Source organism: Spinacia oleracea, chromosome 6 (genome assembly GCF_020520425.1).
Source record: "Spinacia oleracea cultivar Varoflay chromosome 6, BTI_SOV_V1, whole genome shotgun sequence".
Taxonomy (NCBI): domain Eukaryota; kingdom Viridiplantae; phylum Streptophyta; class Magnoliopsida; order Caryophyllales; family Amaranthaceae; genus Spinacia; species Spinacia oleracea.
The window spans coordinates 27,029,726-27,101,155 of record NC_079492.1 but is presented as its reverse complement, the minus strand read 5'-3'; the positions used below and the strand labels follow the sequence as shown (position 1 = coordinate 27,101,155).

General features: G+C 38.8%; 4 protein-coding genes and 1 non-coding gene across 9 annotated transcripts; 2 read left to right on the top strand and 3 right to left on the bottom strand.

Annotated features, from left to right (window-relative positions):
- Positions 1-24,631: 24,631 nt before the first annotated feature.
- Positions 24,632-26,549, bottom strand: LOC130463935 (protein transport protein SEC16B homolog). Of its 3 annotated transcripts, XR_008924164.1 has the most exons (5): positions 26,246-26,549; positions 25,516-25,643; positions 25,325-25,433; positions 25,071-25,248; positions 24,632-24,906 (listed from the first exon to the last, which is right to left on the bottom strand). XR_008924164.1 is itself a non-coding variant. In XM_056833230.1 (4 exons), the coding sequence occupies exons 2-4, from the start codon at positions 25,551-25,553 to the stop codon at positions 25,153-25,155; spliced, it is 243 nt and encodes an 80-aa protein (XP_056689208.1). In that variant the 5' UTR covers positions 25,554-25,643; positions 26,246-26,547; the 3' UTR covers positions 24,632-25,152. The 3 variants fall into 3 exon arrangements, 1 of the variants encoding a protein (XP_056689208.1); XR_008924163.1 differs by lacking the exon at positions 25,071-25,248 and having other exon boundaries at positions 26,246-26,539; XM_056833230.1 differs by having other exon boundaries at positions 24,632-25,248; positions 26,246-26,547.
- Positions 26,550-31,243: 4,694 nt separating this feature from the next.
- On the top strand, positions 31,244-38,293 carry LOC110784029 (OPA3-like protein). Of its 2 annotated transcripts, none has more exons than XM_056833581.1 (4): positions 31,244-31,642; positions 32,933-33,067; positions 34,720-34,806; positions 37,640-38,293. In XM_056833581.1, exons 1-4 carry the CDS (start codon positions 31,514-31,516, stop codon positions 37,823-37,825), a joined length of 537 nt encoding a protein of 178 aa, XP_056689559.1. In that variant the 5' UTR covers positions 31,244-31,513; the 3' UTR covers positions 37,826-38,293. The 2 variants fall into 2 exon arrangements, with proteins under 2 accessions (XP_056689559.1, XP_021844125.1); XM_021988433.2 differs by having other exon boundaries at positions 31,249-31,642; positions 37,664-38,293.
- Positions 38,294-47,224: 8,931 nt separating this feature from the next.
- On the bottom strand, positions 47,225-48,278 carry LOC130463024 (uncharacterized). Its single transcript, XM_056832039.1, has 2 exons — positions 47,980-48,278; positions 47,225-47,852 (listed from the first exon to the last, which is right to left on the bottom strand). Exons 1-2 carry the CDS (start codon positions 48,276-48,278, stop codon positions 47,225-47,227), a joined length of 927 nt encoding a protein of 308 aa, XP_056688017.1.
- A 2,938-nt stretch (positions 48,279-51,216) lies between these two features.
- On the top strand, positions 51,217-57,870 carry LOC110784038 (transcription factor VOZ1). 2 transcript variants are annotated; one of them, XM_021988437.2, is made up of 5 exons: positions 51,217-51,408; positions 52,798-53,059; positions 53,167-53,322; positions 55,850-56,366; positions 56,696-57,870. In XM_021988437.2, the coding sequence occupies exons 2-5, from the start codon at positions 52,832-52,834 to the stop codon at positions 57,247-57,249; spliced, it is 1,455 nt and encodes a 484-aa protein (XP_021844129.1). In that variant the 5' UTR covers positions 51,217-51,408; positions 52,798-52,831; the 3' UTR covers positions 57,250-57,870. The 2 variants fall into 2 exon arrangements, with proteins under 2 accessions (XP_021844129.1, XP_021844130.1); XM_021988438.2 differs by lacking the exon at positions 51,217-51,408 and adding an exon at positions 51,453-51,604.
- An 11,027-nt stretch (positions 57,871-68,897) lies between these two features.
- LOC130464472 (small nucleolar RNA R71) lies at positions 68,898-69,004 on the bottom strand. Its single transcript, XR_008924882.1, has one exon. It is a non-coding gene; the product is annotated as a small nucleolar RNA R71 (small nucleolar RNA).
- Positions 69,005-71,430: the final 2,426 nt, after the last annotated feature.

Genomic DNA, 71,430 nt, shown 5'->3' with positions numbered 1-71,430 from the left:
ATACAGTTCACTTGATCTCACTGAATTATTAACTTGTATAATTAATTAATACTCAACCGCATTTATTAGACTTAGCATTGAATGCATACTTGGAACAAGGGAATTATTTCCTTCAGTCTCCCACTTGTCCTTAGGGACAAGTGTGCATTTTCTAATTCCTTTGTCGCTTGATGCTTGCTCATGAACATAAGGTAAGAGTTTTCATCCTTATTATGTCCGGAGGTGTTTCTCGGTTTCAGAGTTCAACTGATCAAATAAACAGATAATCATAGCCTATGATTCATCTGAGCACGGCCATGCATTTTACAGTTTCTAGCTCTCCGAGTGGCCTTGTACAACTTTCAGCATCTCATCCCGATTTATGGGAGGACAATCCCAATCTTGCGATCTTGAGATTAGACTTCGTTTGATAGGTGATTACCCGAGAGTTGCCGTTATAGCCTCCTCTTACGGTGCGACGGTTGGCAACGTCAAAGTAAGCAGTTCTCAAACAAGTAATCTCAAATCACTCAAGTATTGAGGATTAGTGTCTAATAATTTTAATGAAATTTACTTATGACATATTTTCATCTCTTACAGTAAAGTTTCATAGGTCTGTCCGCTACTAGTCTTCTATGTCCACATAGTTCAAGAAACAGAAATACTAGTCATCTTGCAATCTAGTCGTCTAGCGTTTTCTATGCGTCCATCTTTATAGAAAACTCCGACCAGGGACCATTTTCAACTTTTGACATTCAAGTTCACTTGATAGACATTTCTTAGTCACAGGACTGGTCCTGACATTCTATCTTGAATGTATCGTCAAATTGAAGGGACTCATCACTTAATAAACCACAAATTAAATGGAAAAATGAATTCTATTCATTTATATGAATGGTTAACCAATAATGTTTTACAAAGTATTAAACTCTAAAACTTTAAAACATTAAATAAGGACATCAAAGCCATTCTCCAATATGCTTGATTCCCATAGCTGCAGTGTGCGAGTTGTGCATCGCCTGCGGCAGAGGTTTAATTAATGGATCTGAGATGTTGTCGTCAGTTCCAATCTTGCTATCTCGGCTTCTTTTCTTTCAACGAACTCTCGTAGAAGGTGAAATCTACGAAGTACATGCTTGACTCTCTGGTGGTGTCTAGGCTCCTTTGCCTGTGTAATAGCTCCGTTATTATCACAATATAGAGCTATTGGTCCTTTAGTGGAGGGGACTACACCAATTTCACCTATGAACTTCCTTAGCCAAATAGCTTCCTTTGCTGCTTCATGTGCAGCAATGTACTCCGCTTCAGTTGGTGAATCCGCAATGGTGCTTTGCTTAGCACTTTTCCAGCTTACTGCACCTCCGTTGAGGCAGAAGACAAACCCAGACTGTGATCTGAAATCATCTTTTTTGGTTTGGAAACTTGCGTCTGTATAGCCTTTAACCAATAATTCATCATCTCCACCATAGACCAGGAAATCATCTTTGTGCCTTTTCAGGTACTTTAGAATATTCTTGGCAGCAGTCCAATGTGCCTCTCCTGGGTCTGACTGGTATCTGCTCGTAGCACTGAGTGCGTACGCAACATCCTGGCGTGTACATATCATAGCATACATTATTGAACCAATCAATGATGCATATGGAATCCCACTCATTCGTCTACGCTCATCTAGTGTTTTTGGGCACTGAGTCTTGCTTAGAGTCATTCCATGAGACATGGGTAGGTAGCCTCACTTTGAGTCTGCCATATTGAACCTTTCAAGCACTTTATTGATATAAGTGCTTTGACTGAGTCCAATCATCTTCTTAGGTCTATCTCTGTAAATCTTGATGCCCAATATGTATTGTGCTTCTCCTAGATCCTTCATCGAAAAATATTTCCCAAGCCAAATCTTGACAGAGTTCAACATAGGAATGTCATTTCCGATAAGTAATATGCCGTCGACATATAATACTAGAAAAGAAATTTTACTCCCACTGACCTTCCTGTATACACAAGATTCGTCTTCGTTCTTGATGAAACAAAAGTCACTGACTGCTTCATCAAAACGTATTCCAGCTCCTTGATGCTTGCTTCAATCCGTAGATTGATTTCTTAAGTTTGCATACCTTTTTAGCATTCTTTGGATCCTCAAAACCCTCAGGTTGTGTCATAAACATTGTTTCTGTTTAAACGCCGTTTAAGAAAGCGGTTTTGACATCCATCTGCCATATTTCGTGATCGTAATATGCAGCGATTGCTAACATTATCCGAATAGACTTTAGCATTGCAACTGGTGAAAAGGCAAGTCCATGGTGTGGATTACGATGGACTTGCCTGTAACCTTTTGCAACCAATCTAGCTTTGAAAACTTCTAGTTTCCCATCCTTGTCCTTTTTCAATTTGAAAACCCATTTGCTTCCTATGGCTTGGTAGCCATCTAGCAAATCGACAAAATCCCAAACTTGGTTTTCAGACATGGAGTCTAATTCAGATTGCATGGCTTCTTGCCATTGCTTGGATCTCATGCTCTTCATAACTTGTTTATAAGTCGCAGGTTCATCACTTTCAAGTAATAGAACTTCATAGCTCTCGTTAGTCAAAATACCTAAGTACCTTTTCTTAGGTGGTCCTTGATTCTCACCAGATTCTTCTAAAGATCTCTGAGTCTCAACTTGAATGTCATCTTGAGCATTCTCTAGAGTTTGTTGTTCGACTCGAATTTCTTCGAGGTCTACTTTTCTCCCACTTGTCATTTTGGAAATGTGATCTCTTTCCAAAAAGATACCATCTCGAGCAACAAACACCTTGTTCTCAGATGTATTGTAGAAGTAATACCCTTTTGTTTCCTTTGGATATCCCACAAGGATACATTTGTCAGATTTTGGTTGAAGTTTGTCTGAAATTAATCGTTTGAAGTATACTTCACAACCCCAAATCTTAATAAAAAACACATTTGGAGGCTTTCCAAACCATAACTCATATGGAGTCTTTTCAACAGCTTTAGACGGAGCTCTATTTATAGTGAGTGCAGCTGTATTTAGTGCATGTCCCCAAAATTCTATTGGAAGTTCGGACTGACCCATCATTAATCTAACCATGTCTAGCAAGGTTCTATTCCTCCGTTCTGACACACCGTTCCATTGAGGTGTTCCGGGAGGAGTCAATTCTGATAGAATTCCACATTCTTTGAGATGGTCATCAAATTAATAGCTCAGATATTCACCGCCTCTATCAGACCGCAGTGCCTTAATCTTCTTGCCTAATTGATTCTCTACTTCACTCTGGAATTCTATGAATTTGTCAAAGGATTCAGACTTATGCTTCATTACGTAGACATAACCATATCTACTGAAGTCATCAGTGAAAGTGATAAAGTAGCTGAAACCACCTCTAGCATTTGTACTCATTGGTCCACATACATCTATATGGAAACGGAAATATTGTCAGAATCGGAAATATTAACGGAATCGGAAAATAATTCCGGAAACGAAAATATTAAATATTTGTTCGAAACGGAAATTGATTCCGGAATCGGAAATATTAAATATTGTTCGTATCGGAAATGAATTCCGGAACCGGGAATTTAATCGGAAGCGTATCGTACGAATTAGCATCGGACGAGGCCTGCCGGACGAAGGCCCAGCACGAAGCCGGGCCATCGCCCAGCAAGCCAAACGCGCGCCACAAGCCCAGCCAAGGGAGCGCCCAGGCCTACCGCAAGGCAGGCCCAGCGCGCGCCAAGGCCACGGCTGCGTGGGCCTCGCTGCGTGGGCTGCTGCTCGCACGCACGCGCATGGGCGGCCCTTGTGGCTGCCGTGTGTGTGTGAGTTTGTGTTCATGCATGATTCCTAAAACTATTAGAGTTAGTATATGATTAAATTCCTATTCCTAAAAGGATAAATTAATTAATTAGAGTTCTTATAGGATTCTAAGTTTAATTAAATCGTGTCCTACTAGGATTACAATTCCCTTTCCATAACTCTATAAATACGTGCCTAGGGTCACATATTTTCAGAGATTAATTCAAGTATTCAAAGTGAGTTTTGAGAGAAAAATTCAGCCACATTCCTTGCTCAATAGTGCCGAAAATTCTAGTACCTTAAGGGCGATTCTAGTTGGTCAATCTTAAGGCAGATCCGGACGTGCTGTGGACTATCTACGGAGGGAAGACACTTGGAGTCCTAAAGACTTGTTCTTGTTCGGTTCGGGCGCAGCTAGGGAAGGCACGCAACAAAGAGTATGCATCTAAATTATGCTATATGATTATGTGTAAATAATATGTATTCCTGGCTTAATGGTTGTTTCCGCATGATTTATGAATTGTCATATGTATCATAACCTAACAATACTCATATGTGCGAGCGACCTTTTATGGTAGTGTGCTACTTTAGCGAAGTCGTGGAGTGCGACTTTAGTTTTCAGGCGACATCCGGTTTTAGCTTGGCCCGGATTAATCCTTTGACAGACAAACATTTTTCATTTGGAAAACCAACGACTTAACGATACACATTTATGGTGTTTCGAAGAATGACCATGATATTTAACTTGTTTTTTGAAAAGTGTACATAAGCATTTTCTAAGACGAGTCTAAGTTTCGACCAAGTTTTAATGTTTATTTTTTTTGCTTATTTGGGAGCTAAAGGTGCTTTGGGCTTGATCCTACTTGCAATAGGGCCTCGTGTTTAGCAACATGGTCTTAAGTCCTTTCCTGTTCCGCGTTTTGTGAAATCTAGGCCTTGGGCTTCATTTTCAGCGCCCAAGGCCAAGCGTTAAACATTTCGGCGCCCAGACGTGGGCGCTGAAAGTCTTTTCCTGGTGATATTTGACTTTCGGATTTCCTAGCACGTTTCCGAATGGGATCAGGATGTCACTGGGTGCGTTCAGCTATATATAGGGGCTAGATACGTCCCTATTTTCCACCACTCTCAATTTCTTTCTCTCTTTTTTGTTGTGTTTTAATTACTCATTGCTTTTGCCATGTCGATCCCTACTTTCTCACTCCAACGGACTGTTAGGCGTTGGCTACGGGCCCTTACTCCCACAGAAAAGGTTTTGTTAAAAGAATACCACTTAGAGGCACTTTTAGGCTTACAACAAATTAATATTGATTATAACTTTCTGCATGCTGCCCTAAGCTTTTGGGACCCCGATCATCATGTTTTTGCCTTTCGGGGCAACGAAATATGTCCTTTGCCAGATGAGTTTGCTGCGATCCTTGGTTATCCTACTAATGCTACTCCTGTTACCCCTGGCACTATTGAAGAGGGTAAAACAACCATAGGGACTTTCCTAGGACTAGATGATAACATGTTTGCTGAAATTGTTGTAGGTGACGAGGTTAACTTGGCAAAACTTGTAAAACATCACTTTAGGCCTAGTAAGAATATGACCGAACAGAAATTGAATATTTGAGCCCTTGTATTTTGCTTGTTGAATCACTATTTGCTGTCGAATAACAATGGTGAGTTCGGTGACATAAGGTAGATCCCCTTGATTAGCCAGATGGAAAGTTGCTATTCTATTATGCCGTTGGTTGTTGCCGAGACTTTGCTGAGTGCGGATGAGCTGAAGAAGGATGCCAAATCTGAACATTTTAAGGGAAGCCCCCTATTACTGCAGGTAATCGATTTTCTTCTTTGCGCACGCATACGCCCCTTTTGCATATATTTCTTTTGCCTGGGGCTGAGTTTCAGCGCCCAGGGCTGGGCGCTGGAGTTTTCGGCGCCTGGTCCTGGGCGTTTAAACTGCGCCCCAGGGACCGTTTTTTTTTTCATTCTTTTGATTCGATCGTACCCTGTTTTTGCAGATTTGGCTTGCGGAACGGCTTAGACTTTTGGAAGCTCCTGCCGATCCTAAAAATTATCGCCCTATAGCCTTGGGTAACCGAAAATACTTGCACCAAGGCCAGGACGAGGCCGAATGGACCTCCTTTTTTACTTATGGCATTTGTTCTATTAAGTGGGTGGTACCATGGTGGGATTTGACTATTATGACGGGGGGTCTGATGTATCGGTTTATGTTTCCTTGTTGGGGCTATCTCGTCCCATTTATATTTTCCCTTACCGAGTCATGCGTCAATATGGTTTAAGGCAGACTATCCCCTTTTCTGATACGGTACCACCTAAGGTAGCGGCCTTTTCACAAACACGGGTCCTAGCGTGGGCTAAGTATTATGATGGTCTCCCGCGTTGGGCCGTAGCTACAAATGGCTTTGTGGGTCTTTCTGAAAACTACAAGTTGTGGATGAGCTCCGATGATAAAGATGTGAGGGCCGAGGCTCGTAATGGGGAGTCGGCTGAGCATTTGATACCTCGTATTCGCGTTAAGTATGAGGGTCCTGATTCTACCAAACCTCGTACCTATAGTATTAAGACTGTGAAAGCTCGTCCTGATCGAAAGCGAAAGGAAGTTCCTCCCCATTCCAGTTTCAGGCCTAAAAAGATGCCTAACATGAAGGGGCCTGCTGTTGTTAAAAGAAATGCAAGCTCTCGCGGAGATCGTCGCCGGAACAATGTATGGGTTAGGAAGGCTCAGCCGCCTGTAGAGACAGTGGCTAGTCTAGTTGATGATAATAATCCTTCTCCCACCATTGTATGTGCCCTTGAGGCTGAGCGGGCTATAAGTGAGAATGTTTCTGAAGCCTTGGCATCTTTGGAAGTTAGTGTCCAGGAGCCGGTTCTTATGGAGATTGATATTGGGGCAGCGCAGAAGACTGTGGGGGTGGATCCTGCGAACATTGCCCTCTACAAGACTTTATTTGATGATCCAGAAGAGCTAGAGTAGTGTAGTTCTTGCTAGGGTATAGGTGCCCTTTATTTATTTCAGTTGTGTTTGTTTTTATTCTTAGCACTTTGTTTTCCTTCTTATTATTTTTTCAATAAAGGCGTATTTTTATTTTTCATTTTCATTCATTTTTGTTTCTCCTCTTTTTTAGGCGTTTTTTTTATATGTCTAACACTTTTTGCACAAAGAATATGTGTGTTTTTTTTTATTGGACCGAATCCTTGGTAAGGATTGCCTACGTATCTTGTCAGAATCAGGTCGCGCGTAGTTCTAGCTAGATAAGTTCTAGGATGCCAGATTTTAATAGATATGCCCTGAGGTGGTAGCATATTACTTAACCGGTTAAATGAGTGAAGTATTATCATTATTTTCGTCTGCCGTTTTTTTTGCCGTAAGTCGCGTAAAAAATGAAATTCGACTATGTTTTGTATGGCTACATTTTTGGTAAGCCTATTTGGATACGTACTGTACCCCCCAAGTGTTCGTTATTTTTCCGTTGTGTGCGGATAAAATGACGAGCACTTTTGAAAAGAAAATTTTTGGCAGGCAGAGAGTTTCAACGCCCAGGCTGGGGCGTCAGAAATATCGGCGCCCAGCCCTGGGCGCTGAAAATGACTTGGGCGGTCAATTTTGGACGCTTTGCTTCACATGTTCTTGCATTTATTTCTTTTTTTGTGCCTTGATATTTTGCTCGTATTTAAAGTCAATTTTGAGGCTATTTTGGAGGCTTTTTTGACTGTTAGCGTGAAATGCGTTTTTGTTCGGATTAATTTTTTCTACTCGTGACTCGAAACAGTTTTGAAAATGGGGTTAGGGTGCGGAAGTTATGAAGATCTTTGTGTAGGCTTTTGAGGTGGGTTGAAGTGCGTGTTGTTAGTGAAGGGTATGATGGAATTATGTTTTATGAATCTGTTTTTTGGTAACATTTGCATTGCTTTGGATTTTGATTTCCTTTGATTTTGGGTTGCATGGATTGACTCTTATGATGACACTGGTTGGCTTTTTAGGTTTTGGGGATATGAATGGGATAGTGTGGTTTATTTTGTGGGTTTCGGGAATTGGTTCCCATGGCACTATTTCAAAACCGAGTGGGCTTTGTTTGTTGGGCCTAGAGTGGGCCGCCTCTTTATTTTTGTATTTTGCAAGTACATTTGGTGTTTATTTAGTGTTAGAAAAAAAAATTAGGAGAAATATTACGCCTTTATTGATTCGGAAAGTAAGGAAAACACACTGAAATAAAACTGACCTATATTCTAAGGGGCCTTAGGACCATCTAAAGTCTCTATTATTTTTTCTATCAATCTAAAGAACTAGTAGGCGCTTTTTACTAATGGTGCTCTATGTGGCTCAAGCCTGGGGTTTAGTCTCATAAAACTTCGGTCCTTCACCGGTACTTATCTTGAATTCCATTCCTTTTGCATTGACCCACTGATATGTCTTCACCCATCCGTTCTCGACCTCTTCTAGTGTTGATGCAGGAGAGATTAACCGGGTTGGATCGAAACCTTCATCTTGTAAAGCTAGGGTAGTCATCACAGTCTCGTTCTCCATAGGCCTCGATTCGTTAAACAATGTCCATAGAGCCTGGTTGTCCAATATTTCAGCTGTTTTAGCCTTGGTGAGGTGGGGTGCCCCATCCAAGGTGTGGCAGTCATGGAAAATTTCAAATCTGGGTTTTAGCAAGCCATCCTGAACGAAGGGTTCAGGGAAATCACAGCATGGGTGTTCTTCTCCTTCCCGAACGAACATCCCGTTAAGGGTCCTTTGATACGGGGGAAGGAGGGTGGTTTGTTTGGCTTTGTTAAGGCGTAGCCTAGACAGGCGGTCAGCAATATCTTCCTCCGTTGGTTCATAGCCTAAGCCAAAGGGAGTAGATTTGTTGGGAAAAGGATGGAATGTGTATTCCTTCTTCCTTATGCCCAATGGGGTTCCTGGGAAATAACCTTGAGCTAACAGCATTCTAGGGATGACTCGGGATGCATGCGGATCTAGAAATGCTGGATCATAATCTTCGATGAACTGGATTGTTTCTTCCATTTGAAACCCGTAAAGGTCGTCTGCAGTTTCGGCCGTTCCAACCATAGTGCAACTGACATCGAGAGGAGGGGCGCGGATTTCTAGTATTACCCCGTTATGGTTAAGTTTAACCATTTGGTGCAAGGTAGAAGCCACACCTCCTAAGTCATGGAGCCAAGGTCGCCCCAAGAGGAGGTTGAAAGTGGGCTTGATGTCGATTATTTGAAACTCCGTGGTGCGTGCCACAGGCCCGGTTTGTATGGTAAGGTTGATTTTTCCCAATACAGGCCTTCGGGAGTTATCATAAGCTCGTACCCCTTGCGTGGAGGTTTGGAAGTCATCGTTTCCTAGCCCCAAGCAATGGGAGGTTCGCAATGGGCAGACATTAACCGCCGAACCATCATCTACGAGCGCTAGGGGGATGTTTTGTCCTTTGCATCCAACCACTAGGTAAAGGGCTTTATTGTGAGCACCCCCCTCTTTGGGCAAGTCTTTTTCAGTGATAACTATGGCTTTTTCTCCGGCATCTCTCGTGACATGGCTAACCAATGAGTCAGGTGTGATATCTGTAGGTACTGAGATGAGGTCGAGTGAGCGAATAAGCTTTTCGCGATGTTCCTTTGAAGTACACATGAGATCCCAGATGGTAATCTCGGCCTTGGTTCTTTTTAGTTGTTTCAGGAGAGGATTTTCAATGACTTCTGCGACGGTGGCGTGCCGTCCATTCTCAGGAGTTTGCCTAACCGGGATGTCGTCCATAGGAGGTGGGTGAATATCCGGTTGGTATATTCTTCCGGATCGGATGAGGTTGTGGACCTCGGGCTACTGAGGGGTGGTGTCAATGAGGGCATACCCGGGCCAAGTTTCGGCGAAGAGGTCCTGGCCCGATACTTGAGATAGGTAAATATCTTCAGCATCATCATTCCACACACCGCACACTTTTCTCTCGATTCGATCCATAGGGACCACAGCGAGTGGTGCACCTTGAGGCGTGATGTACACCGTGGGGTCGAAATTCTCTGGTTGGTCGAGAGAGATGTGACAAGAGCCGAGTGGGCTCTTGTTGTTGTTGGGTTTGCCAACGTTAGGGAGAGGTATCACTTCATCCTCTATCATGTCCTGGATCGTATGTTTTAGATTCCAGCAGTTTTCAGTGTCATGCCCATTTCCTTGATGGAATTTGCAGTAAGTACCTTCAACCCAATATTTGCTTTTGACAGGAGGGTCACGGGTGGGGCCTATAGGTCTCAACTTTCCTTGATTGGTTAGTCTTTCAAAGGCTTGTACCAAAGTCGACCCGAGTGGGGCAAACTTTCGGTCTCGGACCCATCTTCCAGGGCTTCTTCGGGCGGGAGTCTCTTCTACAGCATGGACTTCTTGGGCTTGGGATGTGTTACCCCGATTATAGGTGTTGTTTTTATATGTGGGTTTGCTTTGTATGGTTTTGGCGAGGTCGTCCTCGGTCTTTATTCCCACATCATAAACTCTTTTGAAAGTGTCAAGTCCCAGGTACCTAAGGTGTTGTCTGTAAGCCGGGTCCAGGTTGTCAATGAATTTTTGGACCAATTCTGTTTCTGGAGGCCTATTGATTAGTTGGGCCGCCTGGTCCCTCCATCTACCAAAGTAGGTCGTGAAACCCTCATTTTTCTTTTGGAAGAGAACTTCCAGCTCGCGCATGGTGACTTGGAAATCCATGTTCGACGAGTATTGCTTGATGAAGACATTGACAAAGTCTTCCCAAGTGGGGAAGAGCTTAGGGTCCTGGTGATAGTACCATTTGAGCGGCACAGGTTCCAAGGACAAAGGGAAGGCAGGTAAGTACATGGACTTATCCACGCCTTTCAAGTTCATGGCATTCACAAAGCTCAGTAGATGGTCACGGGGGTTGTCCGTGGCCTTGAACTTTGGTAAGTCAGATGAACTGAACTTTTCTGGTAGTTTGCCAGGAAAAGGTTCATGATCGAGGGAGAAGTATTTGCTCCCCATGGTTTGCTGTAGGACCATTTTTTCAATCCTCTTCTCGTTATCGAGGTCATTTTTGGCTTGCGCAGCCGCTAAAGCTTCATTTTCCATTTTCAATTGGCCCATAAGTTGGGTCATTTGGACCATCTGGTCTCGCAAATCTTCGATGGACATGTTTGAAGGTGCGAATCGAGGTTGGGGAAGCGGAGATCCTTGAAATGAGGGACGACGGACGGAGCTTGGAGTCACTAAACCTGATGTTGGCGGTGTATCTTCGAGACGCACTAACCGTTGATTCCCTGATCGGCACCAAGTGGCAGGACCAGTCCTAGGCATAAGATAAGCTAAAGTTTAGGTTCCCAAAGTTTCAAGCATTACTTAGTCTAGAGCTCGACTCTCTTTATTGGTTTTTCACTCTTTCTTTTGTTGGTACACTTCTTGGGTTTTTTTTTCTTTTGGTCATTCTTTGGATTTTTGAAACACTTGCCCGTGTGACGTTCATAGTTGTTAGCATGTTCGGTCTTTTAGTGCCGAGCATTGTCGTCGTAGGAGGCCTGACAACGACGCAAAGAGTTATTAATTTTTTACGAGTCGCTTTTGAAATCGAGTGCTTTTCTTACGCCCTCGTAGCAATTCTTTTTATGAACATTTTTTGCGCTACGTATTTTCCTTTCGCGCGGGCACCGACGCTGCTGCGCCTGACCAGAAGGCCAAGCAGCAACTTCAGCGCTGAGCGAGGGGCGTGAGAAATTCTGGCGCCCAGCCAGGGGCGTTGAAAATGCGTCCCTGGCTGGTTCTCGTTTTCTGTCTTCTCTTTATGCGACTTCGATTTGCGTGCTTGCCTAATAACGTCCTTTACGCGTAACAGCGTTTGTGGGATTCGTTACAGGCCATCCCGAGCGTCGCTTGTTTTTGTGGCGATCATTCGGGTTTGCGGAACACGTATTTCGGTATAACTCTTTGGCAAATTAGTCTATGAATGTTTGGGCAATTTTTAAGGTCGTTGGTTTTCTAGGATAGTTTGTCACACACAATCACATATTTCGCTACACATAACTAACATTCATCATGAGGCGATAATAACATGTCATGTAGTTTATGATAGGCTTCTATGGATAGTTATTTGCGCCTGGCTTGGTACCGCTTCTATCGTAGATCCAACACGTGCCCCGGTCGAGGTAGTGTCTTCAACAGACGAATTTCGCCCAAGAGGCCAACCCGCAAGTGCAAGCCAAGGGGGCATGCAGGCGAGAGGGACCTAATGAGCGATCGATTGGGTTCGGGATAGGTGTACTACCTGCACAAGTACCGAGTGGGCAACCTGCTCGGCGTATGCACCCCCCTATTGGCGAAAAAAGGTATCCTTAGTCCCAACTCCCGAGGGAGCCGAGATTCGTTATGCGGTTCTACCCGTTCACATTAATATGCTGATTTTCAGGTCGTCCCAACTTGATGGGGAAATAAACGCGGGGTAGGATCGTTTCACCCTTCGGCTATTTTGATTACCTACAAGCACGAGTATTTCCTTCACTGTCCCCATTGGAGTCGCCACTGTGAGGGGGTAAAAAAAGCACGAGGCTAATGCGTGACCTCGTCCCTCGTGGGTGTCACGATTCTTTTATTCAATCAAGTGTAATTGGATTCCCTGTGAGTATACACCGAATTGACTAGTAATATAAGAGTCGCCATTCAGTTTTTAACAACAAAGAGAAAAACTGACAAAACCCGGCTATCGTGACATAAAGGGAGTGCAATTATGTTTGACCATGACGGCCGTAGGTTCCCTTGTGATCCCTGGTGTGGGGATCTCTCAACATACACCCGCAAGGTAGAGATTGAGGGTACGGGGGACTGTAACTACCGAGAGGAGTACTTCGCTCGTCGATAACTCCAGAGGCAGGATATCCTTACTAGCTCAGCATAAATAATTGAAGGGACATGCGTTAACTATTAAACTAATCTGAGTTGATTTTAGCAATATGCAACATATAATACTAGATCGATCGTGATTATCTGATTTAGATTGCATTAAGGGACCTAGCATGATAATCCAATTTCCCAAAAATATTATATTTGTTAGGCATGATAGAACAATCAGATTTAGTTAGTTTAACAGTTCATAAAAAGGGCGAGGAAAGCAATTAAATCATCGAAAGGGACACATTACGACGCACCCTTGAGAGGTGCGTCACGGTTCTCAGAAAACTAACCACTTTGACTTTGCTATTTCTCCTTTTTATTTAACGAATCTCAAATTATGGGACAGGATACGTACTGTTCGATTTATGGATCGATTGCGACAGAACGCGTGAACGATTTCGCAGCGTGAGGCTTAGGCTAAGGGTTGGAGTCAATACTTAGAATATGAATTGTGTGTTCTTTTCACGTCGAATTTGGGGCTGTATTTATAGGGAAGAGTTCGTGGAAAGATAGAATTGCAGAGTTCTAATCCACAAAGAATTAGGAAAAAACACGTACCCAGGTATTTTCAGCGCCCAGGCCTGGGCGCCTAAGATTTCGGCGCCCAGAGCCAGGCGTTGAAAATAGGGTCTGGGCTGTTATCTTAGTCAGATTCGGATTCCTAAAATCCGTAGAGTTTGAGACTTAATCGAGTCTTTTAGTGCGTATCAATTTCATGACGGAATGCGTCTGGGCCCGTTACGAACTCTAGGCTCGTTAGGATTTTAATTAATACGTAACTCTTATTTCCGAATCATATTAGGAATAGGATTCTCGCAATTTTCTTTCTCATTTAGGATTTATGTTGGAGTGCAACACCTAATTCTGACAGGTTTCTATATTTTATGACTTGCCACTTTTAGAAACTACCCTTTACGGCAGTTACTATTTTTAGCAGGTTTCCATAAATAGCAGGTTTCGGGTGAAATGAAAAGGGGAATTGAGATTCGTTTATTTTATAGGAGATGCGTTGTCAAGTGGAGATTTATGTTCTCATCATCGAACCTTTTCCTTTCGGGAATGGGGACAAAAGTAGGTGTCTACACACGATAAAATGTCCGACGAAGGGGAAAGTCAGCCAGTACCTTCAACCAATAAAAGTGATCTTTTCAATCCCGCAAATGGTTAGCTTGGGAAGTACCACCCTATCGTACTTCCGTCCTTCTTTAGCCAATGCAACTCCTTAAACAAATTTAATGTTAGCGACCACTACTTGAAGGAGCATAACCAGATAAATGCAATCAGATTGCGAATCAATATCGGCGAGATCTGCGCCAGACAGACATTCCACGCCCGTAACACTCTAACAACGAAAGGGTAAAGAGGAAAACGGAGACCAAAATCCAAATGCTTCGAATAAACGGCAACACAGCCGTCAGGACAATCGCATACAGTCGCATCCTCCCCCGGCAAAATGAGGGAATATCCTAGAGGAAAATTGTAAAACGCAGAAGCGTGAGCGGCGTAGCCATACTTCAGCGCATCTTTCCGAAAAACACTAGAAATTTTTTGAGTCGAAACCTTGCAAGTCGCAGCAGGCAAGGTAACCGTATTATACTGAGCCGACTCGTCCTCATAGTCGGCCGCCAGATCGACAGCCTCCTCATCCATTACATTCTTCAGAAGCACCTCAGGCGGATCATCCTCATCAGACTTCGCAATCGGCTTCGCCTTTAAACTCGTCCCCTAGGACTGATTTTCGTCTGACTCCAATATAGAATCATCCGATGTGCTAGGATCGCTCCGACGTTCGTCAGAGCATGCATCCACAACCATGGGCTCCTTCCCAGGCCGGCGGCCACTTGTAGACGGCTCTCTAGCAGACGTCATTGATCAAGAAACAACAAAATTTCCGATGTTAGTTCCATATTCTTCAAAACTGGCACCGTTAGGATGAGAAAACTCCCGATAACTCCTAATGTGATAGCGAAAGGCTAAGGGTTCTACATCCAGCACTGGCTCCGAATCAGGAACATTGTGTGAATCAGGCCGCTATTCCCTTTCCATCTTGGCCCACAAATTGTGCAACAACTTCGACCTAAGTTCAGCAGCGGTCAGCAACGCAATCGAGGCTGAAATCTGCGCGGATTAATAAATTGGGAAAAAGGAACAGAAGGAGTCCTAGGCGATCCCCAGCCGACAGACGGCCCGCTAGGGCGACGGGGCTGGACAGGGGGCTTAGAGATCTTATCTAACCCATTACACTCCCCCTCATAAATACCACCAGAGTCGACGGGGGGAGACGACTCACCAGAAGACAGGCCACCGTCGTCGTAGCCAGCCCCACTAACTCAATTCTCACTATCGTCACTACCCGACATAAGGGAAAGCAAACAAGCAAAAGGGAAATTTTGAAAGAAAATGAAAGAATTTTTTCCTTGTGGTCACACGGAAGCGAGGCGGGAAGGATTACAGAACAGCCACCGAGAATCCGACGCCAAAACGATTGACAAACCACCCGAGCCGGCAACAGCGGCAGCAAAAGCAAGAATTTTGGCTGGCAAAAGAGAGAGAAGTAGGAGAATTTAGAGAGGAGTCTTTGAAAAAAAGTTTTGAAAACCGGCAAAAACCGTGAAGAGAGGATAATATATATAAGTCAAGGAACAGAAGTCGAAGCGACATCATTAAATGTCAGTTGAAAAGATACATGGACAAAACATGTGGACGGCCAAAACGAACCGCTCTCCCAGAGGAAGACACGTGGAAAATTCAAATGATAATTCTCCCGCCACGCGTCCAGTCGAAGATACATGCAACCACACTCAGCTCCAAGGGGGCTAGTCGTCCAAAGATATCAAGGGGGGCTAGTCGTCCAAAGAAATCAAGGGGGTTAGTCGTCCAAAGAAATCAAGGGGGCTAGTCGTCTAGAGAAAGCAAGGGGGTTAGCCATCCAAAGAAAACAAGGGGGCTAGTCGTCCGGAGAAAGCAATGGGGCTAGTCGTCCGAAGAAATCAAGGGGCTAATCGTCCAAAGAAGAGCAAAGGGGGCTAGTCGTCCACGATCCGAAGAAGCCGCAAGATGCTAGTTAGGAGACCACCCAAATTTGATGGGGGCTAGTTATGACATCAAGCTCGGCTGTCAACTCCTCAACTTACATCTATCCCAACATATCCTCATCTATTTATTTTTTCAGAGAAATTGCAGCAGTAAAACGTACTACAGTCACTCCGAGGGGGCTAGTTGTACGGTGTCATCCTCGTCCATTTTTTCAGAGCAACTACAGCAGTAAACGTACTACAATTACTCTGAGGGGGCTAGTTGTACGGGATGCCCTACCAGCATACCGACATGACACCCTTTATGTGCAGAATGGTCAAAAAGGCTAGCCAGATACATTTAGTCCCAGTCGGCAATCCTACCCAACTGGGTCCAGTCGGCCTAATTCGGAGGGCAGCACCACGTAAGCTCCAATGGGTCGCTGTCATGCGGATCTTCCGCTGGTATGTCCGTACGGGTCACCCGCCTATATATATGGATCCTCATTTATTGCCAAAGAGACGTACACTCACCAATCATTCCACATATTATTAATTACATAGCAACCTACATTACTGACTTAAACATCGGAGGGGTGATACTTAGACTACCCCCGAGGCTAGTTAACCCATTTTACTATGCAGGTCGCAGTCGGACTTTGCTTATACAATCCCAGGTCAAGTCTTCCACCCGTTCCAAGTCCACTACTGGAACAACTTGTATTTGTAATTCCTATATATTTTAACTTTCTAGAAATTGAATATTATTGTTTGGTCAAGTATAAAAAGTTAGAGTTCTCATGGGAAGTTCAAGGATTAGGTAAACAACTTTCCTCATTTTGTATGAAAGTAGAACTTCTTATGCTCATGTCAACCGAATAACCTCATTGCACTTTAATTCCTAAGAGCATGTTTATCAAATACCCAAAATTGGTGTTCAAGATAGATAATGGTATAAAAAGTTACTCTGATCCGTGTAAAATAGAGAGAGAGAGAGAGAGAGAGAGAGAGAGAGAGAGAGAGAGAGAGAGAGACTATGCAACATTTGGTGTTCATGATCACCAAATGGAAATTAAACCAATTTGGTGCAAGGAATATTTGACATGTATCAAATGGAGACTAAACAATGTTGTGTTTTTTGAGGGCGGCGTGCCCCATATCAGATATGTTTTTACAAAAACATATCACCCCACTAAAAGACAAAATAGGGATAACAAAAGCATTAAAACATGTGCCATTTTTCAAAAAATAGGTGCCATTTTTTCAAAAAATAGATGCCATTTTTAAAATACGGATGCCATTTTTCAAAAAAAAAAATGATTTTGTCCTTTAGCGTTTGTCTTTAGCCTATTTTGTCGTTTAGTGGGGTGATATGTTTTTGTAAAAACATATATGATATGGATTTATATTTCCTCGTGTTTTTTTTTAATTGCAAAAGATATGGTGGAAAAGTGATGCATATATGTAAAATTGGCAATGCTCATAAAATAATATTACAATAAAAAAATGAACAATTTTTTTTCATGTTCTATGACTCCAAAATTGACTCACTTTAGATCAAAATAAAAATAAAAATAAAAATTAATAACTACTAATACGTCACTAAATTAATTAATAACGATTAATTATGTCACTAATAATTTGATTATATAATTATTAAAAGAACAATGTCATGATATATAAATGTAGGCATGTATGGATGAAGTAGGAGAAAAATGATATTTTGGTTTTTGATAAACATGCTCAAATGTTGTTGGTGTTCGATTTGGTGTTGGGGGTAGAGAAAAAATTATTATATTTTATTAGGTTGAAGTTCAAATTTTTGGTGTTTGATAAACAAGCTCTAAGATATGATTTTCCACGAATTACAAGCTAACCAAGCAACACCTAAAACACCGTCCAACCCCAAGAACTAGTTTTTGTTTAAACTGAAGATTTATAACTATGGGAGGAACTTAGAGGGGCGAGCGGGAGCCTCGACACCCCCAAGTTTCGATTTTTTTGTTTTGAAAAAACTAGTTTAAACATATGAATATTTTCAAAAAATAGCTAAAATTTTTTACTTGTCTTGTCTCTGTAAAGATGCAAAAATAAGGTTTTTTTTTGTTTCTGTCTCTACTTCTAACTCCAAAGCACCAAACAAAAAGTTTTGTTTAGATGTAAAATAAATTTATTATATACTCCCTCCGTATTTTAAAAATAGATACACTTTGACCGACACGTAATTTAGGAGAGTGAGTTGAATTTATTAAAATAAGATGAAAGTCAGGTAGTGGGTGAGTTATTTATTAGAATAAAAAGATGATGTGAATAAGTGAGAGACCACAAGAAAAAGAGAGCTATTAATATAAGTGGAAGTAGGGACAAAGACATGTCAAAAAAGGAAAGTGTATCTTTTTTTTTCAAATACGGGCGTTTAAGGAATGTGTATCTCTTTTTAAAATACAGAAGGAGTATCGGGATAACTTTTATTCAGTTTTTGGTAACTTTAATTTTAATATGTTTTGTTTAATTTTATTTTACGGATAAACATTTTAAATGATTATATTGTTACTTTTATACTTGTAATCTTAAAGTGATAACTTTAATTACTACTCCCTCCATTCCTTTTTGTTCTTCCCATTTCCTTTTTTAGCATTTCTTTTTGTTCTTCCCCTACTGAATCTTTACTATTTTGGCCATAGTTTTTTTACCAATTTACCCTAAGGTTCCCCACTATTTACCAAAAAAACCCTAAGATTCTACCCTTTCCCACCCACCTTATTTAATTATTTAACCTAACCCCACCCCCCTCCCTTTATAACTCGTCGCTATCTCCCTTTCACTCTCTCACCTCTCATTCTGATTTCTCTCTCTCACCTCTTCGGATCTCTCTATCTCTCTTATTTCAATCTCTCTCTCTCTTAAAATCCCTCCCCTGTTCTTGAGAAAACCCTAGGTTTTCCGCCTCTATTCTGGGTTTTCCTCTCCAAATCTCTCAATTCTGAAACGTTTTCGCCTAAATACTTTCATAAAAATTACTCGGATTCATATTCCGAGCAGATCCCCTCTATTTTTGTCCCCTTTTTGGTCCCGAATCGTCGCTGATCTTTCTTTTTCTGGTACGTGATGGGTTCTTCTTTGTCTAGAACTCGAGGTGATTCTGGGGTGGGAACTTCCGGTCAAAGAATCCCCGATTCCAACTGTGATTGGGGATCCAAGTGCAACTGTCCCAATAACGAGCATTCCTACTCCGGCGAATATAAAAACAATCTATATTTGGCCCAAAAAGAAAATACGAGTACTCAAAACTATTTGAAAGAATGGTTTCGGAAGAGGGAAGTGGAGCCAGGAGAGGAGGTTGAGTCAAAATATGACGATCGGAAACCCACACCCTCAGATCTGCGTTTTTTCGGTGAAGGAGATTCCGATGAGGTATTACTTTTGATTTTTTGCGATTTATTTAGGGTTATTTATGTCGGTTTTATTAAAATGGTTTGATGATTGTTTGCATGTCTAAAAATGTGGGATTTGATAAATTTTGGATTTATTTGGAGTATTGTTCATTGAACTCGGATTATTTATTGGATAAGTTGCTCTGATTTCCCATTGCATGTGTGAAAAATGCAGATCTGATATTATTTCGAATTTGTTGGGAATTTTTTGGAGATTTGTTGGAATCAAGCGGGCTTTTTATGTTATTTTGTGTTCTGTTTTCTCATTGCATGTTATTAAAATTGAGTTATGATTTTATTTGGATATATTTGGAAATTATTTGAATTAAATCGGAATATTCATGTGTTTTGTTGATCTGTTTTCCCATTGCATGTGGTAAAAAATGGGATCTTGATGTATTTGGAAATTTATATTGAAATTTTTTGGGTAAAAATGGAATCTGGATGTATTCGGAATATTAGTTGGGTTACAATGGAATTATTTTGTGGTTTGCTCTCATTTATCTCATTGCATGTGGTCAATAATGGGATCTGGATGTATTTGGAAATTTATTTTGATTTTTACAATATTTGTTGGATTTTAATGGAATTATTGTGTGGTTTGCTCTCATTTATCTCATTGCATGTGGTAACCATGGTGATCTGAAATTATTTGGAACTTTATTTTGAGTTGTTTGATTAAATCGGATTAATTTTTTATTGATAATGGAGTGAAATATTGATCTAATTTTAATTCATGGTCCCCTGTTATTTTATGATGGCACTAATCATGTTGTTTGTCCCCTATTGATTGCAAGGAACCAAGTGGGTCTGATTCATTTGATCTGGTGTATGTTGGAGAGTGTGAAAATGAGAATGGTGATGATGTTGGGTCTCCAGGGCAACTTTCATCTGGTTATCCCTCCTCAAAGAAAGTTGAAAAGGGAAAAAACTCGGCTTCAACATCTGATGATGCTTAGATAAGTCTGTCTCCTTTCTCCCTTTTAAATTTTATTGAATGCTGGCTAGCTGTGGAGTCATAAGGTGGATGCCAACAACTGTGATCTGTTGTTGGCCAGGGGTGTTGTTGTTTGGATGATGATGTTGTGATTAGTTGTATGGATGTTGATGTTAGATAATGATGTTGGTATAATGATATTGATAATGATGATTGGATGATGGTGTTGCCATATGGTTTTAATAATGCTGTGGAATGTTGTCTGTGTGATGAACATGATTTGATGGCTTAATGTCCCCTGTTTTATGGTATGTTTTGTGTATGATAAATATGATGCTTTGGTGAGTATGAGATTTGATCAGTATAACCATGTTTTGGATTAGTAAAGGCATGAAATGAATATAATTTGGGGATAGGGTTTGAGTTATTTAAGTCCTCTCAATGTGGCCTTGTGTTGAATGCTTAATGTCCAAGTATGTCCCTTTAGGATAAAGTAATGTCCCTTTATTTATTGTGATCGATGATGAGTCTTTTTAATGCTGAGGAACAAGTCTTACTAACCACAAATGCTCGTGCTGCCATTAGTATCAGTAATGATATTTCTCGGGCGCTAAGTGTTTGTGGTTTGGATTTGTTTTAATGATGCTTGGGGACATTCTGAGATCAATATTAGGAGGTTTGTGATGTTCAATGATGTGATTGTTGATATTCTGAGATCTTTGTTTTAATAATTGTCCTTTAACTTCTTTTGTCCAACGGAGTGAATGTCATTTCACACAATCAAATGTGAATATCAATCATTCCATTGGGCAGAAGAACGTTAAAGATATGATAGTATTGAAACTAGTTGATCAATGATGTGTGTCAATATGTCTGAGAAATGAAACCCTACATGTTAATGATCTGTTTAATGCTTCATGTCCCATGAATCAGTGGAGGTCTTTGATGAGTCTTTCATTTGATGAGGTTCAAACCCTATGTTTTGATCAGTTCATGGTGATCTGATGCATTGTTGATTGTTATTGTTATGCTTGATCTGTGATGAGTCTTTCATTTGCTGAGACTCAAACCCAATGTTCCAATAACACTTGTGCACCATTAGCATCATTGATGCTCTTCCGGAGCTAAGTGTTAGGGGATAGGGTTTGTGTCAATGATGCTTGGGGACATTCTGAGATCTTATGTCATGTTATATATGTTGTGTTAATGATTTATTTTGGCTTTCCGGTCTTTTGCCAGTTTTAATGTGTTAGGATACAATGAAATTGAATCCTTCACATATAAACTGGCATTAGACGGGAGAGGCAATTCATGTCTTGCAAAACATGTATGATTGTGGGGTTAATGATATTCAATGATGTTAGTGTTAATATTCTGTGATGTATGTGTTGATAATCTAAGATATTTGTTTCTAAACATGTCCTTCATCACCAATTACAAAAGGGAATACAGATCATATCACATCATTGAGTGATCATGTATCCCCTTTGGTAAATTGGTGATGAGGTTGTAAATCATTTAGAAACAAATTTGTCAATGATGTAAAACAACTTAACTGAGATTCAAACCTTGTGCATTCTTGCCTTGTGCAATGTTGCCTTGTTCATTTCTTCCTTGTTTTTGCTGCTTTGTTCTTGTTTCCTTGTCCATTACATCTTTTGGCACACCGGCATCCAATTGGGAAGAATTTCCATCTGAAAATGATGGGATATGCATTCTTTCCATTTGGATGCCGATGTGTTTAGAGATGTGATGTGATAAAGTTATGTACTTATGCCTTGTGATCTGTGATGAGTCTTCATTTTATGAGTGTCAAACCCTATGTTTTTCAATCAAACTCATGCACCATTAGCATCCATGATGTTTTTCAGGAGCTAAGTTTAATTGGAAAGGGTTTGATTCAATGATTTTTGGGGACATTCTGAGATATTTATGATTCTTTGTTTATGTGAGGCATATTCCATGTGTTATCAATGATGAATTGATTGTTTTTGTCAAAATTACATCTTTCGATGCATCGGTTTTAAAGTGGGAATAATTTCCATCTGAAAATGATGTGATATTATTATTTATTTCCATTTTGAAGCCGATGTGTTTAGAGTTGCGATTTTGTATGTCCTGAGTTTTATGTCCCCTTGATCATTCATGTTGTAATTCACTACCTTGCCTCTGCTGCCTTGTTCTTGCCTTGTCTTTCATTTGTTATCAATGATGAAATGGTTGTTTGAGTCAAATTTTACTTCTTTTGACGCATCGGTTTCGGAGTGGGAAGAATTTCCATCTGAAAATGATGTGATTTTATTCTTTCTTTCCACTTCGAAGCCGATGTGTTTATAGTTGTGAATTTGTATGTCCTGAGTTTCTTAGGCCCTTAGTATCCTTTGCTTAATGGAGTCAGTTTCCTTAACCTTTTTAAATTGTGTTAGTAATTGGCTCCATTAGGCAAGAGGATATTAATGTCATAAGATTCAATGATGAAAACCAACTTGTAACTGAGAATAACAATTAGATTGAATGGTCTTTATGTTTGCAAGTCCCCTTGCCTCTGCTGCCTATTTGTTGCCTTGCCTCTGCTGCCTTGTTCATGGTTTGCCAATGCTGCCTTGTTCTTGTTTTGCCAATGTTGCCTTGTTCTTAATTACCCAATGCTGCCTTGTTCTTGTTTTGCCAATGCTGCCTTACCTCTTCTGCCTTGTTCTTTTCTGCCAATGCTGCCTTGTTCATGTTTTGCCAATGTTGCCTTGTTCTTGTTATGTACTTCTTCCTTGTTTATTGCCTTGCCTTGATTAGTCTATATTGATGTGAATAAGAATGATGAAAAAAAACTTTACTAAACTTAAACATGAGATTAATTCATTGATGCTTCCAAAAGATATGCTTACAAAATGTTTTGCCTACATGTTATGCTTGCATTTAAGCTTACAAAAGTGACACATTGGTTTTACTTGTCAATTTAAAAACATGTCCCCAAAACACAAAAACACTACTACAAAAATAAACAAAGAGACCCTTCCAAAAGGGCCTAAGAGACCCTCTAAGAGGGGGTCTCTATCTCACAGGTCTCTTTGATAAAGAGACCCCCTCATATGAGGGGGTCTCTTTGTAAAAAAAAAAAAGACCTCTTAAGTAAGAAAGAGGGTCTCTTATGTAAGGCATGGAAAAATTAATTCAGAAAGGGAAAAGATCCCATACCTAAGATATGAGGTCTCTTTGTTTGTTTCACATAGACCCACTAGGTAAGATAACAGGTCTCTTTGTTCGTTTTATGGAGACCCACTAGGTAAGATAACAGGTCTCTTTGCAATATTTTTATTTAAAAAAAAAAAAAACAATACCCTGCATCTCTGTCTGCGCACTAACCACTATTATTACGCTCCAATAATGAACTACACACAAAAATGACAAAATATTTTTATTAACAAACAATTAAATAAATAAATATTTCATCAAAATCTTCTACAACTTGTGTCACAATAAAAACCTTCTACAAAAACAAATAATTCATGACAGAACATATCTTTAGCCATTAGCCACTCTATAATGGAGAATTGAAATATGAGCACTTGGTTCAACTTTCACTACAATCAACGATTCAAGTTAGTCATCAAACTCAATTAAGGGTTCCTTGGGTACATTCAGCTTAAGTTTATGTGTGTTGGCATCCTTCCTCCTCAAGCAACTTCATATAATTGTCAAATCTGCATTCCATATTCATCAAGTTTTCCTCTAATGCTTCACAAACTTTAATGGAATCATCTCAATGTTCATATAGCCAATAAGCCTGCCACACTTTGCAAAACCGGCAAACTTGTGGCACCTACCTGTAAAATCAACCATTATAAAAATAAAATAAAAAAAACTAAGTTCAAAACTATGTTGCAAAGAATTCATAGAAATGCAAAAACCCAATTTTCACACAATCAGGAAATGTGATGACTAACAAACTAAAGCAAAAATAAATCAATATTTTGCTAAGAGATCTCATATTGATTTGTTTATTATCAACAAGGTACTAATGTTAATTAATTTGGTTAATTACAAAAATTATAGAGGATCATTTCCTGACTCAAGACATAGGAAACGTGATCTTCATGACAGTTTCAGTTCATCAAAGGTTCAAAACCCCACCATCAGCACAAAACAGGATTGCATCTAAACATACATTGAAAGAGACTAAAATCTCGAAATATTTCCTCTGCCATTGATCTACTGTAAGGGCATATTTTTCATTAGTGTAAAGTTTTAAGATCTTCTTCACCTGATTCATATCCCCATAAGTACAGATTCAGATGCTCATGTAACACCAACTAAAAGAAAGCTTTCACTCAGCTCTATAAATCAAGTATTGGAAATTTAGAGAAATCCTGAAAGTATAGAATAGAACTATAAGCCTGTTTATAAACTTTATCTTTGAAACATAAAAAATTCGATTGAATAACGCATTTAGCCAAAGTGGAAAAGTAGCAACTTCTTTATCATACTCGTTATATACTATGTAGCAGTCAACTGTTAATCCAGATTCTAAAAAGAACATTGCAAAATGCATACATAAATACAAACAGAAAACAAAATCTTAGACTTACTGTATTTCTGTTTTTGCTTGCTTGTGTTAGCCTTTTTCTTCTTATTATTCTTCCTTTTCACCCAACATACATTCAAACAATTTTTAACCTGAAGCAACGACACAAATGCAATTGCAAGTATATGTGGTTCAGAAATAATCTGTCTCTTGTACTTGCTTACTAAATTCATGTCTGAGAAGAACATCGGATTGTACCTGGAAAACTTGCACCGCAGCGCTCCCAATACCATTACTTATTTGGTCAGCATCTTCTTTCTTTTCACTTGATTGCTCTGAGACTCATCAGCAGCCCGATCACTTGTTCATGAAACGAGGAAACACAAAATAAGACTTGGAGGAGCCAAAATAAAAACAAATGCCTATTCTGAAAGAGTTTTGGAACTAAAACACCAAAATAGAGGTCGAGATAGCTATTTAATTGAAAACTCAAACAAATCAAGAGGTAAGTAGATCAAAATCACCTACGGCAGATTATTCGTGAGTCACAACAGTCTTGGGAAACACATTTAACCAGTACTATCAACAATGCGATGAACTGTACTATCAAAAAAGTTGAGCAATGCGATGAACTGTACTATCAAAAAAGTTGAGCAATTTAACCACTATCTTTCCTGGAGCCAAGTTAGCTGCATATCCACTCTGAAAACATACAAAAATGTTTAAAAACATTATACAGCACGCTGGACTTCTTAACTAGAGAAACATGAGGGAAAACCTGTTGGTGTGTCCTAATCCTCTCTTCGAGAGATGATAATAACTGTTTCAATGTATCTTCTTCCGGTGATCGTCCAATTTTGAGAGATTTGTAAACAGCTTGACAGTATCTGAATTATGCCATCATGTTAAAGCAAAGCAAAAAGATAAAAAAAAATTCAATTAAAAAAAAAAAAAGGCTCCAGTACATACTTCAATGAATCCGAAATCCTTCCAACCTCGGCCAACATGTGCGCATATACAAGTTTGTATGACTGGAGTTGAAGCAGAGAAAACTGAGAGTTCCCAAGAAACTTTGCATATTCAAAAAGCTATGTTCTCTGCAGTAACAACCAAAACAAGACGGTATCTTATTGATCATCTCTACTACTAATTATTTTACTCCAGAGACATAGATTTACGATACAAGCATAGAATACACAACTGCCTACAATATCAACAGTAGAAGACTACTATAACCAAAATGATTCACATAAATGATTCAAGCTGGGTACAAATCCATCATTTGTAGAACCAATAGCAATACGGAATTGGTAGACTTCAAATAAAACAAAAAAACTAACAAAATTAAGCATGACTAATCACATTATAACAATAGTTCTGGCATTCACACAGTACTAATTTCGCTGAAGAAATAGACAAACTAACCTAATTCACTCGTATTCTGACTAGTTCCTCAATTACCTTTAAAAACATTTAAACCATTCTGCTAATTTCGCTCAAATCCTCTTCAAGGTCGATCCCTCAAAACCCTAATCTCACAACACATAACCGTACAATTAAAAAAAAAACCCTAAATTCCGTGAAATCCATAACAAACAAGAAAAAAACGCAACACAATTGCAGCAAAATAACCATGAAGTTCAAACAAAATCGAAAAAAAACATCAGAAAATCAGAGATTCAAGCTAAAATTTACAGACCTGTAAAATAGCTAGAGCGATGAACTCTTCGAGGTTGAAAATTAGCATATGCCATAATTTCTTCTGGTTTAGATCTGAGAATATTTTGAAGCGTTGAACCTTGGATTCTCCAACATCGCGGAGATTTTCTACACTTTGGTCTCTCAGATCGAGAGGTGTGGTATGGAGGAAGAGAGATGGAAAAGACCTTATTTATTGCCATTTAATTTGTGGGGAGATTTGAAGAAGGAAGAGCAAAAGACCCGGTAAACAAATAAGGGGTCTCTTCCTTTTCTCCTTCTTTTTAAATCCGTGGCTCCGCATGGAGAGACCCGTTGCTTTAAATAACGGGTCTTTTAGTTCTCCCTTTTTATTTTCGGTGGAGAGAATGTGGGCCCTATGGTAAATTAGAGACCCGTTAAATCAAATAACGGGTCTCTTGCTATTCTTAATTTAGTTTAGGTTGTCTTATTTCATTCATTAGAGACCCGTTATCTCAAATATTGGGTCTTTTATATTAAAGAGACCCATTATCTCAACCAATGGGTCTTTTCTTTAGGGTCTCTTTGCCCATTTTTGTAGTAGTGAAAGTTATCTAATTGTTTGCTCTTTGCTTCACTGGTTTGCTTTCCATTCATCATAGAGTTGCATGCATTCATTAACTGCCCATATAGGTGCCTTGACTTGCTCTGGCAGTCTGCCTTCATCTTCTAGAATCTTCTTCTTGTTGTGTGGAAGTTGGTAATCATTGTTGCCCTTGTGTTTAAGAATCTCATTAGAAACAAACTGTAATGTCATCCACACATTAGACAATGTCTTAGGATGCAACTCATTAAAAGAATCATACACTGCTTCACTTAAATCCTCCACAGTTTTAGGCATTTTCTTGTGCATAAGTGATTGAATGGACTTGAAAAATCCCAAGTCCAAGATATTGCAATCTGGACTGTTTGCTGGCTGTTGAGTCAACACAAAAGTGAACCCATCTTGTTTGTAGTGTAGTTGCCATTCAGGATCATCTTGCAATATATGTGCCTTTGCATTATCTTGAACAATATAGATGACCTTTTCCCCTTCATGTGGTGGCCACTTTGCCTTGATTGCTGGAATTAGCATGTTGATCATCATTGCCCTTATTTCAATTTGATTCACAGACTTCACTGGCTTTGTTTCAATGGTTCCCTTTACTCTGTTTTTTGATGTCCTCTTGGCTGCAACTACATTTGTGAATGGAAATATGCCTATTTTACCATCAAATTCACAATTCCCATTTTCACCCCACCTTGGTCTGGCTACTGCTGCCATGAACATGAATTTTGGTATCTTGGTTCTTGAACTTGTACTTCTATGTGGATAGGGTTCATTGTTTGCAAGATAAACTCTCTGGTTTTTTTGAGTCAAATAAAATCACTTCTCATCAATATGAATGAAGTCATACATGCTGTAATATGTTGGTTCTTGTGGTATAGTGTAATCCAATATTAGTCTGAGTACCCACCTCATCCTTGCCATTTTGCATGCTTCTGAAATGCCTGGATGCAAGGGACTTGAGTGTGGCTTAATAATTTTCCTCTTGATGAGCCTCCATACTGTTGTTGGTCCCAAATTGAGCATTCTTGCAAGATCTACAATGCATGTTCTGTCCCCCATGGCTATTTGTGCAATAGAGTCATATGTGACTTGAACCTTTTTCCTGCCACACTTGTGATACTTACTTTCCACCACATATGAATTCATTGCTGCCTTCTGCTTCTTTACTTTGTCCCATATTGACCCTATGGTTTTTCTGTTGTAATCAAATTCTATGGCTGCATCCCTTATTGTCCCAAATAATAGAGTTTCTGAATCTGGAATTTTTCTATTCAGCAGGTACACCAAAATTTCAAGCCTCAATTCATTATTTATTCTAGGAGTCCTAGGCTTATGATGATCTGTTCTTTGTGTTGCTGTTTGATGATGATGAGGTGATGCATTTTCTGATGGTGGTGGGAAGTTCAAATCAAAAAGAAATGTTACCTCTTGAAAGTTGGTATTTTGCTGCTGCCCTTCCCCTTCTACTTCTGGTACTTGTTGTACATATTCAGTGCTGTTTGGTACATCTTCATTAAACCCAAAGTCCCCAAAATCAGCAGCAGTATTTTCAGAAGCTTGTACCAAGTCAGCAGCATCATCACCTTCCTCCCAGTCAGAATCGGAGTTAATGTCGTCGCCTTCATCCTCAGAAAATCCGAGGAAATCGTCATCCTCTTGATCTGAAGCCATTAAGTCCCCTGTTTTTTTGCTATTTAATGCTGAATTGAGGAAGAAATTTTGGTGTTTTCCTTGTATTTATTGAACTTGGTTAGAGTCAGATTTTGGTCTTTTGTGGGGGGAAAGTGACCCTATTTATAAAGGGAATTCACTATTTCAACCCCTCAAAAATTTGGAGGGAAAATGAAAATCCCCTGTTTTTTTATTTGGGGAAAAATTTGGAGGGAAATCTGAAAATCAATTGTTTGGGCAAAATTTCCAGCCAAAAAAAAACGTGAGTCATTGTTCACTTGTTTCTGATTGGTCCATGTAACAGCAGATGGGTCCCATAGCCCATGTGACTGAAAATGTATGTTGATTTATTTCAATACTTTAATAAAATATCTACTTTTCTCCCTATTAATTTAATACTTTCTCTCTCTTTACTTTATTCAATCTCTTACACTCAATCATTATTCTTACACCCAATCATTACTCATATCCCAATACAAACCAAGATTCAGTTTTCTTAAACCACACCCAACATTCTTTAGGGGAAGAACAAAAGGGAATGGAGGGAGTACAAAGTACGAAGAGATTAGAGATACACTTTCTTTTTTGATATGTCTTGGTCCCCACTTCCAATTATATTAATATTGCTCTCTTTCTTGTGGTCCCTACACTTACTCACGTCGTTTGTTTACTATAATAAATAATTCTTTCATTACTCTACTTTCATCTTATTTTAACAAATTCAACTCACTTTCCTAAAACTAATGCCGATCAAAGTGTAACTATTTTCAAGATACAGAGTATATAACTTTTAAATTATACTCTTGGTACCTTTTACTGCAGTCAACGATATTTATTGTTTTTAAATGAGAAATTGTGAACAACCGTATTGTTTTTAAATGAGAAATTGTGAACAACCGTGGATATCAAACTTTATTAGTAAAATTTTGAGTAAATAGGTCTGGAGGTCCCTAAACTTTGCCAAAAGGAGCAGTTAGGTCCCTCAAGTTTCAAAAGGAGCATTTAGGTCCCTCAAAATGGATGGAAACCGCTGCTTTTTGACTTCTGTTACTAACGTCTGTTAAATGAATTAAAAATAAAGGCAAATTAATATAAAAGGCAGAAAAGGACAAAATAACAGTTACTTTTACATATTAATAATAATTAAATAAAGGGAAACCCTTTTAAGTTAGCTTTTTACAAAAAACTAGCAGTTCAAAGTATTTAACAAGGCCATTTGTACCAAAATTATTCAACACTTAATAAAATAAATAATAAAAAAAGGATCAAAGCTTCCTACTAATCAAATCCCCCAAATTAACACACCCAACAAGCATAGGTTAATCAACAACATTTCTTAGAGACAATTTATCAAACACCTTGTGTGCACACCCAAGTAACTTACATTTCCGGTAAAATTCATCCGAGCTCAAACCCATAAACTCCATGCATCATCATCATCATCGTCTTCAATCTCATGTTTAATCAGCAAGTCAGCAACTCATACATGAAATCTAACGAGCCTACGACTACTAGTACTCTGCTCAACCATACTCTTTCAAATATATTCTTATCAACAGCCTAGCTAGCTAACATAACCTTGTGGATCAAACAACAATGCGGGGTCTAAGTGTAAAATTCCATTGTAATCCTCATCATGATCACCATCAATCATCTATCAACTTGAGCTTGAGATCACAATAATCGTGCACCTTCAAAGATCACAATAATCATCTATCAACTTGAGCTTGAGATCCTCATCATGATCACCATCAATCATCGTTGATCCTCATCATGATCACCATCAATCATCATCGTTCTATTTTTCTTGGTAACAATCTTTTGAAATACGGAGTAATTTTTGAAATATCGAAGTAACTATTTTTCTCAGAATTATTGAATGGGATTATGAAGAAGAAAGTGGTTTCCCCAAATGAGATCGGAGATCAATTTTTTTCAGAAAGGGAGGAGAGAGAAAATGGGGGAGCAGGGGTGTGGGTCACGATGTGGTAACGAAACCCACCCAGAATTTCTTCAATTGAAACCAACCCAGAATAAATAAGAAAAAAAATCGAAACCAACCCAAAATAAATAAAAAAAACAGGGGAACAAAAAAAGGGGAAAATCAGTGAAAATGTGAAATTACAATGGAATTGTTGGAGATATCCAGGAATTAAGAAAGAAAAGCAGATTGAAGAGAATCCATAATAAAAGAGGAGAGAGAAAGAGAGAGAAAAAGGTAGAAGAAGAACTAGTGGTAGTAGCAGACATCTGGGAGAAGAGAATTTGAAACTTTAGAGTTGTGGAAGAACAACAATTAGCTGAAGTTTATGGCGATAATTGCTGAAAATTTAGAGTAAATTTGCTTGGGTTACTCACTAAATTCGATTTGATTAGGAAGAGTTGTGGAAAAACCTAGAAAAGGGGAATATAAAGGGTGAAACGTGTAAATGGAGAAAAAGTCATATGAAAAAGCTAAGTAAGTTGAAAAAGCTAAGTCATAATTAAAATCAGCTGTTTTCATTTATTTATACACGTGTAAATTAATTTTCTTTTTCTTTAAAGCGGTTTTATTATTATTTTATTGAACTTAACAGAAAATGTAACGGTGTTAACAAAAGTAGCTGTTTCCATCTATTTTGAGGGACCTAAATGCTCCTTTTAAAACTTAAGGGACCTAACTGCTCCTTTTGGCAAAGTTTAGGGACCTCCAAACCTATTTACTCAAAATAAATTTATTTTGAGGGGTGATATGAAAACCTGGGATTGTGATTTGTGAACAACAAAAAGGATAAAAACAGCGTCTTTCCTACGTCCATCTCACTAATTTGACCCAGCCCCCATTCTACAAAAGCGCGAAAATGTATCGTTACTTTTCCCCCAAGAAAACAGAGCAAATTAAAGACTCTGATTAAAAACACACAATTCTCTGCCATTTTTCCTTCACGATGTCTTCTCTCTCAAGCAAAACGTCGAACACCTGGTGAACTCAAACTTACCTTTCAGAAAAACAAAATTACCCACAAGAATTTATGTGCAAATACAGCAATGGTTCTTCCAGTAATCAAGCTTGGGACGCTCGCATTGAGAACTCTAAGTAAACCCATTGCAAGCCGTCTCAAACGACAAGCTGGTTTGCACCCTAAATTTCGTGAATTCATCGTTAGCCTTGCTCAGGTTTTTATTTTCCTTAATACTTTCAGTTTTTTCTTACTAATTTGTTTGTTTGAATTCTGGGTTTTTGTTGAATTTTGGTTTATGGCACTGATTTGTTAGTGGATAGTTTTCAATTTTGATGTTGCGCATTTCGTGATGGTTTTTTTTAGCTTAGTGTTTGATGATTATGTTAATATTTCTGTTTTTTTAGTAAAATTGATGTGATGTGATCAATGAGAATTTGGTAAAATTGTTGAAGGGAAATCATGGGTTTTATCCTTATAGTCTTGAACAGAAGAATTAGTGGGTTGTGTCATTTGATAATGCTTTTGTTTGATAATCACTTCGTTCCACTTTAATAGGCAACATTTCTATCTTGGGACTTTCTGAAACGAAACAAGGAGTAGTAAGCCACTTTTCATGATTACTTATAGGTTTTTTATGCTTGTTTATGACAATTATAAGGGTAATTGTGTTTTTTAAGACAATTTCTTTAAAATGACCTCGAACCAAGTGTGGCCTATTAAGGTGGGACAATTGGAGTAAATTTAGTGGGTTAGTGTGATTAACACAAACTTGTTAATCCATAAGAGTTCGCGTAAATCAACATTGGTCATTGGACCTGTATCACAATAGATGTTCTTTAGATAAAAGTGCGAGGAATTCCCCTTCCTAAAATGAACTAAATTGGGGAATTTGAAAGAAGTTATGACTTGAATGTACGCAATGCAGAAGGTACCTCTTTGAAAGATTTCCTTTTCCTGTATTTTGACAATGTACAACTGTTGCCTTGCAATTTTATGTTAACTTGTGTTTTGCTTGATACATCCATGATGTTCTCAACAATCTATTCCACATTTATCATCGATCACAATGCCTATCTGTAGTTTGCAAATAATTGTTTTGCTGGTAGTGGCCCATGTTTAAATGCTCAAGATTAATTTTGAGCAACCCTCACTGACCTTGATTGTTAGAATTGCTCTCCCAAGAGTATTTTAGGACATCAAGGCACTAAGAGAATATGAAGCTATGCTAGAGTGCTAGACCCTCATGAAATCCCTTAGTAACTTGTCACCCTTGTTAGTAGTTATAAACTTATATCATAACAAAACGAATCAATCGATATGAAGAAATGCAAGTATGTACTAGAAATTAATATTCTCTAGTAAACATACTCCTGCATCAATGTTCAGTGTCATATTGGAATATGTAAAACTGTAAAAGAGCAAGTAATAGCAGGTGGATGATGTTTTTGTTGACAGCATTTCCATGTAAAGCTTGTAACATTCTTGTTGTGGTTGCTGAAACTAGGTAAATCATCGGTTCACAACTACGCTGCAAAGGCGCATTTATGGCCACGCAACAGATGTTGAAATTCGCCCATTGAATGAGGAGAGTGCTGTTCAGGCCGCTTCAGATCTTCTTGGAGAAATGTTTATCTTTCTGGTGAGATTTCACTTCTGTTTCTAATGCTTTTCTATTATCTAGTTTCGTCTTAGTGAAGGAGCCATGCATCAAATTGAGGGATAAAATATGCCCACCGAAGACAAATCAAGGCAGCTGAACTTGGCTTATTTTCTATAAAAAAAATGGTAACAATTTGCTTATATTAAAGAAAATAGACAATGTAAACATCTTAAGAAAGGAAAAGTTTGACTACTGTTATCTCATTCAACTTTTTCTAAAACGAAGTACAGAGTAAAAGAATTGCAGTCCTATTGAATTATCTTCAATGACAGGAAGTTATAGTTATAGTCTAACAGAAGAACCTAGTCAATGATCTTCATCTATAAATCTCAATACATTCCCTTGTACAGCATGATACATGTGTTCACGAATTCACTTTGTAACTTCAGCCACACATAAATCCTTGGGAACACTTTTGGACATCGTGAAATGAACAGGCTAACTTAACTATCAGTGACTGTAGTTCCTGACTTCCTTTTTTATCTTTTTTGTTCGGTGAAAATGGAGAAATATATTACAACATAATAAAGAGTTAATTTATGGCGTTACGCCTATTACAATCCGTAACATGTAGGTTCAAACAATAACTAGGGGGATGGGGAAAATGCCTAATTACATTGACTTCAAAAGATTGGCTCTGTGCCTTCTTCGCTAAGCAAGTAAGCAGTCCACAAGTTGATTCCGATCTCTCTTAATGTGACAAATCTCAAGCCCTCGGAAATAATGGCGTAACTCCCTACATTGCATTAACAACTCGTAGTATATATCAATACCAAAAGTTTGCAATTTTAAGAGGTCAATAGCCTTCTGACGGTCAATGAGGATCAAGATTTTATCACATTTTTCTCGTATCGCACATTGAAGCCCATCCAAATACTGACTAGTTCCGCTTGAATTGAATTAATGGCATACATTTGCTTTTGGAATCCCATTTAAGAACGGGTCTCGAAGCTAGAAATTCCCAAGCGAGGTTGGTAGCTTTTGTGATGAGTGTAATGGGTTCCTGACTTGTATTTGGTTAAAGATCAAGTTATTTCTTTGCTTCCACAACTCAAAACACACTAAAAGAGAATAACATGTTCCACTGCATCCCTCCTCTATTCTCCTTACTATGCACATTAGTAAACACCCAGGCCTTGAAATCTCCAACTCTCAAGGACTGATCAGTTAGAATTTCATCCCACACCCCTTTGAGCTACATGACAATCCTGTAAGATATGGATAGAGTCCTCCACTTGGTGGAGATAGTTTGGACAACTCGGGTTATTGAAGTATCTTTTCAAGCATCACATGGAGTGGCTCCCTGATTCTACATTAGGATAATAGAAGAGAAGTACTTTTGTATCTGATAATTCATAATCTTTTGTTAGCTTGTACCTATATATATTGCAAGTCAGTCAAATTTTCAAATACTCTATATTCTTGAATGTGCTGTAGTCTCGATATTGCAAGTTATCACCTGTTCGTAATAAGTCTTAGAGACACCATGCAATTATAGTCCTATACTACTTTCTTTTCATAAGTCAATGCATCAGTTTAATTGGAGTGGAACAGACATGTGAAACTTGGATTATCATCAGACCTCTCGTATTCCCATAAATATTTTTATCTAACATCCTAAACTTACACAGGTCGCTGGAGCTGCTGTGATATTTGAGGTGCAAAGAAGCGCAAAATCAGAAGCAAAAAAGGAGGAGAAACGTATGAAAGAATTCGAGGTAATGTAAAGAATCACATTTTATTACTTTTTTCTTCTTGCTAGATAGATTTTTATATCCCTGTATTTTTATAATTGGCTGTGAGTGCCTCCCATGAAACATGGAATGAATTAATCGACGTTGAACAATGCTGCCGATTGCATAAATAACAAGTACAACAAATTCAGACAATAACTACTGTAAAATGTGTATGTTCTATCTTTCTCATCTCAATGAAATAAGTTATACTGGTTGATTTACTGAGGGTTTCTGTATGCATTCTGAATTCTGATGTTTGATCCACTTAATCGTTACTTCAATTATCGTGTACATGGATATATTAATACGGCTTGTGTCGGTTTTGGAGTTGGAAATTTCAAATTCATCTGTTAGATATTCTTTTTGAAGGAACAGATTTTGTTTTGTTAACCTAGAAACATATTAGTTTCTCTAACAGAGAAGTAGTGGCATTCAAAATGTAGGTTATTCTTGCTCTGTATCTGAGATGACAGTATGAACTGCATTGATTAACTGTCTGAAAAAGATCCACCCCCCCACTTCAAATAAAAAAATAATAATCATGAAGCTTAAGCCAAATGCAACAGCTGTTATTCTCATGGACAGAGTTGTTCAGCATTAGATGTAAACTTTAGGAACAGAAGGCAATTGTTTGTAACAGTAGAAATGTGCTCCGCTGAACTGGTCATGAGTGGAGAATGTAGGAATGAGGTGCTGGTCTGTGCGAAATGTGGTCCAGGCAATGCCCTACAAGGTGTGCCTTGTGCTGGGCTGTGTCGCCAGAATGTTCGTTCTGCATCATACCGGTTTTTGTGGTGCCACTACCCACTCCATGGTCTTACTATTCACCATTAGTTTTGTTTTTGTTTTTTTTGGACCTTGTAGTAGTCTTCTTGTTATCTTGTTGAAAAATACTTGCAATGGACATTATTGTGGAGTAATGTTATTGTGGAACATATACAAAAACCAGCTAGAGTTCATCTATTGAAGATCTTATGTCCTCCAAATGGTAATGGTTGTAAATTTCAATTGGGAAAATCTCACCTTTTATGTCTGTTCTGTAAGTATGGAGTCAAAGGTTCACTCCTCAGGAACAGTTGAACTTTTGGTTTATAGTAAGACTATATTAAAAATACTCATTTGATAGATTAAGGGTCTGCTGCTTTATTATAAAGCACTGTGTATCGTTGCATTTGATAGATTAAGGTCTGCTGGAAGATTTTTCTATTGTTTCTAGGCTACGGCCTACGGGTGCGTACATCTGATCCACCTATACGTCTCACAAAGAAGGAGCCATTTTAGAGGCATTGGGGTTGGTGTTGATGTACATATGATCTTGGAATTGATTTAATTCTTGGGGTGGAAAGTGTTGATATAATGGTATTATTTTGGTGCTTTTCCCTTTAGTCATTTGGTTTATTATATGAGCACCTCCACTGTGATACTTTCATATTTTGGTGAGGTTGAGAAGATGCTCTTTGACTTTCAAAAAATGACATTGTTTTTTAAACTTCAAGGTGACTATTATGACGAGATATTGTGAATGGTTGATATGTGTTTTATAATTTATCCTGGCAACAGATTCAAGTTGGGTTCAGTTAGAGTTAATTCAGTTTTAAAATATTCAGTTTGAATTAGTTTTGTTTAGTTTTGTTTGGATTACATCCGTGTCAATAATCATTTACTCCCCCGTTTCTTTTTATTCTTTATGTTGGGTATCATGCACACGAATTTAGGCATAAACAAAAAGCGCCTTGATTTCTTTATTTTTTTAATTAAATAGTATTCTGGTTTACGCTTTAAGTAACGAGGTGAGTGGAATGAAGGAATGGTCAGGTGAATTCAATGTTTGAGTATTTTATTAAATTTGGGCACAGTTTTTTGTGGAATATTAAAATGAAACATTCCGAAAGTAAAGAATAAAAGTGATCGCCAAAAACGGAATACGTAAAGAACAAAAAGGAACGGAGAGAGTACCTTATTGTGATAATATGATCAATACTAGTCCAACTCCCGGGTTAGTTTAAATTAGATCAACTTCAGTTCGTGTCAAATTCAAGTTGCTTTATTCAGGTAGAGTTTGAATCCAATTTGGATTAATAATCAGAGACTAAACAATTTTTCCATGTATTTTATTTTGGTTGTTGATGATTCTGCACCCCCCTTTTTTCATGAAATTGCCTCGTTTGGTTCTTCCTGTGAAACCTTTATTCCTTTGTGGTACCGGCTTTGAGTATGTTGTAAGACTAAATTTGTAAATTGTAATGGCAATGATGAGATTTGACAGGAATATCATATTTTTTTCAGGCCCTCAATGTCATTTTCATGATCAGTTTAGATTTTTGGATGACATGATATTGACCTTAGGATAAATGTTCTCCGTCAAAATTTGTCATTTAGCTTGCTTTCTTGAACCAGAAAGGTTGAACCTAGTGGCCTATCTTTCAAAAGCTAAATTCCCTAAATGCCTTTGAACTTTTGAAGTGCCTTTTGTTCACTTTCTGAGGCTTCAGATCGTTGATTGTGAAGATTGGTGATTGATTCTGCATTGTAAGGCCCCTTTGTTTGGTGATGAGGCAATACTTTTATGATTAGGATTAGGAGACGAGTTCAAACATTATTCTCAATCTCAAAATCTTCTACTTCTAGCTAATGATTAACTGTCAAATTATAGACCTGAAACCATCTACATTTAAGCATAAGGCCTAATTTTGTTGCCAATGAAACAAAAGAGTGGAAGTTTTAGAATATATCAGCTTAATTGACCTTCATGTCTTGTGTTCTGTCTCTTTTCTATTTTCTTCTCTTATGATGTACCCAATTTCAAGCTTGACAGGGAATTTCCTGCTTAATTATGCAGGCATTGAGAGAAAGAGACGAAGCACTGTCCAAAGAAGTTGAACAACTTAAGCGCAAAATCATGGAACTCGAGAAGCAATCAAAGCAACAAGGCCTCACTGGATTTTTCAACTTCAGATTCTTTGGTCAATCGGGAACAGAAAAGTCAGCACAAGCTGCTTGAACTGACTGATAGTTTATCTGTTGGATAAATTCTTTAACAGCCATTTGTTTCTTGATTTTTTAAACTTTTGCCATATTCTCTGTATATTATTTTAGGAGCTCATTGTTAGTGACCAGTTATTAGTTTGAGTCTTTCCAACCCTGTAAATTAGTAGCAAACTATAGTGCAATTTTACCCCCTCAGTTGTCATCTGAGCACATGTCTGTTCTCTATCTGTTACAAACCAGTTCTCTAACGTGCAGGACAGCGTCTGTGTGTGCACAAATCAGGCTACATGTGTTTAGTTACAAGAGCATATGGTGTTTTTATGCCTAAACACATGAATGAGGGGCATATAACTTTCCAATTTCAACTACGAGGCGGTGTACCGAAGAACAGTAGAGAATAAAATGGTTCTGGTTAGTGACTTAGTGGGAGGGGACTCTTTATTCCTTTCTTATACTGGTTTGCTTGGCCTTAGTTATGTGATACAGATGGATGGTTTAGGGTGTCTCTTTTTCCTTTGGTACAGTTGAATCTGCTAATTAATGACCTGTTTGATTAAACCCACTTATTATTCAATGATCATATAGGCATCATATCCTTAATTTGTTGGACCTAAAGTATGTGATAATTTAGATATTTATTGCAACTAGATGAGGCATTGATTCTCAGAGGTTAATTATTCCTTTACTTTTTAGTCAAATGTTGACGATTTGTAAATAATCTTCTTTCTTGAGGTGTAATTCTTATAAAAGACGGTCCGACGGATTCTTATTTATCAGACTAAATATTACTCTGTACGTATTAGTTAAACAAAAAACATAGAAAACTTATAGGTTTGACTCACTCTAGTATTTTTTTTTCCAGAGGATTGTTAGGGTAAGTTATTTTACATTGTTTAATCTCTATTCGATAAGGGAAATCATTAGGTCATTATCGTAAATGATTTTGTGTATGTCCTCTATAGAAAAGTCTAAAACGCTGGATCAGTCAATCAAATTTAATTACAACTTAAAAGTCAAAAATAAAAAAGGGAAAGTCACAATCAAATATTTGACCACAAGCAAATATACTCCATATTAATCACATGATTTATTTTATCCTTTTCAGTATTTTATTATATCACATTTTGACAATGTCACAAAAATAAATTATATTTTAATTATTTAAACAAAATTCAATCAAACAAACATAATAAAACTCCATTCTCCAATTATTTTGATGTCTACTTTTTTTTCGGTGAAACTTTTGCAAATAAAGTTTCTACATAAAATAATTTTGCTTTCTTCTATATCTTCGCATGCATAACGTGCATATAAGACTAGTTGCTTAAGAATGCAATTGGAATGAAGGGTGTTAATTTCCCATCAACAAATACCCAGCAAGATGTTAGAAAGTGTCATTACATACTTGCTAAAATATTTTCATTTTGTTGAAAAATAACAAGTAATTCGCAATTTTTTTTATTTTGTTGGGTCTGAATGAGCCGCAAGGAATTACAGATTACAAATGGGTAGTGGAATATTTAAACATGTGATATATCGTATATTTTTACACTCAATCTATACCACTATGCCAAAATCTAACGGCTTGTTTGGTAGTTGATAATAAACCGTGGAATGAGAATAAATCCAAGTGTTATTTGACAAGAAATTAATATCATGATGTCAATGGTAAAATTTTGTCTCAAACTTGGTAATCTTTTTTCATAAATTTGCATTCTCAACTAATACCACTCCTCGATTAAAGTCAAGTAACATCAGCATAGAAAGTCAACACTAGTATATACAAGCAACCTCTAACATGAAATTGAAAAAACTACAATAACTAAAAGTAGCACCAGCATAGAAAATCAAGTAACAATAGTCTATACCAGCAACCTCTAATATGAAATTGAATAAACTGCAATAAAACAAGAAAAGTAATAGCGAATACAATGTATAAATAACACCAGTCTATACAAGGAACCTCTAACATGGAATTGAAGAAACTGCAATCAAACAAGAAAAATAACCGCGAATACAAAGTACTACCTCCGTTTCACAATACTCTATCATTTCTTTTTTCACGTATTCCAACACGCTTCTTTGAACATTAATATCTCTAATTATGTGTAAGTAACAATTATAAAAACTGATATTTGAAATCCTCGCATTGATATGAATTTAACAAGATATCACTTGACTATGTTTATTCTTACATAATGTGAAAGAATGATTGTTAAAGTTAGTTGATGAATAATGTTCAAATGAGAAACGATGCATCTATTGCAGAACGGAGTTAGTATAAGTAACACCAGCATAGAAAGTCGATCAAGTAATACCAGTCTATGCAAGGAACCTCTAAAATGAAATTCAAGAAACTGCAGGAAAACAAGAAAATTAACAACGAATACAATGTATAAGTAACACAACATAGAAAGTAAAGTAACATCAGTTAATAAAGTTCTCCATAGTAGCTGCGCGTAAGGGAGTTGCGCGAATGCGTTACACCATCAAGTTGATGGTGTGGCTGGTCACACAAGAGACGCGCTGAAATAGTTTAACAACTTATATTGAACTTTGCTCTGTAGCTATTTTGCAAACTACTTTGTTATTTTCTTCTGTTGATGTACTTCTATTGTAAATATTTTATTTGTTGAAAATAAATCTTTTTCATAAAACAGAACATGAAGTTAATATCTTAATTATAAAGGGAAACTAGTTACAAAAAAATCTACTTGTATATGCTATTACAAAAGTGTTAATTTGCCACAAAGAAAGGAACGTCAGATAAATGCTCTAAAGATCGAATCAAACTTTTTGTAAAGAAAGAGACATAGAGAATATTCATTTCAAATAAGTAATACAATCTTACATGTTTACTCTTGTAAAAAAAAATCTTACATATTTACATCAATAGTTTATGTTACGAAACAACATTTTATTGAAAAAATATACTTGTATAAGTGGGTAACAAAAAAGAAAGATAAAACGAAGTATACGTTTGCCTTAACCATGGTTCAAAACAAGTGAACCTAAGTTCAAAACAAGTGAACTTGGAAATTTTGAATAGCTATCAACAACGGATTTAACTATACTAGGTTAGTCCCGTGCAATCGGATGAGATTTTTTTTTTTCTCTGTTCTGAATAATTTATTCAACGAAGTTTTTAATAAAATAAAATCAAATTTTATCTACGGTTGTTGGAAAAATCAGAGAAAATTATTATTTTTTGGATTGTAAAGTGATTAGTGAGATGTTAGGAGTTTAGCGTTTCGACAAAAATACTTAAGTTGGAAAAATATAAGAAATAAACTTATCAGACAATTATTAGATATAATTTTCTTTTGGAATTGAATAATATCCGTAACCGTAACCATACCCGTACCCGTACCCTCGATCTATCCAAATTTTTGGATATGGCATTGATTTGATAACCATATCAAATATAGATTGGGTAATAATATATATTCTTTTTATCCTTGTCGTAATACATGAAATCATAATTTATTATATATATATATACTTCTATTACATTAAATAGAAGGAAAGAATAAGAAAAAAAAAATCAGGAAATCAGATATTTTAAAAGATTCTTAATTTTTTTTTTTTTTAAATATACTAAAACTCACCAGAACGTGACACGTGTCATACCTGGTGTATCTTCTATTATATAGTAAAGAAGATTGCGTCGTGCCTTCACCACGCACCACTCTTTTAACCCCCTCTCATGAACTTATATTGTGCTTTTCCAATTCAAAACAATTGCACCGAGGACCTGTGTATAATAACCGATAAATATCAGATTCAAATCCCCCTGTCTTCGTTTGTTATTTATATTGCATTTGTACCTCCACTAAAATATTGAAAATAACGCAAAATAGAAGGCTAGCTTTATTCGCTAAGATAGAGTCTTACTACGATTCCAAAAAAAATGATCCAAAATGGGTTAAATCACTTTGCACATGACTTTATAATTGTTTTCCACATGTTTGTTATCCTTATTTTTCTTATCCATTCTCAAAATAATTAAATTTATCATTTATTGAAATGTTCGAAAACGACCTATCCATTTCTTCACAATTTTAGTCAATTTTTTATTTTAAAAAAATAATATTTGTATCATCTTGGTAATTTTACTAATCTATACATAGTATTAAAAAAGCGAAATTATAGTGTGTTAGATGACATCTCTCACCCCCTCTTATCATCCATCAATCTGGTTTTTCTTTCATTTTTTCATTTTATTGTTTGTCATATTTAGTCGATCAATCTGTTCCACCCCATCTTCCCCTTTTAACACTCAAAATTAATTCACCATTTAATTTATATACTCCGTATATTCTTTCGACCTTCAAATTTCACATATATTTAAATGATATATTATCACTGATATCTGAAATCATCAATGAAATTATTACTCTCTCCGTATTTATTTAAGAGATACACTTGGTCGGACACGAGTGTTGTGGGATCTTTTACGGTGATGACGTGTCACACGTTTCTCGGAAGTATCAAGTATGAGATGGCACGAACCTCTGGCAACCTGCAAAACCAGAATATTCCCGTAGGAATATTCCCTCCGATGCTTAAGTAAGTATAAGCTAGAGAGAGAAGTAATTTAGAGAGAAGGCAGAGTAAAGACAGTTTCTAGGTTGGTGGGAATGAATTGATTTCCCTTCTACCTAGGGATCTGCACTATTTATAGTGCTAGGGTTTCTTGGGAATTGGTCCCTCATAGCTGTATGATTGGATGCTTTGCAAGATCGGGACACATGTCCGCTATATTGGAGACTTGGTTTAGGCCTGGTGGGCCTCTTGAGCGTTTGGGCTTTTTAGGGTATAGCGGATCAGGATCTTCATGACCTACTGATGGATCTTGGACCTGGAGGTGTATGTGAGTTTATGAGACGATTCGTGGTGGGCCTTTGGGCCTTCTTTCTGGGATATCATAGTTCAACCAGGTGGCGCTCTCTAGGCCACATCATTTGCCCCTCAAGGAGGGTGCCCCTCGCCCACGTGGGGTAGGCTACTTGACATGGTGGAGTGCCACGTGTGGTTGTTTTTCAGAGCTTAATTTCCCCTTTAAAACCTTCGGAAATCTCTCATTTTCCTTTTGTTATTTCAAAGTGATTTTGTAGAGAGAGAAAGCGAATTCTTTGTCAAAGATTTTTTGTGCTTGCATTTGGTGTTCTTGGATTCTTCATTCAGTGTTCTTGGAGCTTGGACGATTTTGTTCAGTCTTTTTGTCAGTTTGATCACTCTTTGGTAAGCATTTTTATCGACTTCTTGTTTCTGAATGTTTATGGAATTTCCTTTTTTGATGTTTACGATTTCTTGGGGAGGTGTCCTGTTAGTTGCGACGCTCTTTTTTTTCCTTTTTGCTAAAGTCAGACGTCCTGTTCCTTATGCAGGACGGCATGGCTCGAATTAGGCAAACAACCAATGTGGGTGCATGGGCAGCGCCACGAGAGAGGGACAACAGGGTTCCTTTTTCGAGCCCGTCCCAGGGAAATAGGGGTGGAGTCAGCTCCTCCCATCATTCGGGAGACGGAGCTGTAAGGGCGGCACGTTCTTCATGGAGAAGAAAGAGCGTGGCTCGCTGTCCTCGTGTTCCTCATGAGGATTTTGAGGATGACTCCTCTAGTTCTTCTGACGAGGAGTTTGCAAAAAACCTTCCTCCTATGGTTCGGGGAAAAGAAGATGTAGATTTGCTTCCTTCTGACATCATCCCCAGCATGAAATGGCTGAGGTATCCGAGGGAGCAGGGGCGTGACTTCGAGCGCTTCTTACTCTTGCCTCGAGGGTTTAGTTTTAGATGCCCTCGTCCTCATCATTTTGTAGACCAACTTTCTCTGGGTGAGGTAGCTGTCTACACATCTGCTTTTAGATTGGGTCTTAGGTTTCCTCTGCATCCCTTTGTGATGGACGTCTTGGAGGGGTATGACATTGTTCTTGCTCAGCTGGCCCCTAACTCTGGGGCGAATATCTTTTGGTTCATTGCCAAGTGTGCATTGAGCGGCGTCACTCCTTCTTTTCCTGCTTTCATTAGGCTTGTAGATATTTCCCCCTCCTCTCTTTCTCCCCAGGGGTGGTTCACCCTATATAGCCGGCGGGGATATAAAACGGTGGTGGATAAGACCTCTAGCTGGGTTTGGTGGAGGAAGAAGTGGTCTGTTATCCGAATGGAGGAACACTCCAGCGTCTTTTCCGGTGGAATTGTTGTCCCCGTTATTTGTCTAGAGGTGACGCCTACCCTCGTCTTTTGTCAAGGGATTGGAGGCTCATAAAGCCTTTATTTCAGGCCGAAATGTATCGGCTGTCTTCGAAGAGTCACGCGTGGGTTCCCAATACTTGGCTTCCCCATGTGGGTCATTTACCAACATGGTTTTTCTCGCAGTCGTCGGTCTCTGTCCTTATTTGAGTAGAGGTAGTTTTTATAGACTTTTTACCAAATCATTGTTTTCTTTTCTTTTACTAACCTTCTTAGTTCTGTGTAGATTCCGCCATGGATCGTCTGTCCCCTGAAGACAAGGGTTTGGTGGATGTTCCTACCTGGTTTTCCCAGGTGTATACATATGATATTTTCAAGGCCGTGGAGGCTAAGAAGGACTCCTCGAAGAAGTCCGACGAGGGTACCTCTGGTGACGCTGCCAAGGTATGTTCTGTTTATTCTTTGATATACTTCTGCATTGCTCTAAGGCCTATGTTCGGTTGTTCACCTGTTGCATTTTATAGGAGCCTATGTTCGGTGGCTCCTAAGCCCAAGCACCCCTTTTTCAAGAAACTGGGCACCGCTGATGTTGCGGCGAAGCCGTCACTGGTGAAACCGTCCGCCCCATTGGCTGGGGGAGAAGGAGTCCCTCTTCCTCAGACGTCCTGCCTTCCCCCTGAACACAAAGAAGCGTCTCCCCATGTGGCCGCTGAGGAAGATTCCGCGGTCAAAGTGGCCGTGGACGAGGTGGTCGCCGACCAGGTTGCCGCTTCTGGTGCTACTACTTCGTCAAGGGAGGAAAAGGGCAAGGAAGCCGAAGGTCCTTCTGCGAGAGACGCTCCCATGCCTCCACCAGCTCTATCGAGTGGTTAGTGTTTTAGTACTTTAGGTCGTCATGAAAACTTGGTGCTTTGGCATAATTTTTGACATTTTGATATTGATTCAGTTGATATGTTCAAACGGATGCGGCGTGCTGAAGTGGCGAACATCCCCCCATCAGGCGGTTTCAGTTCAGAGGAAAAGGATAAGATCCTTTCGGACGTCTATGCTGCCATTCCTGAGGAATATGTGAGCTCGCTTCCCGGGAGTGATCTGGGGTGCTTTGGGGCTATGCAGTCCCTCGTACTTGATGTAAGATATACTTCATTTATTATTATTATTATTATTATTATTATTATTATTATATATATATATATATATATATATATATATATATATATATATATATATATATATATATATATATATATTCTTTTTTACTGAGTCTTTTTTGGTCACGGCAGCTCGTCATCCGTTGTGCCGAGGGTAGGCACTACCGCTTTGACATGCATAAAGAGATGCTAAAGCATAAAGACCAGATTGAGAATCATGTGTCGTATGCTGAGAAGAAAGCCAGGTTGATCAACGTGGATGCGGACAAGAAAATTAAGTCCGAGACAGACGCTCTGAGAAAGGCTGAGGAGGACGCCAAGAACTATGAGAAGAAGTTGCTGGACAATGAGGAGAGGCTAGCCGTGCTGAGAAAGGAGTATTCCTCGGTCTCGGAGCGAGTGACCAATTTCTCCTCCAACGTGGAAGCCTTGGAGAATAAGCTCAAGGCTACCCAGGATGAGATTGAGGCCGTGCGTGGGGAAGCAGCTAGCTCTTTCAAGCTTGGAGAAGAATCCATTCTGGAGAATGCTCGGCGGGCATGGGATCAGTCTATGGATGGGAAAGACTTCTCCTGGTTTAAGCGTCGTATCTCCTACCAGATGGCCGTCTCGGCAGCTAGACGCCTTGGCCTGGATCCCCCTGAGTTTTTTAGCGAGGGGGAAGATGAGGACGTGGAGGGGGAGGAAGTGAATTCCCCTGAAGACCAGGATGTTCAAGACGGGAGCTCCACTGCCCCTCATCCATATATGGTCTTTGTTTAATTGATTTGGATGGCGCCGTGGGCGGTTGTAATAACTTTGATGCCTCTTGGCATTTATTTATTTTGGGTTTGTTGCGCCTTGTGCGCATGTATGAATATTTTGTGCCTCCTGTGCACTTGTTTTTTTTATTCCATTTCAGTTTATTACCGATTTCTTAGGAACTCTCTTTTTGGTCCATTGGTGGACAGTTACCCCAGTGTTTTAGGTGATCAGTCTAATTTGGGGCGCTAATCTAGGCCACTTCTCAGGCCGTCAACCGATTAGTCTTTTTTGAGACGCCTTCCAAGGAGTAGGTGTCATATTGAGTTTGTGCTCTTGTTGAGTCTTACTTTTCGCTTTTTACGTCTTTGTTAGTACATGCCACTTTTCAGGCCGTCATTCATTTAGTCCCTATTGACGCCGCCGCTTAGGGCTTGTTTAATGTGGGGGTTCTTCACCCTTTAGCGTCTTGAGTGGCTTTATGTATTCATCAGATAAGGAAATGTTGTCTTTACTATTTTACTAAGTAGCAAAACTAAATTCGCCGCTTTGTAGGCAGGCATTTACAGGCCGTTTTGTGGGCTCTGGCACGATTGTTAGGCCGTTTAGTAGGCTCAAATTACATAAATTATCCTAATGACATTCTATTTTTAGCCACTTTTTTCTATCTTGACTAGTTCTTTCTTGGCTGGTTTATTCTCATTGGTGGCAGGGAGTTCTTCCTCATGCTTTCTCTTGCTTCTGGCTTCGACCAAATCTTTCTTCCATGCTGACGGGTTGAGGGTTGTGAGGTAACAGTCTCTTGCTTGTTGTTGGTCTCCATGTATAGTCCCTATCGCCCCATCATCACCTACAAACTTCAAGAGCATAAGATGGGTGACGACTACTGCTTTAATCTTGTTCAGGGTGGGTCGTCCCAAGATGACATTGTATGCTGTCAAGTCCTTGACAATTAAGAAGTTCACTTCCATCTTCCATCCATATTTTCTATCCCTAATCCGAACCGGCAAGGTGATGACGCCTACGGGGTGTATAATGCTTCCTCCAAAACCAATGATGGGATAGTGTATGCTATCTATGGTTTTGGGGTCGTGTGTTAGGCGGCTGAGGCATTCCATGCTCATTATATCAGACGAGCTCCCAGTGTCTATCAGGATGCGCTTCACCCTCATATTGGAGATTTTGAACTCGACCACAAGAGGATCATCATGCGGAGTGGCCACTCGTCCACCATCCGACTCACATATCTCGATTCGTGGGAATGGGTCCACAGGTGACTTTCCTGACAGCATTACCTGCCCTAACCGACGAGCATAGTCTTTCTGCCCCCTCATGGTGGGTCCTCCAGCAGGCGGTCCCCAGATATGACGGCTACAAATCCCCCTTCGCTGTGATTTCCCTCTGTAGGTGAGACGGGTGACTTGTTCTTTTTGCACTGGTTCTTTCCAGAGTCGTGAGCATTTCTCTGTAAGTAGTTCTTGAGGTGTCCTTTGGAGGCTAGGCCTTCTAGCGCTCTCTTCAAGCTTCTACAGTTCTTGGTATCATGCCCTATATCTTCATGGAACTGACAATATAGCTTAGGGTCTCGACTCTCAGCAGGAGACTTCATGGGAAAAGGCCGTTCAAGGTCAAATCTGGTTCCGACGTCTTTCAGTATCTTGAGGAGATCTGTGTTGTACTCGAAATATTCTCTTTCTTGTGGGAGTTCTCTCTTGTGTCCAGGAGAGTTGGTATCATGCTCTTTTAAAAGAGCCCAAGTACCATTTAATCGTGGGGTTTTTCGGTGTATTTTGTCTTTCTTCCCAGAGGAATCTGTTGCTTCTCCAGTCCTTCCATCTTTTGACGCGCTGCATATTTCTGTTGCATGGATAAATGCTTCAGCCTCGTCCAAAACTTCGGCCATAGTCCGCACACTTTTCTTGACCAGGTCAAACTTGAAGGATCCTTTCTTCAATCCCCTGATAAAATTATCGAAGGAGACGCCATCGGGTAAGTCTGGGATCTGCCCGACCTCTAGGTTGAAACGTTTCACATAGCTCCTTAGTGATTCATCTTTCCCTTGTTGAATTCGTCCCAAGTGCATACTTATTTTCCTTTCTTCCTTGTGTGCCATGAACCTGGTGGAGAACAGGGTTTGCAGCTCGTTGAAGAGGCAATTGACCCGGTGGTAGTCGCTCAAACCATTTGGACGCTACCCCTTTAAGAGTGGCAGGGAAGTAATTGCACCAAGTGGCTTCATTGGTTCCTTGAACATACATGTGGTGACGGTATGCAACTAGGTGCATATCTGGATCGGTGGTACCGTCATAGGCTTCAATGGCAGGAGTTTTTACCTTGGGCTCTTTCGGGACATTCATGATATCCTCTGAGAAAGGAGTACTCATGTGCCTTAGGGTCATATTATTAAACCCTTGTTGGATGTGGTAAGTTGGTTCACGGCGGCTGGAGAGCAGGCGGGGACGCAGGCTTACCCTGTAGGTGTCATCTGGGTCTGTCCCCGAGCAAAGGGGTTAAATGGCGGATCTTCCATTACGGGGGTGGACCCGGTGTCTGATAGTTCAGATTCAGCTTCATAGTATTCTTGACGCCTTGAGGAGGGCCGTAAGTAGAGCTGGCAATGGGTTGGGTTGGGTCGAAATCAGGTCGACCCATTTATAAACGGTTTGAGATTTTCCCAACCCAACCCGACTTGTTTAATTAAACGGGTTGAGATTTTCAACCCAACCCAACCCAACTATAAACGGGTTGACCTGAAGTTGACCCGTTTAATTTTTTTTTCCCACTTTTAATTGTAAATTGATTTGACTATAGAATTGCGAGGTGATTTTGTTATGGCATATCTCATTGCAAAAAGTAATTTTTCAATATGTATTTGACATGAATCAAAACGTCAAATAATTATTCAATGTTGAAGGGAAAATGAGAAATAAAATCTTTCAAATCACATTATACATATATATATTACATACTTGCTTGCACTTAAACGGGTTAGACGGGTTGTTTTCGGGTTGAAAATTTCAACCTGACCCAACCCATTTAATTAAACGGGTTGGGTTGGGTTGACCCATTTAATTAAACGGGTTGAAAATCTTGACCCAACCCTTTATTATTGGGTTGGGTTCGGGTTGGGTTGGTGGGTTGGGTCAATTTTTGCCAGCTCTAGCCGTAAGATGGCCGGTGGGTTTCCCCTAGAGGGTGGTCGCATGGCTTGGTCCCTTCGAGGCAGAGAAGCTTGAAGGCCGCGGTCAATCTCCGAGCGCTCAGGCACAAGGGTGATTCCACGGCTAGCCTGTGGACGGGAGCTTTCTCCGGCTCTCCATACATTGGATCTAAGTGGCACTCTGTTTATCCGATTGACGCCTAGACCGAGGGGCGTCTGTGGAGCCGTCCTTGCAGTGCTGTAGATTAGCATGTTTTTCCGAATTTCATCCTGCAATGTGGTACTCATCTGATGTCGAAAGGTTTGGTTCATTTGCTGTTGGAATCCTGCTAAGATCTCGCGCAGCGACCCCACTGAAACTGGCAAGTCCAAATTCTCATCCAGCACGACATCTCGGACGCTGGGGCTTAGATGGCCACCCGACGGAGATGCTTCCAGGATTGGTTCTTCCTCTATGACCACCTCAGCTTCCTGCACCCGACGTGGTGTGTTTCCTGCATTTGCGATTCGATTGGCTTCTTCTATATGACGCTGACTCCTTTCGCGAGGCCGTCTCTCTTCTTCCTCACCAGTATACTCTCTGTCAGAGTGCAGTTCGGCCATGATACTATACCTCCCCACAGACGGCGCCAAATGTTGTGGGATCTTTTACGGTGATGACGTGTCACACGTTCCTCGGAGGTATCAAGTATGAGCTGACACGAACCTCTGGCAACCTGCAAAACTAGAATATTCTCGTAGGAATATTCCCTCCGATGCTTAAGTAAGTATAAGCTAGAGAGAGAAGTAATTTAGAGAGAAGGCAGAGTAAAGATAGTTTCTAGGTTGGTGGGAATGAATTGATTGCCCTTCTACCTAGGGATCTGCACTATTTATAATGCTAGGGTTTCTTGGGAATTGGTCCCTCATAGCTGCATGATTGGATGCTTTGCAAGATCGGGACACGTGTCCGCTATATTGGAGACTTGGTTTAGGCCTGGTGGGCCTCTTGAGCATTTGGGCTTTTTAGGGTATAGCGGATCAGGATCTTCATGACCTACTGATGGGTCTTGGACCTGGAGGTGTATGTGAGTTTATGAGACGATTCGTGGTGGGCCTTTGGGCCTTCTTTCTGGGCTATCATAGTACAGCCAGGTGGCGCTCTCTAGGCCACATCAACGAGTATTAAGAAGAAGAATTGAATGAAATAAAATAACAAAGCAAGTAGGTTGGGTAGATATTTCAATAAGTAAACAAGTGAGGACCATGTCATTTGGGGGATTGTGGGGGTGGGGGAGGTGTGATGGTGTTTATGAAATTCTACTCTTTCCGTCACTTAATACTCGACCTGTTTTGACCGGACACGCTTGTCAATGCACAAATTTGACCACCAATTTCTTCAACTACATATTCTAAAAACTTATAAAAATATTAATATTTTGAAAATATATATTGAGATGAAGCCAACAATATATTACTCCCTCCGTTTCTTTTTGTTGTACCCGTTTCTATTTTAAGCGTTTCATATTGTTGTATCCATTTAGAATCTATTCTATTTTTGGACATACATTTTATCCTAAAATACCCTTACATTTCTATCTAATTACCAAAATACCTAAAGATTTTACCCATATTCCCACCTAATTTTCCCCACCCATAATATTTAATTCTTTTTCCTTCCCCATATACCCACTCTCTCACCTCCTTTATCACTCGTCATTATCACTCCTCTCTCTTACCTTATTTCTTTATTATTTTCTCACTCCTTTATTTATTATAATCTCTTACACCCAATCATTACACTTATATCCATACAAACCAATATTCCAATTTTCTTAAAAATCACACCAAATTCCAAATGGATACATCAAAAAGAAATGGAGGGAGTATATACTAATATTTATTTTCATATACTAGAAATAAAATAGGATTAAAGTGAATTATGTGAATAATACAAAAAGTCAAAACGAATGGAGTATAATGTGCTCTACTTTGTATGTAATATTTCTCCATGAATTGCATAATTTTTATCACGTTTATTTATGAAATTCTGCATTAGCATGACACGGGCATTACCTAGTTTCCAATAAAAGAGAAGAAGACGACATGACATTTGATTTCAAGTTTCAACCTTGAATTCACCATCATTTTACCGCGTACATACATGCCTTGGTTGGCCCCCCGCATTTATACAAAGTGCCCAAAGAATCTGTTATTGCCAAAGGAATTTCGCTTTGCAATAAGGGGTGTCCTGTTTCTCTCTACATAACCCCTTCACTATTTCTCTCTCCTCCTGTACTATACTGCACTGCCCATCTCAGTGCTCAGACTTTCTCGATTCTCATCCTTGGCGATCGACCTCTCTTTTGTTTTGGGTGAGCATCTACTTTTTATTTTTTCAAACCCATGTTTTTTTCTTCTTATTTTGAAGAATATCACTTACAATTTTTTTGTTTTTATTTTAATCTTTTTTGATCCCTTTTTCACCCTATATTTATCTTGTTTGTGTGTTGCATCCATAGTTGTTGATACCCTTTTGGTTTTTTTGAGGTTCTACATCCTGATTTTGCTGTAAGTGTTATTTTTTTTGGGTGATAATGTAATCTTAGTGGAAATGAATTTAGTTCCTGAATTATTGGAAATGGTGCTATTTGAACCCTAATTCTGTATTGGGTTTTTGTTTTTAAGATCAATTACATGATTGTTGGAAAAATTTTGGGTGTGATTGGAGCTAGAGTAGAGAAATTTTCATTTGGGTTTTTGTGTTTAAGATCATTTTTTCTGATTGCTGGGAGATATTTGGGTGTGAGTGAAGCTACAGTTTTTGAATCTCAATTGGATGCTTGTGTTTGAGATCATTTGTATGATTCTTTGGAGATAATATGGGTGTGCTTAGAGTTAAATTCTCAATTGAGGTTTGTGTTTAAGATTATCTTTTATGATTGTTGGGAGAAACTTTGGTGTGATCGGAGCTAAGTCGCTGTTTCCGAAATGAAGTAAAATCTCAATCAGGTTTTTGTTTATGATGGTTTATTTGGTTGTTTGGAGAATTTTGTGTATGGTTGGAGTGTTAATTGAAATAAAAATAATGTCGGCATGTGGCTGAAGTGCAGTCCTGTTGGTTTCCAAGGATTTTGGATAAGAAATGAATACCTGAGAGTGCAGGAAATTTTCATTTTGATGTGGCTGGACCTTGGTTCCCTAGGGAATGCTTTTTTTTCTTTCCTTTCTTTTTCTTTTTCTTTTCCCGGCAGCTATTGAATTAGTGGGTTTCCCATAATTTCTTATTGTTTATGAATTGTGATTTGATTTGTCGAAAAACCGTTCTTCTGTTGTCATGGTCGATTTGTCGGTAATTTTAATAGGCTTGTCATTCGCATTTTACTTTGATAAATGCATATGTGGTTACATGTCACTTGGATTGAGTTTTGGTACATCAACAAGACCCAGTATGGATCTTTTTTCTTCTGGTGGGATATGAGGTTGGATTTTGTTGGGTCATAAATTGAATATCATCATATGAAACATCTTTTCGCCTCTGAAATGCTGCTTTGTGCTGTCTTGAGATTGGCATCGTTACTTAGAAGTTTGGAACTGAAATCATTATTCCCATTAGACATTTACTGTTATGTTTTACTCTGAAGTCTGAACAATACATGTTATGATGAATGATTTGTAGAAGTTTCTATATTTATGCTTCTCTTATGATTCTGTTCATTAGACATGCAATAAGTTATCCTTTTTTGTTGTTGTTGTTGTTGTAGCTACATAGATTTTTCTCGAACTTTGAGATTTGCAATGAGGAAGGGTTTGAAAAGAAATGGCTGCAAGTCAGCATCACACCAGCTCTTTAAGGATAGAGCAAAGAATCGAGTCGATGATCTTCAGATGATATTTTCAGATCTGCAATCGGCAAGGAAGGACAGTCGTACAGTTGATGCTGCAGTTCTTGAAGAGCAGGTCTATCTAATGTTGCGTGAATGGAAATCCGAACTTAATGAGCCCTCCCCTGCGCCATCCGTACAAGTGAGGATTTCATATATTTGTTTCTTTACTTCTTGTTATTAGTGATGTATGTTCTATGATGAAGAAAAAGGAGTATGGAAAATTATGACTGAAATGGCTTCTTGTAGAACGATAGTCTTGGTACATTCTCTTCGGACATCTATCGGCTGTTGCATCTTTGTGATGAAGAAGATGATGCTACAAGCCCATTTGAGCTTCCTCTGCCAAAGTCTGAGCCTGACGTTCAGAAATTCCAAGCTGTAGATGCTATTGGCTTCCAAGAGGTAGATTACTTACTTCAGTTTGCATGGTTCTCAATGATTTTTGAAACTGAGGAAATTTGCATTTTTCTGCCACATTGTTATTTGGCATGCATTGGTGAGGAGCTGGGATACTGGGATACTATGGTCTGAAAGTATTTCCTGTGTTGTGTTGACATTCAATGTTCTGTACTGATACCCTAGTATTGTCACATAGAGTCAAAGATATGGCACAGTAAAAGATCCGTGTTTGAATCTTCTGGAAATGACACAAGTTGAGGAGCTGATAGCTTAAGGAAATATAGGGCATATATGGAAGCAAGATCTTGAGTAAATCGAGGCGGGATATGATTAATTGAACCGTTGAAGTGTGCCATAGCTTTTCTAAATACTAAATTATGCACCAGGTTCTCTTTATAGGAAGAAATTGATATATGCTTGTGAGAGTACTCTAGTGCAAACATTGGTTAGTTGGCTCGTGCATTCTATTAAGTTCATCAGCATGTGATGCATGGATAAAATAAGACCAAACACAGTTCCTAGTCTTTGTTTCCATCTGTTAGAGTGTGAGACCAATCTCTGACAACTGGACACTACCTAAAAAAAATAAACTTAATACTTTTCTCTCATTTCTCAAAGAGCATAATAAGATTAATAACCTAGACGACAGGCTAAAAATTAGGGTTGCCTCAGCATTAGAGATCAAATCAACAGACTCTCACCTAGATTTTGCAAATCCTTTGCATTTCTTCTATTTAAACATTGAAATATATCTGTCTTTCTTTTGCAACTTCTAAGTTGCAGCACTGGATGACGTATCATGTATTGATGTGGACGATGACACTGGTTAGTCAGAAATTTATCTCTTCATATTCAGTTGCTTATTGTCTCTGTGACTCTTGTCGTGAAGTTGGTGATCAAAGTATAAAAAGGCTCAAGACGCACCAAGGAGATAGGATTTCCCTGCACCATAGGCGTGTGTCGTTGAAGTTGCACTACATAAAGAGTACATTTTTTGCAAGAAAAAAAATTGTGCGCCTTATCAAATTTGCCTCACCTAGACCAAAAAAGGCGCATGTGAGGCGCGCCTTTATATAGGCTGCTGGTACCTTCTGTGTCGAGATTTCTGTTGTATTAGGAACATCACACTTAGGTTACTCCCCAACTCAATTGTTTGATTGCATTGGAATTTGTGGCTTCCGTTGTTCTGTCATGAGAGTTAAAGCAATAAAACAATTTTGGGTGAATAAGTAGAACATTCGACTGAGTTTCAGATTCCACATCATGGGAATTATGAGGAATATATTCTGGTGAATATTTTATTCAAGTCTTGATGGATTTTTGTAGTTACCTCCAAATTTGCATTTAGCAGAAGCTTGAAACCACTTATGCTTTGTGAATATTGATGGAATATTGAAGCATGAGAAGTTTGATCTAGGTTAAGAACCAATGCTGTAGAAATATGGTCAGATGTATTTGCTTTTATCCTCATAAAGAACAGAAAAAACTCATCCACAAATCAGTACTCTATTTTTTAGTGGGTTGGCCAGACTGACCCAAGGATCCCAGAAAAGAAATTAGATTTATTGGATGGATTCAGTTGAAGTCTAGAAGAATCCAATCAGGTGTTTATAGACTTGGTTTGTATCTACAAGTGCCGACTGTTCAACACTAGAATATTTTAGTTATGATGTGCTTTTCGTAATGATTTTTTAAAAGTCTATCAAGGTTATTTTTTCTCCCTGCCTTTGATCATCCTTTCTGTTCATTTCTGATCAGAAGTTAGAAGAATGAAACTTTATGAGCATTATTGAGTTTAATCAAGTGTTCTATAATCCTGAGAAATCCACCAAATCTAAGTTCTAACGGTTGAATGGATCTTCAAGTGTATGTGGTCTGTTAGGGCCTTTAGGGGTACATCTGATTTCTGAAAAAGAAAGAGATAAGGCCCAAATAGACCTCTTTCTCTTATGGTGTGGATCTTTCCCGTTTAACACATGCTGAATTATTATGGCGACCAGTATGTTACTCTGTTTGATTGTGCACAAGAGCTTATTGACTATGGATCACACTTTTTCTTAGATAACATAATGCATATTTTCTGGTCTGAGAATTTGTCAGTTGAGAAGGCCAAATTTATTTATCCTCTCTTAACATTGTAGATATGACACAAAATCTAAGGATCTTTGCTAGATATTAAAAAAAAGTTGACTGTTCAGCGTTCAAGATATGCTATCCTCTTTGAGTAATGAAAAAAGGTTGCAAAAAAGTATACATTATTGTTAGGAATGAAAACATGTTGCAAGAGATCAACCTCTGATATCTTATTCGAATGTGAAGGGCTATCATCCAACCTAAAATAAACCCGGAGGGCTATTATTATTACTTTTTAAGTCAGAAGCCGTGTTTTGTGATTCTATTTTTGGAACAATTACAACTTAGATTATCTGTTGTTCTTCGAGTTCATTTTCAGCTGTGAAAGTCAAACTAATGTTGCTAGAAAATTTTAGCCATCAATATGGTAGTTGACTTTGAAGTTTGCTTTTAATAGGGCCCTGAAGTGAAGCCTGGATCACAGGAGCCGAATTTCTCATCAGTTGATCAATGCAAAGGATCTCCTGGATTTCGCAGTTTGACAACAACTAATATGGAAATGGCCAACCAGCTTGATTATAATCAATTTAATCTGCATGTTGACCTTGAACATCACTATTTTGGTGGTTATAGTGGTGTTGATGTTGGTGCTCTGTACGCACACCCCATTTCAGGATTTCTGCCCAATGTATGCCCACCACCTTCGGCTTTTCTGGGACCAAAATGTGCACTCTGGGATTGTCCTAGGCCTGCTCAAGGATCAGACTGGTGGCAAGATTACTGCAGTAGTTTCCATGCTACACTTGCATTAAATGAGGGCCCACCTGGAATGACTCCGGTCCTACGTCCCGGAGGCATCGGCCTGAAGGATGGTTTGCTTTTTGCTGCTTTGAGCGCGAAGGTACAAGGAAAAGATGTTGGGATTCCAGCATGCGAGGGGGCAGCAACTGCAAAGTCCCCTTGGAATGCCCCTGGTAAGTTTTTGCTACTTACTTTTCAACTTACCCCATCCTCCTCCTATGACTGTCATAGTTTAAAAAGCCACATTGTAGGAATTGAACTCCCTAGAAAATTGAACTCCCATATTACCCTTTTAGATCACATTGTATTTACTACATTAGTGGCTGATGGCCTTTTTAAAATGCTAAGAGGTGTAATCTTCTGAATATCGACAAGCTGCATCAAAATGGCAGTCTTTGAAGAATGCAAAAGAGAGTCAATTTAGGACATATTTCTGTTTCATTTCCCCCATTTGCAGATTTGCAATGTGTTCATTTGGTTTATTTTTTCCATTCTATTGCAGAGCTTTTTGACCTCTTGGTTCTTGAGGGTGAAACTATTAGGGAGTGGCTCTTCTTTGACAAACCTCGAAGAGCATTTGAGAGTGGAAACAGAAAGCAGAGATCATTGCCAGATTACAGTGGCCGAGGGTGGCATGAGTCGAGAAAACAAGTTATGGATGAGTTCAATGGGCTGAAAAGATCTTATTATATGGATCCTCAGCCACTGAATAACTATGAATGGCATCTGTACGAGTACGAGATTAATAAGTGTGATGTGTGTGCACTGTATAGATTGGAACTCAAGCTGGTAGATCGTAAGAAAACTCCCAGAGGGAAATCAGGAAATGATTCTGTTTCTGAGCTACAGAAGCAGATGGGTAGACTTACTGCTGAGTTTCCGCTCGATAACAGACGTCCACTGAAAGGAAGGACTAAGTTCAACAGCAAAGACGGTGTTGGAAATCTCCAATCTGATCCCAATGAATTAATCAATGGAGATAAAACATTTGATCATGGGGTTGGTGCACCATATGGGTATCTTGTGGAGAATATAGGTGATTACTACCTCAAGTAGAGATATAATGGTCCAGTTGGCGGATTTTGTTCATCTACTGACAGTTCTGTTTTCAGGGTTTGATCATCTTCAATAACATAGATAAGACCCTCGTTTGTTTTTAATCCGAGGATCTTGTATATAGATTATCCTGGTTTTTATCCAAGATAATGGCTTTTGTCATTTCTGGATTATATCTGACAAATGAAGAGGGGTTAAAATTGCCAGTATTTACTTATATAGTGAAGGTCAGCAAATTTGGTAGGGGATGTACATTCTAACGCTGGTTTCTACATGGTTTGGAGACTGCAAAGTGGGATGCTTTCTTTTTCTTCTGGAAATGTCAACAAAAATTTATGTAACGGCTGCTGTTGCACTTTAGTTTCTGCTACAAGATGAGATACATGTCAACTCTCTCTGTCTCTTGTTGTCATCTTCTCCCAAAGTTACGTAAACCAATCTGTATCATGTATGACGAGAAATCTTTAACATTGTGCTGTAATGTTAGAAACTAGAAGATGCTTAGTATTACCTCTGAACGTGTTCTTCATAATATATGTCACAGTGAATTGAACATGCACGACCTTTTGTCATTATCAGTGACAGGAAATAATTAAATTCTCATTATCTGGTTACTTTTTATTTGTGGTTGTGGTGAAAATGATATTATAATCTTACAATGGATTGACTATGCGCAACTATTTGGCTCTGGCTAATGTTTTGATGTAATAGGTGATGCAGTTTGTACTTGAACAAGGTAATCAAGTTTGTCATTTGACTGTATTATTCCTAATTTACTATACACTAAACTGTATAACCACTGAGTCATCTCTATCTTCACCCCCTGGTAAAATTTTGTCAGGGACATTGAGATATTTTATCATTAACAAACACTATATATCAGGAAAGACATTTCGAACATCCTAATTAATATACGTGACTGTTAATCCTGGATAATTTCGAACATCCTAATTAATATATATGACTGTTCATCCTGAACAATTATATCTGGAGAGAGGGATGAGGGAATACTCTTTTCATTTTTTGATGTCATAATCTGCTCGACTCGCATACTGGACAGAGGGATGAGGGAATACTCTTCTCATTTTTCATTGGCTGGCTTTGTTGTATGTTTTTAGCCATGGCCCATGTAATAGTTTAGTATTCGGCTTGTTTTATTCGCTTTTCTTAGTTTCCTGATTTAGATTGTATTTGTTTTTTCGTTGAACGAACTCTTTATCAAAGCAAAAGAAAAAATTAGTTTCTCAACCTTTAGAGCATTTAAAAGTAAATTATATACTCCGTATAAAACAAGAACGCAGTTGAAATTTGAAATAAGTAGCATCATCAGAAATCAGTAGAGCTATCAAAAACTGACCCGACTCGAAAACCCGACCTGAATCGATCGAACCCGTAACCGACTATAACCCGAAATTTTGGTAAAACAGGTAACCCGAAATCCGACCTGTACCCGACTCGTAAAAACCGATAACTGGTTTTAACCCGATGTTGTATGACCCGAACCCGACACCCGACCGAAAGATAACCGATAACCGAACAAACCCGACTGTTCTGAATCCGATTCGATACCCGACAAATCGACAATGACCTTAACTCGATTTTTACCACATAACCTGTTAGTGACTCGACCTGTGCAGTAAATATTTTACGCTTGAATATTTTGAGATGACCAAATCAGTTATTCACTCAATCTGAACCCGTGTTCGAGATTGAACCCGAACTGAATTTTAACCGACCCGAAAATTTCCGATCCGAACTTGACCCCAAACCCGACTATATAAGACCCGAACCCGAAATCGATCCCGACCCGAACATGACTCGACCCGAACCCAACTTGTACCCGAAATGAGAAAAAAACCCGGCATAACCGAACAGAACCCAACCTGTACCCGAATGATAAAGTCACCCGACACGACCCGACCTGTTCATGACCCAAGACCCGAGATGACCTGACCCGAACCCGCCCCAATAACCTATTTTGACAGCTCTAAAAATCAGTAGTCATAAACAATATTTAACTAGTTACACGCTAAGCTACTGGAATTCAGTCAGTCTTATTGAACACATGCCCGGTAGAATGCATTGCATTAACCTATTACTCCCTAGCTCCATTCCTTGTAGATTGCCTCATACCCATTTTTCACTTTATTAAAGCTTGAGAAAAATGGTGTACGCGAATTGGGAAAGTTGTTCACATGAGGAGCGAGTGGGAAAACATACCGTAAAAACTAGGTATGGGGCAAACTCAAAGGGACATCGCAGAATGACATATGAGAGCAATAAAGGGTAAAATTGTTAAAAAAAAATTCCGGCGTCCTTTCTTCTTCCCATTTACTGCTATGCTCTTATTACTTCACTCAACCACCATTTTCAGTAAAAAAATAAAACCTCAACCACACCATTTATCTCTTTCATTCTGATTTGCCTTCCACAATATTCATAAACTTGTCATGATTCAACATAAGCCGATTCCAAACAGATAGGCAATCCAGATTACAAGTATAATCAGAATACATTTCCATTTGCACAATCTCCTTAACACGAACAATATATTGACCCTCCATCCGAGAAATTAGATTACCAGTAGCTCATTTGCTGAAGCTCTGAAGGAGTAGGTACTTGTCTGAATGTCTTGTTCATACGAAAATTACTACATCCTCAATGTATTCCCAGACCACAGTCACGAACTCAACCGACGTTTGTGATATTCCCTTCACTTTCTTCTGTAATGCAGCGAGAAAAGCCCAGCGGGAAAGGAAATTCGGTAACCCAATTCCTTTAGCTTCTTCAAGAACACGGATCTCTTCCATCAGGAAATTACCTGATTTTTTTAGGAAAATTTGGCAATATTAATCCAACCTTTGACTGATTTTCTTTTATTAAGCCCACCTACGACATATTTTTTAATAATCCCACCTTTACTACCCAACGACTTTTATTGTGCCCAATACGTCATAAACCTATTGTAGGCGGTAATATGTCCCTACGTGGCAGTACTTTCTCTCGATATATTCAGTCATCATCATCAATTCATCACCATCTCGATGATTTTTTCACCGATTACCGGTCACTTAAGCCTAATAAAAGTCGTTGGGTAGTAGATGTGGGATTATTAAAAAATATGTCGTAGGTGGGATTAATAAAAGAAAACCGGGCAAAGGTTGGATTAATATTACCAAATTTTCCATTTTTTTAACATAATTTTCTTTTGGTTGCATTAGCTTCAAGAACAACCTATCACCTCATTCATACGAGTTGTACAATGCATTGTCGTATCATCAGGACACTTGTCGTATTCTCTTTAGATTAAAATCTTCCTTAGGGATTTCTTTACTGAACCAACACTCTGCATGAACACTGCCATAACTTCTTCCACTAAGGACAATTTACGTGGCATGTTGTTCAATTCAGCACCATAAACATTCCACTTTTCACTGATCTTCTTGACAATGTTAGACAAAGTCTCGGAAATGATGTTAGCTTGTATATGAACCAACTTATGAGCCAACATTGGCACTCCCACGATTGCTTATCAATCCTCGACAACAAAGGGATCTTGAAACCAGATGATTTTCCATCAAAAAAACCAGTTTATTTCCCCTCCAAAAAACTTGAGTTGGATTTGAGATGTTTGGTTGGTAATGTTGTTCTTATAAGAGTTAGATAAGCGCATGATTTTTTGGTTTGTTTGTTTCACACACACAATATTTTGGAGGGAAGCATGAGTCAATGGCCGGAAAATTGACAAGTTGGCCAGGTTGTTGCTCTAAGGTGCCATTTTTAATACAACTTTTTAATTCAAGTTACTATTTGAAAAAACTGAACAAATAAGGTAGTAGTTCACAAAGTGATCGAAGCCAAAAAAAAGTACTTTTTGACAGTTTACCTAATAAAAGGCATGGGGGACTATGTTAATATGGATACACTTCTCCAACGTATGAAGTCAAACCAAGAAGAACTTTAGGTTTCTTTCTAGCAATGTGACTTAAACCACATGAGCAAAAGTCCATTTAAGATGCATTTTTTTTTTCCAATTTACATTATTTTCACTAGGGAACCACATTTTAAAGTATTTCATAAATAATCAAGTTGACCTGCTCATGGTCAAAGTATTACAAAGTCAAGGAGAGATAAAATTTCCCAGGCCAAAAGACCAAAGAAGAAAAGCACAATTATTAGGTTTCCTATTCACTACTTATCCCTTCCACTTAATTTCCTAAGAATTATACTGATCTTTGTATCATTCCTTATATTTTGAACAAAGCTCTACTTCATACTGCATCATTCGTAGCCTTCTAATTATTATATACACAAGCTCCAGGCCTTCTAGCACTATGAATCCATCACTAGTAGAAAAAAGCTCAAGTGTTGTCTTTTCCATAGGCAGCAAACGACGTAGTAGCAACACATATTTCTCAAGTGCTGCCAAAGTACAAGTGCTGCTTGTTTTGGAAAATGTGCAGCACTTGAAATAAAAACGAGCAACACTTGGTCTAGAAATGTGTTATATTATTGATTTTCTTGCTATGTTATATAATTCAACCATTCCACTAGCTAGCCTTCATATATCATTAATAAAAACAAGTAACCAATTATATAGATAATTGAATAAAATAGTACAAAAATGAATTACAAAGTCGATTATATTACAATCAATAGAAAAAAAGCATCCATTGTCAAAGATTCATTACAAGAAAAAAGTTCAACATATCAAAGGAAATCACTAGTAATGAAGTTTGCCAACTTGTCTCGAACTTCACGTATCTTTTTGATTGTGAAGGGTTGCTCCCTTGGATTATTAAATAACTTAATAAGATCGACCATCATAAAAATAAATAATACTTTAGTTATATCATAAATATTATACCGTACAATAATAAAAATAATATTTTGCTCCTAATATTTGAAATAATGAACCATAGCAATGAACTTAAAACCTATTCATGTATGATTATTCTTACTTTTATGATTTAAAGACTCAATCATACCTTCACCCAAGGTGCATCAGTCTCATACCAAGGTTCAGATCGGAACAACTAGTTGGAGCAATGCTTTCGATCAGTGAGTTCTAATCTATGTTAGGCTCACAGCTTACTCTTGACTGAACCTATAAGGTGTAATACCCCGAAATTTCAACGCTCGATTAATTAAGTTTAATTATTTTATTTGCTTAAAATTCGTTTTAAATCGTAATTTCATATTTTATTAACAAAAGTTTTATTTATAACTTTTAATATTACTTCACGATTTATTTTTCAGAATATAAAATTTAATCTCGTATTTTCGAGAATAATTACGTTTTAAATACTTCGTAACTTATAAAAGATTTTAAAATACTCCCTCCGTATTTTTTTAAGAGATACACTTGCCTTTTCCGGCCGTATTTTTTTAAGAGATACATTTGCCATTTTTGGTAACTTATCAACCCCACCACCTAATTAAATAATATATCTACTACACCTTTTGGCCCACCATCCAATTAAAAAAAATAATTTTACAACTACACTGACAGGCTAAAGTCGTATCACCTAATAAAAAATAACCTAAGTCCACTAGCTAGGTAGCAAGGGAAGCCAGGATCGAATCCACAGGGAAACAGACGTTCTTTCTACTATCAATTAATTAATCTAGACTATTGTGAACAAGAGTTGGTTGGTGATTTGTATGCTAAGACTACGAACGATAATTAAACGAGTATGAATCAATATATTAAGGAATCTAGGGCATATGTTCACCAACAAATAACAATCCAGAACAATGAACAATCACGATAATTAACAAAGTAATTAATTAGATTAGCATGCTCTCTCAAGTCGATACTAATCATAGACTTAGAATTAACGGGCTCTCGCTACGTATTAACTCTAATTCCACCTATTGACACAAGCCTAAACATCAAATTGCATCTCTCGAATCTTAATTTGATATAGCATACCTACCACAATTAAACCTGCGCAAATCTAATTGTATAGTGAAATAAACCAATCAATAGGAATCAATTGCAATGCCAACAATCATGATTATTCAATATCCCTTCATATCATTCATGGATCCCCAAACCCTAGAAATTAGACTACTCAAGCATATTAACAATAAACAAAGCAATTAGCATGATTGAAAACATAATTAAAGCTAAACAAAGAATTGAAATAAAGAACAATACCTTAATTGAAGAAAAAGAGAAATAGAAAGCTTGAATTTTTTATTGAAATTGAAAACTAAGTGTTTGCATAAATCTAGAGAGAATTTAAACTAAGTAAATAAAACTAAGGGTCTAATACTAGGAAAAAATAAGATGTTAACTAAAATAATAGGGCTTAGTATATATAGTTTGCCCAAAATAACAAAAGAAAACCGGAAAATAAAACGCGCAGAAACCCGCCCAGGTTGTCGTCGCCCGGTCGGGCGACCTTCCGCCCGACAGGCGGTCAGCTCGAAATCCGCCCGTCGGGCGCAGGTTCGCCCGCCGGGCGCAAGGAGACATTCTGAAAATCATCGGCACGCGCCTGGTCGGGCAACTCCCGCCCGTCGGGCAGACCTTCGCCCGTCGGGCAGCCATTCGCCCGCCGGGCGCGCGTACAAGCAGCACGATCCTCTATCTTTAAAACGCCATATCTCCTTCGTTATTCGTCGGAATTAGGTGAGTGACCACTCGTTGGAAAGATATTGAAGTCTAGAATCCAACCCAATTGGAATGACTTCATTTGGAGTTGTAGAAAGAAAGTTATGATCAAAAGAGTAGACGAGTGTCGGTTTTCTACTTCTTTCTCTATCCGCTTTGCTCGCAAACTCTTCCAACTCAATGTGTGTGCTCTCGAAAGTACATAATCTCTTGTATTGATTCAAATGAGTAGGAAATGCACAAAAATATGCTAATTCCTACAATGATGAGCCTGAAACTACAAACACACTACAAGGAGCACATTAGTACTAAAAATCGCTCCGAAGAGCTCATTTGAGATCAAAAAGTACTAAGGGACGGGGGTAAAAACACTATAAAATATGAAAATATCAAACTCCCCCAAGCTAGATCTTTGCTTGTCCCTAAGCAAAGAAATCATCGATGAATACATAAATCAACTTCACCCCAAACACATCTTAAAACAATGGATACGATTCAAGGTAAAATTCAACAAGCATGCATCAATGCCAACCAATCAAATCCATTCAACCACAAATCCTCCCTAACAATCGTCACGCAGAGCGAACCACAAGTGCACAATGGAATTCAAGACTAGTGCTCACACACTCTTCACTCATTTATATGGCGGGTAAAAGATGTACCCGTTTGCTCTCCTCCCAATATGTATGTGAACAATGCCCTCCCAAACTCACAACACTCGTGTGTTTAAAAGAACAAGCACTCAACCTAATAGTCGACTCGGAATATGTCATGTCATAACTTGCATTGATAAACAACTACTTTCACATTAATATGACTCTATGCACAAAGGTCGGAAGGTCTTCAAAGCTTGTAATGATAGGCTTAGGTAGGGGTGCGGTAAATTTGGGTAAAATGTGAGCTTAAAGCCTTGGCTTTGGGGAGCATAAATCCTAGCAAAACCATGATCAACCACAAATGATGACCACAACTCTCCCACTCAACACATGATGAAACAACAAACAAACCACACTATACTTTCTTGCCTTTCTTTCACAATTCAAATCAATCACTCATAAAGATAAGAAATTACAATACTTGAATGAAACAATGCTTTGAATTTTTCTGAGAGTAATGAATTTTTTCTCTTTTTGGCTCGATCTCCATTTTTTTTTTTCTTTTGGAAGCCTTCACATTTTCTATTCTTCTCATCTCTTTCACTCTTCATTACTTTTTTTTCCTTTTCAAACAATAAACATGATAAGAAGAACTTCCTTTTTGAATACTCACTTTGTGCTCAAAATGTAGCACACTACAACTCCCTCGCCTCACTACTATTAGCTCCCCCAAACTAGGCTTGGGACTAGTAACCAATGGGGCTTTCATGGGCTTGTAATATGGCTAGTCACCGAATAAAGGGGCACAAGCAACAACATGGGCAGAAAAGAGGGAACAAATGTATCTAATTTCATCTGAAGGCTACCTAAATAGAAAAATGCCTTCGTCCTCCTCAATGTGCATGTATATGAGTCATAAAACATTACTAACAGTTGCATATCAATACTCAAAATCAATGACACACCAGGAAGCTATCACACATTCCTAAACAAATCAACTAGCCAAGCACCAAGTCCACAAATAGTTGGTCAAAGTTGACTCATATCAAGGCATCAAAGTAATCAAATATCAAATCATGGCTAACATATCAACATTGCTCGTCATCAAAAACCAAGAATCAAAACAATTTTCAATCAAGGGGCACATGGAAGCATGATTTTGTATTTTATCGGAACGTATTTTTGTTTTTTTTTGTTTTTTTTTCAAAAGCGATAAACTACTCTAGAAAGCAATAACACATACCTCCCCCAAGCCAAACTCAGCAATGTCCTCAGTGCTTGAAGGAGTGGAGATCGAGGGTCTCAATCTTCATTGAACCCCTCCGGCTCCAACTCTTATGTGCCTCCTGCAAAGCGATTGGTTAGTAAATAACCAACCAACGAGCGTAGAAGCTTGTCATGCGCACTCGCACATCTTTCGTGCAACAAGACATGCACGATAATCAACAGCAACATTTGCATAAAGTCCGAATGAGCTCTATGCCAGTAAGGAGTAGGATGCCTAAAGGAAGAAGAACAAAAAGAAAAAACAATAATAAAAGAAGAATAAGAAAAAGAAGGAAAAGAGAAAGTAGGCATACTCTCCTTATGGAAATTGTTTTTGCGGACTATTGATTCTTCAACCTCAATGATCAATGAAATAACTCTCTCTGTGTTTTGGCATTCATGGTGGACAGGCTCTTCACCATATAGAGCTCTCTGCAAAGCATCCACCTCTTCTTTGTAATTACTATAAGTACCTGCAAAAGACTCACAAAGAGGAACATACTCTATTGGGTCATTGGGCTTTTGATTTTCGTGGGGAGGAGGAAGATCCTCAAGCAAAGGTTTTATGGGGAAAGAGAAGGGGAGTGAGACGGTGTAAACGGGGCTAAGATAAACCCTTTCTGGACTTGGAATATGAGGGGTAGGGGTTGACTCAACAACAAGGGTTTTATCAACTTCAACTTCCTCATGGACTTGCTCTATAACATATGGCTTTTCAGTTTCAACAAATCCTTCATCTATTGATCCAACAGTCACATCATCATCCTCCAACTCATCCTCAACCTCTGTTATAAGTTCCTCCCACTTTTGGTTGCCTATGGGTTCACTCAGTTGACCCCCATCCCCAACACAAGTCGAATCATTATTTTCAATAATTTCTTGAACTTTTCTAAATCTCTCAAGAGTAGCCTTACTAGCTTTAATAATCTCATTACTAGTCTCTTGAGATCTTGGGGGAGTTTGATATGTTCATATTTTATAGTGTGTTTACCCCCGTCCCTTAGTACATTTTGATCTCAAATGAGCTATTCGGAGCGATTTTTAGTACTAATGTGCTCGTTATAGTGTGTTTGTAGTTTCAGGTTCATCATTGTAGGAATTAGCATGTTTTTGTGCATTTTCTACTCATTTTAATCAATATGAGAGATTATGTACTTTCGAGAGCACACACATTGAGTTGGAAGAGTTTTCGAGCAAAGCGGATAGTGAAAGAACTAGAAAACCGACACTCGTCTACTCTTTTGATCATAACTTACATTCTACAACTCCAAATGAAGTGATTCTAATTGGGTTGGATTCTAGACTTCAATATCTTTCCAACGAGTGGTCACTCGCCTAATTCCGATGAATAACGAAAGAGATATGGCGTTTTAAAGATAGAGGATCGTGCAGTTTGTACGCGCGCCCGACGGGCGAATGGCTGCCCGACGGGCGAACGTCTGCCCGACGGGCGGGAGCCGCCCGACCGGGCGCGTGCCGATGATTTCCAGAATTTCTCCCTCCGCCCGGCGGGCAGACCTGCGCCCGACAGGTGCGTTACGAGCTGGTCGCCCGACGGGCGAAAGGCTGCCCGACCGGGCGACGACAACCCAGGGGCCTTTTTGCGCGGTTTTCTTCCGGTTTTTCCTTATGTTTATGGGCAAACTATAAATACTAGGCTTAGTTATTTTAGTTGGGCATCTTATTTTTTCCTAGTATTAGACCCTTAGTTTTATTTACTTAGTTTAAATTCTCTCTAGATTTATGCAAACACTTAGTTTTCAATTTCAATAAAAAATTCAAGCTTTCTATTTCTCTTGTTCTTCAATTAAGGTATTGTTCTTTATTTCAATTCTTTGTTTAGCTTTAATTATGTTTTCAATCATGCTAATTTCTTCGTTTATTGTTAATATGCTTGAGTAGTCTATTTTCTAGGGTTTGGGGATCCATGAATAATATGAAGGGATATTGAATAATTGTGATTGTTGGCATTGTAATTAATTCCTATTGATTGGTTTATTTCACTATACAATTAGATTTGCGCAGGTTCAATTGTGGTAGTTATGCAATATCAAGTTAAGATTCGAGAGATGCAATTTGATGTTTAGGCTTGTGTCAATAGGTGGAATTAGAGTTAATACGTAGCGAGAGCCCGTTAATTCTAAGTCTATGATTAGTATTATTCGAGAGATCATGCTAGTCTAATTAATTACTTTGTTGATTATCGTGATTGTTTATTGTCCTGGATTGTTATCTGTTGGTGAACCTATGCCCTAGATTCCTTAATATATTGATTCCTAGTTGTTTAATTATCGCCGTAGTTTTAGAAAACCACCAATCCAACTCTTGTTCCCAATAGTCTAGTCTAATTGATTAATAGTAGAAAGAACATTGTTTCCCTGTGGATTCGATCCTGACTTCCCTTGCTACCTAGCTAGTGGACTTAGGTTATTTTTGATTAGGTGATACGACTTTAGCCTGTCAAAATTTGGCGCCGTTGCCGGGGAAACGGTTTTATTTTCTGTTGTTGATTGCTTATCCTAGATTATTGTTTGTTACTACTCAAGGAACTCACGTTCCTTGAGACCGGATCTCACATTGTTTTGTAGTCTTTGTCTATGCCCAGGACCGTAGGTACTAGCAATCTTACTCCATTCGATCCTGAGCCCGAAAGAACTTTTCGTAGACGAAGAACTTTCATTGCACAGTGTGGGAATTACTCTGATTCTGATCATAATATTGGCGATCTTTTTCCTTCAGATACAGGTTCAGTTTCAGAGATAGAGATGGGTGACGAAAATCTGATACCGCCACCTACCCCACGGCTTACGGACTATTCTAAGCCAAGTCTGTCCGTGCTACCAAAGGTGATCATGCCTTCTATTGCAGCTGAGACCTTCAAGATTGAGCCTGCATTGATTAACATGATCGAGAGACGCCAGTACGGTGGGGAACCAGGTGAAGATCCGAATCTTCACATTCAGTCCTTTATCCAATATTGCTCCACCATCAAGCAAAAGGGGTTGACTCCGGAGCAGACTATGGAGATACTTTTCCCGTTCTCTTTGAGTGGGAAAGCTAAACTGTGGATTAATGGGTTGAATCGGGCGGCTTTGAAAATCAATAATTGGGAATCCTTGGCTCTTGCTTTTTATGTTAAATATTTTCCACCTGAGAAAACGGCTCGTCTGAGGGGTCAGATATTAGGTATCTCACAACAAGCGGATGAGAGTTTGTTCGAGGTTTGGGAGAGATTCAAGGATTTGCAAAGAGAATGCCCGCACCATGGTTTGGAAGATTGGTTCTTGATTCAGCAGTTTTATAATGGTCTGGGCAATGAGTCTAGATGTTTGTTGGATTCAGCTGCCAGTGGGAGGTTCATGCAACTTGAGGTGCCTAGAGCTATGGAGGTGATTGAGGAGATAGCCATTCACAATGCCCAGTATGGAAATCCTAGAGGCCTATCTAACAGGGGTGGTAAGCATGATTTAAATTCTATTGAACAATTAACTGCCCAATTGACTGCTTTACATTATAAGTTCGATAATATGCAAGCGGCCAATGCTCAATCTGCCCAACCTGTTAGTGTAGCTGCTATGAGTGCCCAACCTACTACTATTTTTGAAAGTTGTGGAATGTCTGGTCATTATGCACAGGAATGTAGAAGCTCTATTGAACAATGTAATACATTTCAATCCTACAAACAAAACAACCCATTCTCCAACTCTTACAATGAGGGCTACAAAAATAACCCTCTGCTTTCCTACAGGAGCAACAATATCCAAAACCCTCACCAAGTTCAACATCCACCACCACAACCATATCAACCCCCACACCAACAATCTTACCAACCCCGAAACAACTACAACCAACAGTCTAGTGGGCCACCTGGGTTCTCTAGACAACACACATCACCCCCACAACCACAACCTCAAGCCACACAGCCTGACCCTATGCTAGTAGAGATGAGAAACATGATGCTACAAATGCAAAAATCTCTAAGTGAAAAGGATGCAAAAATCGATGCTCTTACTGCTCATAACAAGATCATTGATACACAGTTGGCACAGATGGCTACTACTATTGCAGGGAGGCCACCAGGCCAACTTCCTTCACAGCCCGAAAATAGAGAGACTGCTAATGCAATTACATTGAGGAGTGGTAGGGATTATGATGGTCCTTCTATGCCGGTTGAGGTTGATTCCGGGGTGTCTGCTAGTGATCTGGTCAGTGAGGAAATCCCGAAGATAGTTATGGGTGAAAAGGAACCAGCTGAAAAGGTAGTCAATGAGAATGAGGTTACAACTGCGGTTAAGAAGGGGGCGGATATACAAGTACCACCTATTGCACTCCCCTTCCCAAACCGACAACTCAAGAATAAGCTAGACAAGCAGTTTGGCAGATTCTTGGAAGTGGTAAAAAATTTGCAGGTAACGGTTCCTTTTACTGAATTAATTTTACAAGTTCCTGCTTATGCTAAATTCATGAAAGATATTTTGACCAGAAAACGTGCTTTTTGTGAGGTAGAGGCTGTAGCTTTTACTGAGGAATGTAGTGCTTATTTGCAAAACAAGTCTCCACCTAAACTTAAGGACCCCGGGAGTTTTTCCATCCCATGTAACATTGGCACCGTATTTATTGATAAAGCTTTATGTGATCTAGGTGCTAGTGTGTCTGTCATGCCTTTGTCTGTCTGTACTAAACTGAATATGGGTGAGCTTAAGGTTACCAATATCACTCTACAAATGGCCGACCGTTCTGTCAAATACCCCTTAGGTGTTTTAGAGGACGTCCCTGTTAGAGTAGGTAAATTCTATATACCTGTAGACTTTGTAGTATTAGACATGCAGGAGGATTCTCAAATTCCCATAATCTTAGGTAGACCCTTCCTTCACACGACGGGGGCGGTAATTGATGTTAAAAGTGGGAAATTAACATTGTCTGTTGGGGATGATAAGGTGACTTTCAATCTAAACAGTGCTTTAAAAAGTCCCATGCTAGAGGAGGAAAAATGCTATCGCATAGATGTAGTTGACCTTATTACTCGTGATAACGTCTCCCAAGCTCTCGAAAGAGACCCTTTGGAGGCAGTGCTTTGTTGTGAGTCTTCTGCAGGTGATAGCAGTTCTTGGAGTGCTGAAGTGGATGCTCTGGAGTTGGCTCTTAATGGTGGAGAATCTGAGCCGGAGAGCATCAAATTGAAGAGGTTAGTTCGGCCGGTTTGTTCTGTTAAAGAGGTAAAGAAACCCGAACTTAAGCCTCTTCCTGCTAACCTTAAGTATGCGTTTTTTAGATAATGAACAACTTTGCCCTGTGATCCAACCCCAGCGTCGTTTGAACCCTGTCATGCAAGATGTTGTAAAAGCTGAAGTTATGAAATTGCTTGATGCGGGTATAGTGTATGCTGTGTCTGTTCCCTGTGGATTCGATCCTGACTTCCCTTGCTACCTAGCTAGTGGACTTAGGTTATTTTTGATTAGGTGATACGATTAGGTTATGAAATTTGACAGGCTAAAGTCGTATCACCTAATCATAAATAACCTAAGTCCACTAGCTAGGTAGCAAGGGAAGTCAGGATCGAATCCACAGGGAAACAATGTTCTTTCTACTATTAATCAATTAGACTAGACTATTGGGAAAAAGAGTTGGTTTGGTGGTTTTCTAAAACTACGGCGATAATTAAACAACTAGGAATCAATATATTAAGGAATCTAGGGC

Coding starts and splice junctions, on each gene's coding strand:
- LOC110784029 (XM_056833581.1), top strand. CDS start 31,514: ATGGTTCTTCCAGTAATCAAGCTTGGGACGCTCGCATTGAGAACTCTA. Junction 33,068..34,719: donor GAGAAATGTTTATCTTTCTG/GTGAGATTTCAC, acceptor AAACTTACACAG/GTCGCTGGAGCTGCTGTGAT. Junction 34,807..37,639: donor AACGTATGAAAGAATTCGAG/GTAATGTAAAGA, acceptor CAAGCTTGACAG/GGAATTTCCTGCTTAATTAT.
- LOC130463024 (XM_056832039.1), bottom strand. CDS start 48,278: ATGAGTACTCCTTTCTCAGAGGATATCATGAATGTCCCGAAAGAGCCC. Junction 47,853..47,979: donor CAAGGAAGAAAGGAAAATAA/GTATGCACTTGG, acceptor TAATTTTATCAG/GGGATTGAAGAAAGGATCCT.
- LOC130463935 (XM_056833230.1), bottom strand. CDS start 25,553: ATGTTGGCCGAGGTTGGAAGGATTTCGGATTCATTGAA. Junction 25,434..25,515: donor AGGATTTCGGATTCATTGAA/GTATGTACTGGA, acceptor GGCATAATTCAG/ATACTGTCAAGCTGTTTACA. Junction 25,249..25,324: donor GGATTAGGACACACCAACAG/GTTTTCCCTCAT, acceptor GTATGTTTTCAG/AGTGGATATGCAGCTAACTT.
- LOC110784038 (XM_021988437.2), top strand. CDS start 52,832: ATGAGGAAGGGTTTGAAAAGAAATGGCTGCAAGTCAGCATCACACCAG. Junction 53,060..53,166: donor CCCCTGCGCCATCCGTACAA/GTGAGGATTTCA, acceptor GGCTTCTTGTAG/AACGATAGTCTTGGTACATT. Junction 56,367..56,695: donor GTCCCCTTGGAATGCCCCTG/GTAAGTTTTTGC, acceptor ATTCTATTGCAG/AGCTTTTTGACCTCTTGGTT.